Genomic DNA, 72,089 nt, shown 5'->3' with positions numbered 1-72,089 from the left:
TCTTTTGAATTTGAATTTGTACTTTAAGTCGAAATGACGTCTTCCTTCAGGCTTTTTGTCGAATTGTCGATATACTACAATGTTCTCCATGTCTGTCAAAGGTGTCTTCCCAGCTGCAGATATTTTGTCGAAATGTCGAAGCTTCCATTTTGTCGAAGTGTCGAGCCACACTTATCAACCAAATCGTTTTATCCCATGTCATCATTTGTCGAAAAAGTCATTCTGTACACCAAATCTCATGGCGTCGAAAACGCACGTATACAGGTGTGCCTTGGCGCACCCATATGGAAATCATACTGAGCTTTGGCATCATAACCCAATGGATACAGGGTATGATCCAGCTTCAGCTCTCTCAAAGTTAACATTCCTCCTTTGAGCAAGTAAGGAAATATCTAGTTGTATGGTACCGGAAGAGGATCGTACTGCCTTTGTGGCCTTTTTTGCTTGAACTACCTTTGTGGAGGGGCATTCTGCTGATATTATTGTGGTTTTAGGGCCGTTGTTGGTAAGATGGTTGCTGGTATGACTGTTGTTGGTGAATTGGTTATTGGTATGGTGCAGGCACGATAACAACGACTTAATGGTAGGTATTGGAACATGTTGTTAAGATTTGTTCCCTCATCCTCCTATAAAAGCATTGGCTTCACCCTTCTTCTTCTTATGGAAGTTTCTAGAGAACCTCTTTGGAGCATTGGATGCCTCAACATTGCTATGAATTTTGCCATCTTTCAAACCTTTCTCGACCCGATTTTTGATTGCAAGTAAATCAGCAAATTTGGAGGCCCCACTGCTCACCAGCCTATAAAAAAAGGGATTCTTCAGAGTATCCACAAATATTCTAGTTGTTTCCCTTTCAGACAAGGGGGCTCCACTTGGGCGGCTAGCTCTTTCCATCGTTGAGCATATTCCTTAAAAAAACTCCTTTTCTTTCATTGCCAAGTGTAAGACCCCAATTTTTACCCCAAGAGACCTCATGCAATTTCATCATAAGCATTAGCATTGGGATCATACCTTGGCATCCTCCTTACCCCTCTTTCATTGGGTTTGTTTTGGGAGAGATCACCAAGCACTATGTGATTGTATCATACTTGTATATCACCATTTTACTAACCAAAATACCAAAAATATGTCTTTGCATTTGCCTAACTCTTTTGTAGGTGGGGCATGATCTCCATTGATCTATCAAGTTCATATCTAGGGTTTGAGACCTTCATGACAAAGAGCACAACCATGAATTGATCCAAGAATGTTTATGAGCATCATATATGAGTTCCATTGATTCCTACATGTTTTATTGATCAAGTTTTCTTCAAGAGTTTGAAGGTGATTTGCCTTGGAAACCCTAGTTTGACTGGGTATCTTGAGTAACTTCTCCAATAAGCTATCTCACCAATTGATCAAATTTATCAAGGGACACTTCAAAATTCATCATCTTATGCATATATGATCTACCATGAGCCTATAAAGTCAAAATAATTGAAGGTTATCAAGTTGGTTGATGGTGGTTGGCCAAATGAATTCATCTGATCAAAACTGGGTCTCCCTAGACCCTATCTCCTACAATTTTCACCATATGAAAATGATTCCAAGAGAAACTTTACTCTAAATGACATTTCAAACAACTTTCATGTTGATACCTAGAGCTAGTTTTGCTTGGAAAATCATTTTCTATGTTGAAACATTATAGGTCATTTTGTCTAAACCCTAATTTAAAAGTCAACTTCCCAGGGTCATAACTTGCTCAATTTTTATGAGATGAAATATTTCCAAGTTTCACAATCAAATTCAATATGTCTACTTCAACTTTTATGTTTGGAGTGATAGCTAATTCAACTTTTATGAGCATGTGATATGAGGATACATTATAGGTCATTTTTGACCTATACCATTGAACAAGTGATTTTTCCAAACTTCAAAAATGCATAACTCTATCATTATGAATCCAAATGGAATGCAATTAGTGACCATTTTTAAGTTCTTTGAAATATCTACAACTTTGATGATGACACGTTTCTCATTTGAGTCTCACATAAAAAGTTAAGCAAGGTGGAATATTGAGGTATATGGCTTGACACTTAGAAAAAATTTCAACATGTTGAAATTTCCAAACTTCCACCTCAAAATTCACCATGATCCAAGCTCCAAATGAAAAATTGTTGAACATCAAACTTGTTCCCCTTGATCCAAGCTTTCCAAAGAACCCAAGTTCATGCATTTTGGATGAGGTTTGCTAGGTCTGCGCATGGCTTTAACAGGGCTGCATCATTGGAAAAAATCAATTGCACAAACTTCAGTTCACATTGCCTTTCCATTCAAGCTTCATTCAGACCTCATTTGGAATCATTTTGGACCTTAATGCATTGCATCATGGGCCTGTATATGGCCATGCACTCGTGCCATCCACATTGCCAATTTTGGACAGATTTTTGAAGTGTGCAAATATCATTCCCCTTGGCTATAAATAGAAGGCCTCTGAGCTCATTTGAACAAGACTTTGTGCGCCAACTTTGCCCCCCATTGAAACCAAATAAGATATATAGAAGGCTTTTTTCGAGTCCTACTTTTTGTTCATTTTGTTTATGCGAGGTATCATAAGCATAATCATTCCATTTTTTGAATTGGGGAGAGATGGCTGAGTGGACTAAAGCGTCAGATTGCTAATCCGTTGTACGCATTTTTGTACCGAGGGTTTGAATCCCTCTCTTTCCATTTATTGATGATTTGGCATTTTTTTCTTTTGAAACCTGAGAAATTTCAATTTGAAATTTGAGTTTGAATCTCAACTGTTGGAGATTTATGAACTCCAGGATCCAAAGCCTTACAACCTCTCCAATCACTTCCTATTAGCTTCTCAAGTATGATCAGATCGTGTTTAAAGCAAGCAACATCAAGAACTGCATAACATTGAAGGTAATTTTCAGAAAACTTCATCTCTTTGATTCCCATTCAATTCTCTTGGATCTTTGGTTGTCTGAAGTCCTACCAATATAGGCAAGAAGATTGAGTTGCTTAGAGGTCAAATCGAAGCAACTCAATTGATGCACCTCAAAATTCAACTCCTCATATCTTTCTATATATGTGGAGTTAGTTAAAATTGAGGTGATATTCGTGATCTACACCATTTTATCTTTCAGATCATGTCCTCTTTTGTAATTTTTGATGTGGTGATGATCGAATCAGTCCGGCCAGGGTCATCGGAGAAGATGACCGACCTTTGGACTCCGGCGATGTACTGGAAGTGTTCAGATCCATTGATTTGTTTTAAAATGTTTTAATCTGGAGCGCTCATTGTGAATATCAGGCGTGTGGATGAGTTGACTAGCGTGTACCATGGAACGCGTGTTCTCCACCACTTGATCTGCCACCTCAATTAATGAGGCAAATCAAGTGGTCCATGTTTTTTGCTATTTTCTAATTTTCATTTTAATCCTTTTATTTTCATTAATTCATATTAATTTTAATATTGATCCAAAAAATATGAGAGTTTCACCAAAAAAATTCAAATAATTTCCTCTTTCATATTTTGAATTAAAATTATTTTTTGGATCATTATTAATATTTTTCATGATTTTATTGATTTTGTGATTATTTTTAATTGTTTAAAAATACTTTTAAATCTTTAAAAATTCTGAAATTTTTTCTCCAAGGTCCTTTGACCTTGTTTGACCTATGATAAATCTCATGGCCATTTCTTTGGTATTTTGACGAGGTTTTAGGAATTTGACAAACCATATTTAATTTAAATGTATTATTTTAGTCTTTTTAATTTGAATAAATGTCAATTAGTTGTGTTGACCAATTGTGATGACTTGTTTGAGTTTGACTCTTGTTGTTGGGCCTTGGTCAAGATTGATTTGATTTTGTCAAGTTAATATCATTGAATTTAGGGGATTGATGGAATGTACATTCCATCTCCCAAAATGAATGGATGATATTAATTTGGTTAAAGTTCTCCCTTGACCAATTTGAGTTTTGATCCATTTCCCTCCCTCTTCATCTTATTCTCATCCCCCCATTCTATTTGTTTGTAAACATCATTTTTGTACCAACTACATATGCACACAAAAAGGGCTCCCTAGGAGTACCTAGGACACTTTGGGTGCTAACACCTTCCCTTTGTGTAACCAACCCCCTTACCTGTAATCTCTGACATTTTATTAGTTTTGATTTGAAAACTTCTTACTTTTTGGGTTTTGTTCGTACTTTTTCCATTTTCCCTTGGAAACAATAAAAGCGCGGTGGCGACTCTTGTTATTTGATGTCTAGCTTATCCACAACTTGATGATCATGAATTTACCGCTACACCAAGCCTTGCAGCTGCCTACGATCAGGTGCCATGTCAAGGTTGTATTTGTATTGGCAAATAAAAGCATCAGCTAGATCTTGCTAGCTCTTCTCCAAGCCCATATACAATTTTCGCGAGGCTCCACTCAAACTGTCTTGGAAACAGTGTATGAGTAGCTTATTGTTCTTGGTATGGGAAACCATTTTTCGAAAATACATCATCAGGTGACTTTTTGGACAAGTATGCACCTTGTATTTCTCGAAATCAGGTGTTTTGAAGTTAATTGGGATGACTAAATCCGTAACCAAACACATGTCAATAACCGCGACAACAAAAATATTGTTGCCCTCAATGGCCTTGACCCTTTTCTCCAGGGTTTGATATTTCTTCTTGATCAACTGTCCTTTTTCCTCCTGATCATCATTATTGGAACCAACATCATAGTAAGCATAACGATGATCATCGACGGGCCTTGGAGCCATTCTGTGGACCACATGTGGTGGTTGCATTTCAGGGACTGCTGGTAGTTGCACCACATGTTGAGTAGATAGCCCTACTACTAAAGCCTCATTTAAGGGTGGCGAGTAATTTGGCGGTAAACTAAACTCTGGCTAAGTAGCGTTAACCCTTGGAGGACACGATGGTCCAAAGGAAATTCATGCGACTTCAAACATCACAATATGCATAAGTGGTTCTTTTTTGGTAGTTAATGCTTGCAACATTTCCATCATTTTCTCCATTGATCCCTTGAGGTCATTGATTTCTTCTCTCATATCGTCCATCTTTCTTCTGACTTTATCTATGGTTCTGTAGGAATGTCAGGGAATCAACTTTGCTGGACAAGAGGATATAATGTGGGTAAGTCTTTGCTTTTGGGAATGAAATGAATGATAGATTGTCACAATCCAAATAATAACAGTGTTAAAGTAAGTAGCAAGAAGTAAATAACACAAATAGTTGTTAACCCAGTTCGGTGCAACATCACCTACATCTGGGGGCATCCAAGCCAAAAAGGAAATCCACTATAACATAATTAGTTTGAAGTTCTAAACAACCTTTGGTTTTACAAACTTCTCACCTAATCTCTACCCGTTAATTTTTTTATCTCAGACTCTCCTAGATATGAGACCCCTCTCACTTCCCTTCAATCATACAATAGTGACAATAACTTCTAACAGTAAATAGAAGACACACTTCTAAGAAATAGAATCCACTCTTACATAAAATCTCATGAGTGATTCATAATTACAACTCAATAAAACAAGTCCAATTCAAGTATCAAAGAGATACTAGAATGACTCACAAATGACAATGACAACTAAACCCTAACAATGACAATTTCCAGCGCAACTTCGTTACTCTTCTTAGGTTTATAACCATCCTTTAAATAACCCTAGAAAGCTGTGTGCTCCAGGCTTGATCAACAGCAAATCCAAGGAATACTGCACAATCTTATGCAAAATCAAATCCATTCATATAAGAAGTTTCCATAAATGTTTTGACATCTTCATGATCTTCTGCAGAATTAAATCCTATCATATCAGAAGTTTCTATAAATGTTTTGACATCTACACAATATTTTGCAGAATTAAATCCAATCATATCAGAAGTTTCTGTAAATGTTTTGATATCTTCACAGAAACAAGTTAAAGCACAGCCTATCATTTGACTCTAAAATACATGTTTCTTGAACCATACAATACATGAAACAAATCTACAGAGAATCTTCATAAGTTTCCGTAAATCTTTAGAGAAAATTTAGATATCTCACGATTGAAACAAATCTTTCAAGAAACTGAAACACGACACACTACAATGTTGTACTAACATGTTAGGATATCTTGTCCAACATCTTGCTAGAATACATGTTTTCCCAAAATGCAGCTAATCACTACACACCAGACTTAAGAATCTCCCCCTTTGGAAAATTTTGGCTAAAATAACCTTTGCATATCCCAACTAGAAAGAGGGTAAAGAAATTGGATATTCTCCAATCCAAAAACTACAAAGGCAAGCGCAATAAAAAAACTAGCCTTAACATCAGAGAGAAATAAACTCTCCCACAAACAACCTACTTTAGAGAAAAATAAATTCTCTCAGACAAGATGTCAAGACATTTAATCTGACTTCATTAAAAACTAACAACACATACAAGAACTAGCATATCAGTATAAGCTAGAAAAGCATATGCTCCCTTGAGTAGCAGAACATGGGCAAGAGCTACTCTCCCTCCATAAGTACTCCCCCTCAAGGGGTCGGAGCCATAACAGGGATATCAAAAAGAACACAAGAACTACTTCCCCTTTTAAGCTAAAAGATTGACAAACATAATCAAAATAGATGTAGCAGAGCAAACAAATAGTTAAGTTACAGACCAAGAGCACTAAAACTGCATAAATATTCAGGGTATAACCCACACAAAAAGAAACATCTAGAAGCAGAAAAGAAACAAAAACAACAGAAGGAACAAAACACACCAGTCTTTATCACTGCTGACTGTCTCTTCATCATTTCTAGCATCAACACCTTCTTCATTTACATTTTCTTCACCCACATTATCACCTTCCAGAGTTCCCTTAGCCTCTTCTTCAGACAAATCCTTTATCAGGATCTCAAGCTTGCTCTTCCTTTCAGTACAAACTTTGATAGTTTCATCCAAGGTTTTGCAAGTGTCTTTTAGTTCAGCAAGGATTCCTGTCCTAGTAGTCGAACTAGTAGGTTTCTTTCCAGATGTCATGATAATATCTGGGACATGTTTCCACGTGAACAACCTGTAATGAAATGACAGATGAGGATCTCTTTTGCAGGCAACATCTGAACTAATCAAAATACTTGGGTGTTGACTCAGTATTACATCACAAATTAATGAGGGAAAAGCTATAGGCATCTTCACAACAAATGAGGTAGCATGCTTCATTATTAGTTCAAAAACATAGGACCCAAAGTCAAAATTTGTTTGGTCCCTATAATATAAATGAACTTACCCAATCTTGTAACAATGTTGGAAGTATGATTAGTTGGAACCCAATTAAAAGCTCTAATTCTGTGAAGTACTGCATACTTCACACTCAAGCACCCTGCTGAAAACTTTCCTTTTATAGGCCATTCCTTTACCTGCTTTGCAGTAATTTCTCTGCAAATGACATTGTCAGAAACTTCCACTTCAGCTTGTTCTTCTTCACTTCTGCCTAAAAATTTGTTTATGATTTTAGGAGAGAAATCTACACACCTTCCTCTAACATAAACCTTTATAAAATCCTTACTCTTCTTGTTATCACAATCCTTAGATATATTCACAATGAATTCTTTAACAAGCATCTCATAACACTTACCAAAACCAGTCACACTTTTCATCAACCCAACTTCTTAAATCAAACCCATCACTTCTTTGCATTCAAAGGCATCCTTACCAAGTTCCCTTTCCAAGGCCAGTCTTCTTTGGTAAACAAATTTCCACTTCTCTACATTCTCCACAAAGTGAACGGAGATGTTATCAATTGGAACTTTGGGAATATTGGCTGGAACCTTCTTCCCAGAAGCTTGCTTTCTTGTAGTAGAAATGATGTCTTGAACATCATGTTTGACATCAAAGTCAGAATCACTAGAACCAGATGGGACTTAATTCCTATCCATGGATCTCTTCTTGGTGGTAGGAGTAACAACCTTGCTCCACCCTTTTATAGGACCAACACCAGTACTTCTCTTGAGAGCTTTGGAGGGCTTTCTAGAGGACTCAACAACTTTCCCTTTTCTTCTCTTTAACCTCTTAGAAGTTCTTGGAGCCAATTTCTTACCAATGGGCTCATCATTAGAGTCTATATCATCTACATTCACAATTTCTGTAGATTGATCCTTCTTCTCACCAGAGTTTTCTTCTTTGTCAGACAAATCACCAGACATGTTATCAGAATCATCTTTTTCTTCATATTTTTCAAGGGACTTAGTAGGAACATGCTTACTATCAAGCTTTCCATCAATTTTATCAATAGAGGTTTTAATAGGGTTATTAGTTTGGGCCAAGGATGTAGAGACATCCGTCATAACACCAGTCTTAGGTTCAATACCCAAGACTTGAGAAATCAACACACATATATATTTATCAAGATTGTCTCTTTCAACAACAATCGTACTAGATTTACTCAGACTCATAACAGATATAGGTTTATTTGTATTTTCAGATGTTTTAACATTTCCCATAACTTTTGGAACAACAGAACTTTTTGCAGAAGCATCAATATTAGGTTGGACATTAATAGGATCAAGGTACAAGCTAGTCATAAAATGAGGTTTCTTGACAGCGATAGAGGGTTCAAAATTTCTTGCATCACTAGCAGCCATTTGAACAAACATAGATGGAGATGAAGATTTACTTACTTTAGAAGGCTTTACCTTTTTTGAAGCAGTTGTTCTAGGCTTCCTTATAAGGGTTGCATGACCAGGAACAATAGAGAGAGAGGAACGACATCAGTAATAACTTCAGAATGATCTACATCAGTATCGATAATCCTAGGGTTCGATTTCTCTTTGGTGTGCTTGCTAGGTGTTGAGACATTTTGGAATTTTGATTTTGAGAAATTAAGTTCAAAGAGAATGTAGTGAGATGAAGGTAACCGAGAATGATGATAAACATGTTTCTGAGGGTAGAGTGAATGATATTGATGGAGTAGGTAGGATGGCATGTTGGGAAAATAAGAAAGGTTTATAATGATTTCCCTGAAGTTTCGTGCACCGTTAAATGGAGGGAAGAGAAAACATGATTTGCATGCCTCCATATTAGTAATTGCTATAATTATTCAACATGAAAATACCCAAATCTCCCCTAACTTCTCAAACTAATTTGTATCCAATGCTTTAGTAAAAATATCTGTCAGTTGCTTCTCAGTGGCTACATGCTCAGGAGTAACAATTTTGTCTTCAACAAGATCCTTGATAAAATGATGACGAATATCAATATGCTTAGTTATTCTATGTTTAATGGGATTCTTAGATATGTTAATTGCACTAAGATTGTCACAATATAATGTCATGACATCCTGCTTGACATTATATACCTTTAGCATTTATTTCATTCAAATTAATTGAGAGCAACTGCTTCCTGCTACATTATATTCGGCCTCAGCAGTAGACAATGTCACACAATTTTGCTTCTTGTTGAACAAAGATATAATATTATTTTCCAAGAAGAAACATCCTCCAGAAGTGCTTTTTCTATCATCAACACTACCTGCCAAATCTGCAACACAGTACCCTATAAGCATGAAATTTGCATTATGTACAATATTCCATAATCACTAGTACCATTGATGTATTTCAGGATCCTTTTCACTTGAGTAATATGACTCATTTTAGGTTCAAACTGATATCTTGCACACACTCCTACAACAAATGTGATGTCAAGTATGTTAGCTGTAAGATATAGCAAACTACCAATCATACTCCTGTATAGACTTTGGTCCACATCTACACCTTTTTCATCTTTAGTAAACTTCAAGTGGGTTGGTGCAGGTGTTCTTTTGTGACTTGCATTTTCCATGTCAAACTTCCTCACTATACTCTTAGCATACTTGCTTTGAGAGATAAAGATAATATCATCCATTTGTTTGACTTAAAGACCAAGAAAGTAAGTCAATTCACCAACAAGACTCATCTCAAGTTCAGATTGCATCTGCTTGACAAAATGTTAGACCATCTGATTCGACATCCCTCCAAACACAATGTCGTCAACATATATTTGTGCTATCGTGAGTTTACAATGCACTTCTTTAACAAACAAGGTCTTGTTTGTTCCTCCTTTCCTGTAGCCATTGTTGACAAGGAACTCAGTTAACCTTTCATACCAAGCCCTAGGTGCTTGGTTCAACCTATAGAGAACTTTCCTTAGTTTGTAAATATGATATGGAAAGTTAGGATCTATGAGCCCCTTGGTTTTATGGTCAATTTTTGATTCAAAATCACATATTTAAATTCGTATTTCTTTTTTGTCAAAAAAAAATCTTTTTTCTTTTCATTTCATTCAAATAAATGATTTCACATGTATTTTTTATTTTTTTTTCTTCATGATTTCGCCGTCATATTACAACATTGTGTTGATCGTCGTCTTATTGCGTCGTCTTATTGTTCTGTTCAAATTGACATATTAGTTTAACTTTTCAATCAATGACTTTGACATCGTCAGCACTACATATTTGAATACATGAATATTTCAAACATTTCAACTTTATGGTATTTGTAAACATTGTCGTATTTATAGATATTTTGTCATTATATATCATTAATTTGGATATCATTTTTAATAAATAAAACAAAATCTAGAAAAACAAATTATGCAATCCATATTATTCTAAGTTTTAAGTAGCAGGTCGTGCAAACCCCAACGATCTTTGACATTGAAGTATTCCCGTGAATGAAGGTGTTGATTTCTCCCTCACTTTATGGTTTAACATTCTTCTTACTTTATTTAATACTTAAATTTAAAATTAATTTAACAACATTGATTGAAATCTCTAGGTGTTGTGTTGTGTCCTCCACTCCCATGTCAACTACTAGTGATGTCGTTCTCGTTCCTGTGATCACGGAAGTTGTCACCCTCACTCTCGTCTTTTTGTTTTCCTCTTTTCTGCTTGTTCAACTTTAATTTTACTATATAAATCCAAACTCAACATGAGAAAATTAACATAAAGTGATATTAAGACATCTAACTACTAATTAAGATAGAGACAAATAAATTATGATGATTATGAATTTAATGATTATAGTTAAGCAACTAAATTTGGCCGCAAAAAAAATCAAGTATAAGCTACTTTTACGAATAGTGACATAATGACAAGAGGTGATGTATCACGTAAGAGAAAACTGCGAACCAGGTCTTCCAAAGACAGTGGGCAATATAGGCACAGTTGCCTTATTATATCAACGTTTATAACAAATAATGGAGATTTTGTCTTTCCACTCCAAAAAAAAATTGGTCTTTTAATTTTCTTTTTGACAACAATACCTATCTTATTATTTATCTATTTCAAAATTACTGTTGGTTAAAATAACTCAGTCTGAAATATCCGATAATACACTAAAAATTTGGTAGTATTTTTGACGGTTACAAAGTATTTTTTTTTTATCTGGATTTTAAAACTTCGATATGGGATTCTATCAAATTTTAAAAGATTTGATATAGATCAGTCACAGGTTTAGACCAAACAAATAGAAAGTCTATTTAATTATGATTTAATTTGATAAATATTTTATGAGATCCCATTTTAATATAGTTTAATCTTAAAAAATTTGAGACCTTGTACAGTCGTCCGTCTTGCACTTTTTCAAACACTTTTTTACTCATAGCTATGATTTTATACAGAAAAATCGGCATATTTTTATGATTTTACACCTATTTTTTAAAATATAGGTGTAAAATCTATGCTTTTACATCGATTCTTAAAATAAGATAAAAACTCATAAATTAAGTTCTGGGAAAACTCATGAATTTTTCCAAAAACTCAGAAAATTTCCAAACATTTGGCGCATTATACATAAAAATTTATAAATGGTATTATGGTAAAAATATATTTAAAGGGGTGCCATGTCAAAAACAATTGGGGTGGTGGACAAAATCTCCAAATAATAAGACATTAAAAGTTAATGGGCCAACATTTAGGCCCAAAAGAAAGAACATCACAAGTTATTGGCATAAGAAATTAGACTTAAGACTCACTCTAATATGAGTCTAAGTAAAGGAATTATCTACACTTCTCCATCTGTTTTTGTTGCTCCTATCCACAAAGGAAAATATCAAAGTAGAATTGGATTTGGTATTGATGATTGTGCTTTTTGTAAGAAGAAAGATCATTCGAAATCTCAATGTCTTAAATTATTGAGAGAAAATAAGATTTTTTTTAAAAGTCCATAATCCAATGTTGTTGTTGTTGTTTCTCCTACTACCATTGGTTTTGGTTATGATTAGGTATGTTAATCTGAGACCACTTCTCAAATATATGATATTGCAGAGAAGGTTCAAAAGATTCTTGCACTCAGCCATATGCCATATTTGTCTCCTTTATTAAAGGTTTGAACTCTTATAGTCTATCAGGTATTTTTCCATCCACATAGATCCTTGATTCTGAAGCATCACATCATATGTCATAGGATGCCATTAGCAAGCATTGGTTCCGTCTCTACAACTAATATGTCACTTTCTAATGTTTATTATATTCCAAGTCTTACTTCTTTTAGTAAATTATGTGATTATGGTTATTCTCTTACATTTTCTTCCAATTCTTGTTGTGTGCAAGATTCACATTCTGGAGGCTTGTTGGGACAAGTCGTAGACAAGGGGGACTTTATGTTTTTGGAAAAGTTAAAATTCTTAGATGTTGCAGCCTCAACTTCTACTTCCACTATTGATTTCTTAGCTTATTCTCGTTTGAATTCTCTATCTTCTAGTTTATGTTTATGGCATTCCCGTTTATGACATATATCTGTTGTTATATTAAAGTATTTGGTTTTTTCAAGAGTTTTAGGAAAGTTACAAACCCGTGATATTTAAGATTGTTGTGGTTGTAAACTTGCAAAATTTTCAGCTTTTTTTAATGAGAATGAGGGCCTAAGCCTAGCAAAAAGAAACTACACAAAAGTTACACGAGTTGAAAAATTACTTACGATATCACTATTGACTAGCTGAAGTAAATCCTTTGGAAAATCTTGAAAGACAAGAGGCCCGGGATGATGAAGAAAAGTTATTTTTTCCATTGCATCAGGGTACCAATTAGCCTATCTATAAACATGAATGTAGCGAACAACAATGTCACCGAAAGTCAGTTGTTTTATTTGTTCCTAGAGACCCTTTGATGCATCAATATAATTCTTTGTACCATTGAGGATTTCAAGTATATTTTTGTTGTCTGATTGGAGCTCAATTCTATTGTATCCTCGGTCGATCGCTAACTTGAGGCCCTCTAGCACTTCCCAAACTTCAGCCACCTCTAAACTACAGATACCGATAAGTTTTGAGAATCCTCCACACTAAATACCCGTGTGATCACGAAAACCCCCCCACAAGCCACCCTTGAATGTTTGTTCATCGCCCCATCGACATTTAACCCAACCCAACCTTCTGGTGGCAGAATCCACCTGATATTCTTCATAACTTGTGAATTCAAGTTGATGCCTCGCTAGAAAGAAGCACTAACAAAATATTATTTCATCTTGTTAATGATTATACGAGCGAAATTACTAGGCATAATGTAAGTGTCATCATGCTTCCTCTTATTTCTCCAATACCACAAGGTATGGCAAGTTGAGTCAGTACTCAAAGTTGAGGAAGTGCCCGCTACTTTTGCATCCACCCAGTCATAGTCGACACTTCTGGTTGGATTTGAAGATTTAAGTGTTCCAACACATCGGCGTCGCTAGGCTCACAACCTTCAATCCGCGTAGGAAGCTGAGTGAAATCTCTAGCATGTTCTCTAATTTGCAAGTTGACTCTCACCTCCTCTTCCTACAAGATGCGACAGGGCATAAGAACCTTTGCGCGATTTGCTCTTTTGCCAACATTTGATATGATGGTGTTGGTAAGTTCAAATTTTGACTATTTTTGCACATAAAAACTTGAGATTTTCAGCTCTAATTTATTTCAATGATTAATTTCCCCAAATTTTTATAGAATGTTATATATTTTGAATTTGGATTTGGTATCCTTGGCGTATGTGCTAAGTATGCAGGAAACCAAATAATAAAGACAAAAAAGCAAGAAGTTAGGAGTAAAGAAAATTTGTTGAAAATAAAGCTTGCTCGTCGGGTGAGCAGTAGCGAGCTCGCCCAACGAGCTCTGGCAAACCAAAAGCAAGGCCTTCCATGCTTTGGGCAGAGGCAAACTGGCGTCATGGTCTCCAGGAAAGGTTTGGCAAACTTGAGTTCGTCGGGAGATACCTTGGTCGTCGGATGAATGTAGATATTTTCCAAAGGTGGTTTGATGCATTTTTGAGTGGCAGATGGGCAATAAAGTGACTTTCGTCAGGTGAGACCCTGCTTGCCGGGCGAGACAGTAAATTCCCAAATTTGTATAAATAGGTCAAAATCAGAGTTTTAGGTATGGTTTTGGGAACTTTTAACCCCATTTCCATCACCGTCATTTTTTAGTTATGAGAGCTAGATACTTAGAAAACAACAAGTGAGAGTTCTTCTTGAAGATCCAGAGTTGGATTTGCCTCTATCGTTGGGAAATCGCAGTGGATGTTTGTTCATCTTCATTCTTTTCTTAAATCCCTTTCTTGTTGGGATTGTATGTAAGTTTACTGTTATCAACGTTATCCTTGTTTACTTGTTTATCTATTGATTTGAATTGTTATTGATAAATAATTTTCGAATCTAGATCTAGGATAATCATCAGTTAGACATTAAACTCTAGACATAGATATAAGTTTAACATTCGCGTGAGTATCAAATCTTAATGCTCCGTATTGTTTGATAGACAGAGAGATCGTCGATTAGACAATACGATTGAATTCTCGACGAAAGTTTAGACATGAACTCTGTTGTGAGCGATACGTGATGATATTGATAAGTGTTTAGATAGTGCATAACTGGTTGGTAAATTACATGTTTGATCGGTGGATGAAATTCAATCCTGTAAAGCTCTCATATCTCTCAGAAGCTTTATTTATTTATTCATTCGTTTTTACATAGCTTAACTTTAAATTCAAATCTTACTAACCCAAGTATAAATTCGTAGAGACTGTTGAATGGAGTTAATGTCGCACCAATCGCTGTGGAGATAATAAAAATCAAAATACTTACTTGTACTTGCTTCTTTACCACTTTAACAGGCGCCTAACAACCCGGAAGAAGAATTTTCAACCTCTAAGAAATTCCTAAATGCCCAATCTGACCCAAAATTGTCAGAAAGGGTTATGATTTTTGATCTTACGTGATCACTACTAAGAGAATGGTTAGGAGATTAAGGGGATACCCCCATGGAGAAGTAGATGAAGTTTTAACTTCAGAATTTCTCATTAAATCAACAATATTATCTCTCATCCTGACTAGAAAATAGGAAATGAGGAAATAAAGTTTGAGTTACAAAGGTACCTGGTTATGGAAACTGATTAAGCGTGAGGAATGAAAGAAGGCAAAAGCTTTAAGGGAAGCACTGCGTCGTTTCTAATGATATTCTTAGAGAGAAAGGAATGAAGATGTTTCTATAGAAAGTAACTATAAAATATCAATGCTAAAGGTTGCAAAAAAAAACTTTCAAATATTCAACTCACTCTATTTATAAGCAATGCCAACTGAAAAAGACCAACTATGAAAAGTAATCACGAAATCAACAACTAGATTTCCACTCAAGGATACATGTCAACTCGAGTGCACTCAAGCACTCTATAAGTTGCGTCATACTTTAATTGGTCACGTCACTGCACGTGTCAGAAAAAGATGACTAAGAGCTTCAATGATGGAACCACATTAAATGCACATGTTCCCCATTAGTTTTTTAAAATACGGATCCCAAGCGTTTCAAATCCATTTCACATCGGACTACGACATGGATGCTAGTCAATGATACTTAAGGCTCCACCAGGCTTCTTCAAAGTCCGACAAAGCCTTGGGGGCAACTGTTCTTGACCGGCCAAAGACTCAATTGACCAAGACCCAATCCATCTCAAATCTACTATACTCGATCCAAAGTATAAAAACAGTTCACATGCTAAGAGCAAATGTACAATCTCTGATCTCCACTTTCAGTATACTCGTCTTGAATCTTGAAGTAATTTGGGCGTTAGAGTGCTAGCCATGCATGTCCACTCCGCGCCATCGTAAATGAGATTGATGTCACCGTTCAAGATCATTATCTATCCAACTAACTCTATTTTTGATTGCTAAGCGGAACTAAAGCATCTATTTCTGTTTCCCGAACGAAATATGAACTGTATTAACCAACATTATACACTAAATTAAACAACTTCATTTTATCACTTAAGACTATTTCTTAATGTCTAAAACACATACATAGTATTAACTAAACTATAAATTGTATTAACAATGGTTTTACACACCATTAATTAAAGTTTTTTAAGAGAGAGACATACATAGAAAAGTTAAAATTATGAAAATTATTCTTCGCAATATGGTGTAATGTAAGAGTTTTGTGATAATTATTTTATTTCATTTTAATGATTTATTTAATATTTTGAATGAAGCAGATTGAATGTAGGATGTTTGAGACGAGGTGGAATGACATTAGAATAAGATAAATATGTTTTTGAATGAGCCATGCCTCGATTCAAATAAAACTTGATCAAAATGTTGAATCGTATCATCTGAATATTAGTTTGAATCAGACAACTGATTTCCAACGCACACAAAACAAGTTATTCAGATCACACTGAGGGATGTGCAACCAAAGTCAAAGTTATACCTATATGTTTTATATGACAGTTAAACAAAGCCACAAACTAAATGTATTTCGATGATTTCGTGTTTGATAAATTAGGAAATGCATTTCCACAGAAAGATGGAACTGTGATCTGATCTACAAACACAGTCAATAAAGGGGTTTCTTAGCCATATACTCATAAATTAGAAGTCTATGAGTTCCATCTACATAGAAACCTCTAAGATGATGTGCTTATTTCTTTTTCAACTTCCATCATTTGTGACAACCTTAATGTAAGAAACATAACCAGAATCAGTACCATCATATTTCTGAGAACTTCCAACACTGTCCAACAAGAAACAGTTCCCTGAACTTGTATGGAAGAACATTGCAAGACAAGAGCATTTTCCGCGGAAAGATGTTTGACACCCGACCAAATCGGTATTCCAACACTGTCCATCATCAGCTTTCAGAAACTCAATAGACTTTTCTGATTTATCATCACCACAAACTTAGTGCTGTCATTGATAACGGGGACAAAACCAAAAGCAAAAATTCTACTGTTTGATAGGAGGAACTTGACGTCTTTGTCAATATAATTTGTTTGAGAAGCTTCCATACCAAGTGAGATTGTGCCAATATATTGATCATCACACCAACACAGTTTGGACATGATCAGAAGAAGGATAGCAACAACATTGGATAAAAGAAACAATTTTCTTGTTCCAATGTTTTAGTTTAGACCTAGGAAAATTTACAAGGAAGAAAAAAAAGAACATATCATGTTGAAAAGCCAAATAAGTTTGGTGAGAGTTAGTAAAGTTCCTAGAAAATGGTTTCTCATACTTTATCCTATTGAACGAGACCAATACGGAAACTGCTGATTTGGTCGTTCACTTGATATCTAACGGTCTTCCTTTCATGTTAGGTTTGATCCAATGTACTTCTAGGGCAAGCCCGTCTTAAAATGATGTACTGGTAGAACCTTCTTTATGGATACATGCTCTAAAGATCTGGTGTCAGTAGAATGATATAATATCTTGATCATTCTATGGATTACAAATCCATGGACCATTTCTTGGGTGTAGATCCTCTAAGGTCTCTTTTAGTGATGTTGGATGGATCTTGCGGTCCTTTCATTAGTTCTACGACTAATATTGTTAGTTATAATTCATTTCAGTTGCATTTAAGTTGAATTTCAAGTTAATTTCAATTTTATTTAATTTTGAATGTGTATAGAAGTAGAAGCTGCCTTTTCAATTTGTTAGAGATCTTTTTTTCATTGTAATAGAATTTTCAATTCAGTAAAAGTTAGTTATAATTTTTCTCTCTCTTTCATCTTCATTTTCTTCCTCTTGTGCACCAATAATTGGTATCTAGAGCTCTGGTTCAGATCTACGAGAAACACCAAGGAAAACACTAATGAACGTGAGGCGTGTGTGATTGATTTTGTTTCTTGAATTCACGTTGAATTTGTGATCGAAATCGTAACAGAATCACATTTCTTGATTATGAGGGATTGGGAAACACGAGTGTTTGGTGAGATCTGAGTGAATTTTGAAACAAGAACGACGATGAATGGTGGAAACAATAGCTTGAATACTAAGCTTCTAGTATTTAATGGAAAGAAATAAAATCGGTGGATGATCCAGATGTGTGTGTTGTTTGGCGTTCAAGATGTTCTTGATCTCGTCAATGACGGTTATGCAGTGGTTGCAGCAGCTGCATTTGAGGCACAAAGGAACACGTACAAAGAGTTGAGGAAGAAAGATTATTGCACCACAAAAAATGAGAACACAATGCTCGCGAAGCGTACGCTCGCATGATGGACTTAACAAAGTTGCCATCGAAATTTCTTTATTCCCAAAGAGGGAAATGAGAAAAATCGATAAAACTAAAAAAAGAATGAAAATGGTATTGGTCGTTGCAACCAAATCAGGATTCGGGAGTCGGTTACGCAAGGGGAAGGTATTAACACCCCTCACGTCCATTGTACTCAACGGGAACCATTTAGTTAGTTTCAAATTAATGTTAGAGTGATCTTAGTTTGCAATCTTCTACTTATTTTGGATATGCAAAGAGAAAAAAGAGAAAAGTTTTAGGATTTTTTTGTTGATGCAAAGGACTTAAAAAAACTTTTTTTATTAGGGTGCAAAGAAGAAAAGACCTAAAAAGGTTTTTATTATTAGGGGGCTTGACAAGATTTCGCAATCATGCTCCTACGTATCTCCATGTGCAATAGAGAATTCAAGGCTTACGTAGTTCTGGGTAGAAAATGTTTGTTTGTTGGTCGATTTTAGTGAAAGCTATCTTGTATTAATCGACGAAAAATAATGTTTTACCCAAAACAGGTGAGGAGCGGGCGTTTGAATCACGTTAAATGGATTTACAAATCAACATTCACGGGAAAACGTCACTTAACTCAACTCCACAATTATGGATGAAGCATTGTTTTACATCATCTTAAGACAAAATATCTTTCGTTTTTTAAAAGTTTTTTGAGATCGTATGATGGAGAGAAAAAATGATTTGATTGGTTGGATGTATTTTATAGGTGAATAACGAATGCTCGATGAGAACGAGATATAAGCCTCGGGATCAATCATTCGAGATTCCACCGATCCTTTTTTATTCAAGATTAATTGAGAAAATTGTTTGATGGACAATGAACGCTTGATAAGAACTAATTGTTCAAAAAGTTACACTAGAATGCTTAATTCCAACAACCCTTATTTGTCCAAGTTGATTTAAGTGTTTTAAGAACAAAAGAAAAGAATGAACGTGTCATACACAAAAATTTGCCCTACCTTTCACAATCGTCATCTGGATCATGACTCTAACTCATATGCATACATTCATACTTAATTAGTTCATTTGCATCAGCATTTTTCAAATAAGAGGACATGCATAATGAATTCAAGGTGGTGGTGTTTGTACTTGTTGAAAAGCTAGGGTTTCCCAAGTCCATCTTAAGGTGTGCTCAAGCAAGTCCCTAAAACCCTAATTCTTGATTTTAGCATTATTAACCCTTGTGTGTGCATTTAGGGTTAAGAATTCATCAAGATCATTTGGTCGATTACTAGGGATTCATTTGCTTGATTAAGGTTCATTCAAGGCTTTACATATCCTAATTGCTTGATTGCGGTTCATTTGTTAAAGTCCATGGAAAGATCCATTTCATTCATTCAAATCCATTTCAATAGCATGGCAAAGTTCATTTTTGGAAGTTCATTGTTCAAATTCAAAATCAAGTTTTGGGAAGGAAAGTATGTTATTTAGAATACAAGTTTCATTTTCCCATTCATGTTTTATTCAAAATCCATTTTCATTTCAAAACACAGGCATTGCATCATAAGTCATTACATTACATATCATTCTATACCAAAAAAAATACATTTTGACCTAGGTTTATTTTTGGTCAACTGTTGACTTTTTGGTCAACCAATTGACCAAAGTCAACTGATTAAGTTTCTAACTATCCTAACTCTAACTCATGTCTTACTTCTCCCACAAGCCATCCCATTTTTTTTAGTCCCCAAGACCTTCATTTCTTCTTGATTTTTCATGTTTGTCCATGAACCATGCTTTGACTTTATTACCAAAGTTGTATACTTCAAGCCTTGATATGATAAAACCTACAGATTTAATGCACAAACAGTTCAGACCATGATTCATAACTACAATGCAATGCATCACAATATCATAAACCATAATAGTCCATGGCAATGCATCAAAGTGTACTTCAAACATGACAAGCCATATATCATTCTAACACCAATCCAAATTCAATCCATATATCATTCTAACACCAATTAATATTCAAACAGATTTTAACCTTCACTTCACATTACTAACATGCTTCTTTAACAATCAGCTTCACTGTCCTATTACACTACCTCAAATTAGCTTCAATCAATAACAGAACAAAACAACAACACATTCATTTAACAGGAAATCAACCCAATAGGTTTTAACCTAACTGCAACTAACATTAACACATGAAATTCACTTAACAGAAATCGCATAAGCTAACACGAACACATTCAAAAAATTGGCACTGACTTCTGATTTATCTTTCTAAACTAAATGGCATGGCTCTCAACAGTTTAGTACATACAGTCATCAATTTAGTGTATTAACTCTTAATCAATTACATTTGCAAACCCGCATTTTATTAGACATTATTCCTTCACCAGTATCAACAGATTCACATAGCAGTTTTTAACCTAACTAATGTTTTTTCCTTAGCAGAGCTTAGCAGTTTAATTCATTTTAAACTAACCTACTACACTTACTTTTCATTTGAATTATGCTAACCTAACAATCTAACTGATTTACTGAATACATAACAGAGTTTACAAAAACACATCAACAAATTCATTTGAAACACAACCTAACTAACTTAACAGTGATAACAAAAATTCTAACTAACAACTTAACATAAGCTTTCCTATAACTAACTTTTCACTCAAAGTTAACTAACTACAAACCTAATTAACTTCTAACAGACATTGAACCTTAACTAACTCTCACGAATCCCTAGAACTAACAGTGTGATCAAAGATAACTGTTTTTCACCTAATTGAGATTAACTCCATTAATCTTCAACCTCTATAAATATCATCATTCACCAATCATTGCAGACCACAAATCATTATTTTTTACTGACTCCTTAAAACTTACAGTTCTCTCATCATCATTTTTGCTGAGAATCTCTCTCCACCATCCATAACCCTCACCATACGCTCATCTCATTGCTGTTAGAGCTTCAATGTTTGAAGCTCTAAACGATTGAGCTATGAACCTCTCCTATTCACTATGTTCATACAACAACGACACAACAACTCCATAGATCCTACAGGCTATCGAAGTGAATAAAAATAAAAAGAAAGAATCAGCATCAGAAGCATCTGTATATTCTCTGGGTTTCGTTCTTCGCTTCATTGTCTCCACCTTCGAATTCAATATTAACCGAGGAACTTATCCTCCTCGTAGGTAGGAATTCGCATATGATTCTCTTCATTTCAATCACAGTCATGTAGTTTCTTGTCCAAGGATTTAAAGCCCTAACTGTGTAGGCTTTAATTCCTTTTCTGCTTCATTTAATTTCGATTTAAGAGGTTAGGGTTCTTGAATAACTTGTTTCAGTTTACGTAATAGAGTGGAAATTGGGAGAAGTTGATGTTGAATTAGGGATAGCGAGGTCGAGACGAAGAGTTTGACATGGAGTTTTTTATTTATTTGAGTCTCCGCTGTCGCCGGTGACGAATTCCGGTGCGGCGTAGTTCGTTTTCAGGTTAACGTTTTGTAAGGAAGGTTTAAGAATTGTGAAGCGAGCTTGTGAGCACGTGAGAGTGAGATGTGAGGCTGCTGCCCCCTCTATTTGATTTTTCTTTATTTTGGATGAATCCTTGGGCCTTTGACCCAAGCCGTTTTACTCAATGCACCTTTGAATTCTGCCCACACCCCCAGTAACCAGCAATAAATGCCAATTGGGCATGTCAATAGGCCATGCGCCCTGAATGGCTTTATGCACTGATACTGCGTCTGCAGCCCACTCGGTATCTCTGTTTGTTTTTTTTACTTTTCTTTGATTTCTTTATCTTTCTTTATTTTTCTTTTATGGTTTTAAGTACTTTTTTGGTTTTTTATTTCATGTGTTTTTAACATAATTGATTAGGAATTAAATAAGTAGTATGATTTAGATTTTAATTCAGATTTTAGAAAATCATAGAATTAGTGATTTGATTAGAAATTGAACATTAATCAATAGGAATAATCTTTTAATTAGATTTTAATAAAAATAGCTAATTTGTTAGGATTTTGATCTTTTTTAGGAATAACTTTGTAGTTTATTTTTAATTAATAACATTGCCATGTTACCATAGTTTCAGGCTAACTTTAGAATTAAAAGAATATTGTAACTTGGATTTTCCTTAGGGTTTTAGGTAATTAATCCCTTGTGCCTGAGTCATAATTGAATTTCACCCTGATTGGTTAAGTTGATCAAAGGCTCCTTGATCTCTAAATCCTTTGATGTGTGCCTATTCTCCCTGTCTAGGCAAGTGTTCAAAAGTCTCTTTATCACTTAACGAGACTAGTCCTCTGTACCAGAGCTGCATTGGATCTTTCAAGACTTCACACTCAAGTCAATACAAGTCATACAAACATTATAGATAGACTGGAGACCAAATTATTGTTCAAGCATGACAAAGGTTCTTCTTCAACACTCGTCAGTTATGATGCAAATTGCGCGCCACGAGCCTTAAGCAGTAGAGAAGGGGTGAGAGGGAGCATTCATGTCCTCATTCTGAATATCTTTGGGTATGGGATGAATGCCCTAGTTGCTCAAAGTATTCACCTCTACTCATAGACTTTAGTGAAATTTAAATCGGATAATTGACAAGTCCTCTTCCACATAGACGTTGCAAGCAGACTGGATATCAAGACATTGGCCTTTAATGCCTTCTTCCTTTTCTCTTCTTGTCCATATAAGACTAAAATCATTTTTGTAAATAAACTCAAAAACACTTAAAAATACAATCTGAATTATACAATAAAAGCCTTAAGCAAAAGAGAAGGGGTGAGAAGGAGCATACGTATCCTCATTCTGAATATCTTTGGGTATGAGACAAATGACCCAGTTGCTTAGAGTATTCACCTCTACTCATAGAATTTAGTTCAATTCAAGTCAAGACATTCTTTTCAAATCTAAAAGCAAACTCAACTCATCAAATTCATTTGTTGCCTTAGGTCATTGTTTCAAACATTTTCAAAAAGGACATGTTACTTCCGTTCTACCATGAACGACGCCTAAGCCTCCCATACGCGAGCATACAAATAATATTTAACTGCTAGAATATGATCCAAGCGCATCCATTCTACTGCAAATAAACAAACGCTTAAGTCTCCTATGTGCGAGCCTACAAGCAACGTCTAACTGCTAGAATGCGAATGTTAACATTGTTCACTAGAAACGACCAACATATCTGTATTTTCTACCAGGAAGTATGGAGCTCTGATTTCCTCATTGCACGATGAGGATACGTAGGCATGAGGGTTCGAATCCTTGGCGAGCACACTTATTATTAAACCTTTCTTTTTCACTTTTTCCCATTCGCAAGTAACCTTTAGATAGTAACACCCATTCAAGCGAAGAACAATCAAAATGGTTCCCGTTGAGTACAACGGATTTGAGGGATGCTAATATCTTCCCCTTGCATAACCAACTTCTTTACCCTTATTTCTCTTCCCTGGGTTTTATCGATGTTTTCCATTTCCATCGGGAATAAATAAAGTTCAGTGACAACTGTGTTGTATCTTTAAGTGTGTGATGCGCTCAAGTATATTTTGTGTAGCTTCAGCTGGCGACTCTGCTGGGGAGTCCTTGCTCTTGCAAGAACGATTCGAGTCTAGTTTTGTTTGTTTCCTTGTTTGTTTGGGTGTTTATCTTTATGACTTACTCGCTTTATCTTTATGTTATTTACAACATTCTTTATTGCTTTAAATATTCATATTCATTATATGCTGAATATTTGTTATATACTCTTTGTTGGGTGGCATGATGCTACATGAGAAAAGCTATATACCCGAGCTTGACTATCCACACTGGATAATATCGCGGTGAAGAATCGAATATCAAGCTATTGATTAGACTTGACTCATGAATCAAAATATCACCACTGAACTTTAATTTATCCAAGGGAAGGGGAAAAGATTCAAAAATAACCCAATATGTATATGCAAAGCTAGAAGATTAAACTTAAGCTAAGCAAAAGGGGGGGGGGGAGATTCTAAGGTACGGGGGTGTGTTATGAAAAGGGAAGGTATTAGCACCCTAATCACATGTAGTACTCTTTTTTTATTGTTTGATGATTTGGAAAGACATTGAGTCTTATGCCTACGTACCCGTGAAGGATTAAAACCTCGTAGTTCAGGTGCAAAAGTAAGAAGGATTTATTGGGGTTGATTTTATGAGAAAGAGACAAATTGTCATCTTAAGGAGAAAACTCACTTTTAAACCACCACAAACATGTGGAATATAGATCTTTGCATCAAATTGAAAATGGCTCTCACTTGGATATAGAATCAACAAGTATGCCATATACCTCTTTTAAATGGAAAAGAATCAATATCAATCTCAACAATGTTATGGGGTAGGAGATTTAAATCTCAACTAGGGATGACTCATGTCTAATCCTTTTATGAAAAGTTTTTAAACATGGAAAAGCCAAAGTGGCAAAAGGGCTTAAATTGAGTTTGTGTTTTTTAGATCTTATGAAAAGATCTTTGAATATGCTTAAGTGTTTTGAAGCACTTGATTAAGAAATGAAAGGGAAAATAATGACCTAAGTCAAAGTTTATTATGAAAGTGGTTATAAGAAGGAGAGAGAGAGAGATAAAATCCTAAGGTTTACATTGAGGGGAACCTAAGATTGTATCTAGAAGTTTTTGGATTAAGGGGAAGCAAAGTTGTATAGAATGCAGATGAACACACACATGCAAAATGACAATAATGTCATGATTCCTTTCCCTTGGATATAAACAATAACAAGGTTGAACATGCATTAACATTGAGGCACAAAATATGGCTAAATACAATGACAATCACAAAGTGAGTGAGGTATGGATGACAATATTAATCATGGTTTTTAGGCATTGAGATAAACATAAGCAAGACATGACAAAGTTTCACATAACATCACACGACACAACATATTGATGGTGAAGACAAAATCATATTTGACACGGTAAAAGCATTCATTGGTATATGGTAAACACAACATGAATCAATTTAGGTCAAACATGCATCAACTGTAAGTCTTCACAAAATAAACATTAAACTTGAATCAAAGTTTATGATAAGACCAAACTTAAGTGGAAACCTAATCACCTCCTAACCATTCATTCAAACATGTTTTTCAAGGTGAATCAATTGATACATTGTATGAAGATAATCAAGTTCAAACATATTAAGGATAACAATCAACATTTAAAAGAGTGTGCTTTAATCATACAGACTTTCAACATCAAGAACAAACAAGACATAAGCCAAAAGAATCAATTAGGAGCCTTAAAAAACACTTAAAAACACATATTTTCCATCCAATCAAAAGTGGTGAAATAAATAATATTTTTGGGAATTTTTTGGTGTCATCATAAAATAGACATTCTCATGAACACATGGAAAAAAGAATGGGTCAAAAATGTTAAGGGATCATGAAGTTATGGATATTTGAAGTTATGAAGAAAAATGAACCTTTAACAAGTGAGAAAAAAATGAACATTACACTCCCCAAGTTTGAACCCACGCCCAAAGACTTAACAAACTAGTGTTTCACCACTGGGGCACAATGCCAATTTGTCTATTAAGTTACATCAATTAAAATATATATTAAAGTCACTTTAAAAATTTAAAAATTGCTTCAAACTTCATCTTCCTCATTCATCCTGTAGTCCATCATTTCCACCATTTTCACTTAATGTCAAAACTCTAACTCTCTCAATTCTTAACGAAATCAAAAGTTGTAAAGAACAAAATTGCTTAGAATTTCGCAAGGAATCTAATGACACTCACCAATTTCATTTATTTTTGATAAATATCCAGAAATAAAAAAATGCATATGAATCCTAAAAATTGAATTTAAAATTAAATTCCAAACATCACCGATTAAGACCAATGATCATAGGGGTTTTGTTCCTCACATCTTGGCAAGTGAAATGGTAACAAGAATGATGCAAAATGGTGTCTTAAATCATAAATTGCATAAATGAATATATACCTCAAAAATGAAAATCGTGTTTTGAAATAGGGGTGTTCCAGATTTGATTTTATGATTTGAACAACTTCCTTACACCTCAAGAAAGGTGTTTGAATGTCTGGCTTGAGCTGAGAGTGCTTGGTTCTTCCTTTCCAAATAAAGTTGCAAGCTATGAAAATGTGATTTGGAAGATGATGATAGGGCTGTTACAGAAGTTGCTCAAGTGTTTGTACAATTTCTAATGTATTGATCGGAAAAATAGCAAGTGTACTATTTTTACCGATGTAGTAATAAGGAGTTTATCTCCAAGTATCGATCTCAAGGATTGCGTAGGAAATACTTATTTTACTTTGATTCTATCAGAACAAAAAGATAATGGTTTGGTTGTTTTGGAATTCTAACAATAAACACAACAGACAGTAAAATATAATTGATTAATATAAAATATGCTAGGGGAAGTGGTTGATTTAACCAGTTATGAATTCAGTCAAGATTTCCTTAATATATATGAAACATTCAATTACCTAACCTCATAATGTTCTTCCTTAAGTCCTTAAGGAAGAAACTATTAAACTACCAATTCTTACTCAAATGTCCATTCAATTAATCATTGGTTTTAATCATAAATAATATCAAGGTTTGCGGTGGTTTACAAAAGTTACTAGTCCTAGATGATGCAATCATAAACCTAATTATGTGAAAACCCTAACAATCCCAATCCTGTTATTGATAGTCATAGATCAATTTGTATTTGTCCGATACAAAAGCATAATAACATCACACAATTGAATTGAAATAAGTAACATAGCAATAAGGAAATCATTTGTTCAAATTCATAACATACGATCAAATCAGGACCACCCCCCTAACATAGGGGTTTAGCCCCTCATAGTATTCAAAGAAAGTATAGTATGAAAATTAGACATTACAAAGAACTAGGAGATTTGGATCTTCAATGGTCGGAACCCTTGAATCTCGCCGTCTTCAAATCCTCCGTTTTCGCTATCTTCTCAATGCCGTGTTTTCTTTCGTACGTCAAAAAGTGCCTTCTCATTTCTCTTCCAAGCCTTCTTATAGTTTCAGATCAATCTCTTCCAAGCAAAAGGTCCAAACTACCCTTAATGAGCAGAATCGGTTCACAAAGCAAAAGTTAGGGTTTCCAAGCTGCGCCCAATCAACACGGCCGTGTGTCACCACACGGGTGGCCGTGTTGTTCTCCATAATTAATTATTTTCAACACAAGCTACAGAGGCAACAACACGGGCCGTGTTCCTCCACACGGGTGCCCGTGTTAATGCATTGTTTTAAACAACACGGCCGTGTGTCACCACACTGGTGCCCGTGTTGATATCTGTTTTTCTCCTCTCATTTTGCTCTGCCTGATCAACAACACGAGCAGTGTTGTGGCACACGGGTGTCCGTGTTGACCTGCTGTTTCTTCATATTTTTTGCCTTTCTGAGTATCCATAGCTTCACCATTATTGCTTTTAAACCTGTGCAATGGCCTGTAACAATGACACTACCAAACAAAGCATAAACGAGATCTTTTTGACATAAACTTGTAGTCGAATGCAATGCGATACCAAACCAACAAAACATGATAAATGACTCCGAAGCAACTAAAAACAAACATAAATCTTACCAAAGTGATGAAAATACGTCGGATTAACGGTGGGAATTCACTGGAAATGGTGACCGATCACAACCCCAAACTTGTCTCATTGCTTGTCCTCAAGTGATGTATTGAGTCTAAACAAAGGTCACCCCCGAATTCATATTCCACAATGCACCCTAGTCTTTCACCATTTGTGTTCTTCCTTTCCAATCGAGTTTCAGGTCTCTCCAATTCAGGCAGTTTACCATATTTCCACATCAGAAACCTCTTCACCTGCAAGCTTTTCACACACTCATAATATCTCTTAGGGTTAGGTGTGTACACTCACAGCACAGTATGCAATACCAACTCTAAACTTTGAATACATTCTAATGTCACTACCACAGCAGATTCCACACATTTTTAGAGGTCTTTTTGGGTTGTAACGGGGCTTGGGTACGGTGGGATAAACAAAAAAATTGGATAACAAAGGGTTTTGAACTCGGTAGTCATGTTGTGTGATTTTTCTTTCTCTTTTTCTCGTGCATCACGTATACTCTGGGGGTTAATTTCACTCTTTTGACTCTTTTTCTACTCACATTTTTCGAGCATTTTATATGTGTTAGAGTCTTAAGTCTCGGCAAGTGCATTTTTCTCTTTTGTTTTTCTTTTCTCTTTTTTTTCCTTTTTTTTCTTTTACAGCACATACATACTCTTTATCTTTTTGTATGATCTCTTATTATGCACTTGCCTTCTCTTTCAAGATTTCCACCCCAAACTTAGTTTTATTGCACATCTTGCAATTCACACAATCATACCGAGTTATGAAACAAAAGGAAATGAATGATTAAAAGTTAACAGGGGGTTTATGATGAATAATGCTTAAAAGTTAACATGGGGTTTACGATGAATAAAATGGCTAAGGCTCAACGGGGTTTACGAAGGGAAACATACAGATAGGGATGGTTAGAAAGGCCCTGGCTAAACAAACAACTTGCCTCAGTGTGTGTTGTCATGCTGTGACGTGTCAACAGGACATACGCAAAATCAGAGTGATAAAGTCATACCTGGCTGAACTCTCATGTTGATATTTAGTGTTTGAATTTTTGTGATCTCACCATGTTGGTTAGCTTGCAAGCTCTGAAGTCTCCTCGTGTTATGTGGTTCTTCTCTGACTTGGTCTTTCCATACCGCTCTCTTGGTCCAGTGTCACCAAATTGTGTCCGACTTTACTTTCTCATGGTTGCATCAACTTCCGGGGTGCCTTATCAGAATAAGTATGAGGGGTGTCTTTCATCCACTACCATTGATCCCGGGCTTGTCCAACCGTTTCTCATCACTCTGTACACACAGTAGGTCCAAAAGAACAGAAAACAACAAAACAAACAAACATACTAATATAACGATAACATAACAAAAACAAAACAAATTGAAAGAAAATAAAAACATAAAAGGAGAAAACCCCCCCACACTTGAACTAAACATTGACCTCAATGTTTAAATCCAGATACAAAGGGGACTCACAGAGACTACTGTTGGTTTACTGCACTTGTGTGGTTTCCTTCCATTTGGAGGTGTTTGTGACTTTGCCCTTTTGATTCTCCTCCTCCCCTACACAAAATTTTAGCACACACAAAGAAAAATAAAAACGAAATAAATTAGAAATCAAACGCGTGGGTTGCCTCCCACGAAGCGCTTCGTTTAACGTCGCATGGCTCGACGGTTCATTTCCTTATCATGGAGGGTATTTCAGGTTCAAAACCTTATTGCACCTCTTGTCTCTTTTATCAGTGTGGACTCCTTTGTGCCATGATTCCTTTTTAACTATCCTTTCAGTGTTAGGAATCTTTCCATTTCGGGTGGCTACTGGCAGTGGTGAGCCTTTGATAGTATTCAATGTCCTGATTAAGCCTACTTGATACTGAGATTTTGTATCTTCCTCCATCTCCTGGTTTTCAATAGCATTCAATATTATTTCCTTGTTGTGAACTTTCAAGGTTAACGTGCACTCATCCATGTCGAGCTTGCATCGACTCGTCTTCATGAAAGGTCGACCCAGAATGATGGGTGCCTCATTGTCTTCAGGTATGTCTAGGATTACAAAATCGACTAGGAAAGTCAAGTCCGCTATTGTTACCAGCACATCTTCAGTTATACCATATGCATCTTTTCTTGAGTGATCCGTAAACTTCAGATTGGTCTTTATATCACTGATATTTTTAATACCCAGCCTGTGATAGACCGATAATGGCATCAAATTCACACTAGCTCCCGAATCTATTAGTACCTTTTTGAAGGTTCTTTCTTTGATTGTGCATGGTACTGTGACGGTTCCTGAATCCTTCTGTTTGTTAGGAATGTTCTGCTCCAGGGAGTTTGCCTTATATTGTTTCTTACCAGATACCTGTTCTTCAGTGGTTGGTTCTTTTCAGCCATTACCTCTTCCACGAATTTCTTGTACATGGACATCCTTTCAAGTGCTTCAAACAAAGTCATATGACCCTCAATCCTTTTAAACATTGTCATGAATTTCTCCAAGTCTGACTCACTAGGTTCCTTCTTTGTCATTTTATGAGGGTAGGGCAACTTAATCACTGGTTTAATTCCTTTTGTAGTTTCTTCTCTAATCGGTTCGCTCGGTGATATAATTTTTTCCTTTTTAGCCGCCTTTTTCTCTGTCGTCGTGACAGTATTAACATTCTCCTGACCTCTCGGATTTTGAACTGTTTCACTTGGTAGGGAACCTGGTGTTCGAGAACTTGCCAGTTGTTGTGCTATCTGCCCCAGCTGAACTTCGAGATTCTTTAGGGATGCGACGGTGTGTTTCTGATTGTTTCTAGTCTCTTCTTCAAATTGCATATTTTGGGCTGCCATCTTTTCAATTGCAATCTCCCAATCTGCCTTCTTCGGGACTTGTTGTTGCTGTTGCTGATATTGGTTTTGATATTGGCCTTGCACTTGCTGTTGTACATTCCCTTTCTGATCCCCCCATGCAAAGTTGGGATGATTCTTCCACCCCGGATTGTATGTGTTGGAGTAGGGATTATTTTGCTTTAAAAACTTGATATCTTCTATCTGCTGTGGTGTTGCAAAGCAATGAACAGTATTGTGTGGTCCATTACAAATGCCACACACATCGTTAGGTGCCTGTTGTACTTGAGCCACCTTCTGAGCACCTATGTTTAGTGCCTTCAACCTTTTCTCCACCTCTGCAGCAACTGCTTCTTCAATTTTTACCTGCTTGTTTGTTTCAAGCTTCAAATCAATTAATGTAGATTTGCTTGACACCCTATCATACAACTCCAGATGCTCATTTGAGGCAATTGCTTCAATTATCTTCTTCATACCGGTGGCTGTTGCAAAGTTAGCTGAGCCACCAGCTGCTGAATCAAGGATTTGTCTCGTTTGAATTCGGAGACCATTAACAAACATTTGCATTTGCTCAGTTTCATCCATGTTGTGAGTAGGACAAGCCACTAGAATTCTCTTGAATCTTTTATAGGCATCTCCTAGTGACTCACCCTCCTTCTGCTTGAAGTTTAGGATTTCGTATCTTTTTCTCAGTGACACAGATGCGGGAAAATATTCCTGCAAGAATGCTGTTTCCATCTGCTCCCATCTAGTGATACTGCCAGCAGGTAAGGAATAGAACCACTCTTCGGCTTCATCTGCTAAAGTGAATGGGAACATACGAAGCCTCATTGCTTCTTCGTTATGTCCCGGCATTTTCAGCGTTGTGCTCATAGTCAAAAACCTTTGGAGATACTTGTTGGCATCTTCATTCACTCTTCCAGAAAAGGACCGCCTTTCGAGTTGATTAATGGTGCTGGGATGCAACTGAAATTGTTCCACATTAACCGGTTGGTTGACAATTGTCATACGACCACCCAGAGTGTTGGTTCCATCATAGTCACCGAGAAGTCTCTCTGGTGGTGGTGGTGGTGGTGGTGGTGGGTTTGCAGCCATGATTTCAGGAACTGTTTCCGCGTCTGAATCTGAATTCTCTGAGTGCACTGAAACAACTTCCTCCTCTGCTTTATCTGCTAATTCCAGTTTTTCTCGCTTAGCTTGTCTCAGTCTAGCGCGAAGAGTTCTTTCTGGATCTGCGTCAAAAGAAAAATCCGCTGAGGCCTTACCTCGCATAAACTAGTTAGACAAATATTAGGCTTGAATAACAAGATTGTCACAGATACAATTTTGGTTGACTAGCAACAAAATTTCAATCGAATAAAAATTAAAATAGGTATTTTGGCAATCCCCGGCAACGGCGCCAAAAACTTGATCGGAAAAATAGCAAGTGTACTATTTTTACCGATGTAGTAATAAGGAGTTTATCTCCAAGTATCGATCTCAAGGATTGCGTAGGAAATACTTATTTTACTTTGATTCTATCAGAACAAAAAGATAATGGTTTGGTTGTTTTGGAATTCTAACAATAAACACAACAGACAGTAAAATATAATTGATTAATATAAAATATGCTAGGGGAAGTGGTTGATTTAACCAGTTATGAATTCAGTCAAGATTTCCTTAATATATATGAAACATTCAATTACCTAACCTCATAATGTTCTTCCTTAAGTCCTTAAGGAAGAAACTATTAAACTACAAATTCTTACTCAAATGTCCATTCAATTAATCATTGGTTTTAATCATAAATAATATCAAGGTTTGCGGTGGTTTACAAAAGTTACTAGTCCTAGATGATGCAATCATAAACCTAATTGTGTGAAAACCCTAACAATCCCAATCCTGTTATTGATAGTCATAGATCAATTTGTATTTGTCCGATACAAAAGCATAATAACATCACACAATTGAATTGAAATAAGTAACATAGCAATAAGGAAATCATTTGTTCAAATTCATAACATACGATCAAATCAGGACCACCCCCCTAACATGGGGGTTTAGCCTCTCATAGTATTCAAAGAAAGCATAGTATGAAAATTAGACATTACAAAGAACTAGGAGATTTGGATCTTCAATGGTCGGAACCCTTGAATCTCGCAGTCTTCAAATCCTCCGTTTTCGCTATCTTCTCAATGCCGTGTTTTCTTTCGTACGTCAAAAAGTGCCTTCTCCTTTCTCTTCCAAGCCTTCTTATAGTTTCAGGTCAATATCTTCCAAGCAAAAGGTCCAAACTACCCTTAATGAGCAGAATCGATTCACAAAGCAAAAGTTAGGGTTTCCAAGCTGCGCCCAATCAACACGGCCGTGTGTCACCACACGGGTGGCCGTGTTGTTCTCCATAATTAATTATTTTCAACACAAGCTACAGAGGCAACAACACGGGCCGTGTTCCTCCACACGGGTGCCCGTGTTAATGCATTGTTTTAAACAACACGGTCGTGTGTCACCACACCGGTGCCCGTGTTGATCTCTGTTTTTCTCCTCTCATTTTGCTCTGCCTGATCAACAACACAGGCAGTATTGTGGCACACGGGTGCCCGTGTTGACCTGCTGTTTCTTCACAGTTTTTGCCTTTCTGAGTATCCATAGCTTCACCATTATTGCTTTTAAACCTGTGCAATGGCCTGTAACAATGACACTACCAAACGAAGCATAAACGAGATCTTTTTGACATAAACTTGTAATCGAATGCAATGCGATACCAAACCAACAAAACATGATAAATGACTCCGAAGCAACTAAAAACAAACATAAATCTTACCAAAGTGATGAAAATACGTCGGATTAACGGTGGGAATTCACTGGAAATGGTGACCGATCATGTATGTTTAGAAGTTGTTTGAAGTGTTGGTTTGAAAAAAACACAAGCACAATGGAATTTGGAAGTTTGAGGTTTGGAGAATTTGCTACAATGGAGTTTTTGTGCCAATTCCGGTGTATTGAGTTATGAGGCTTGTCTCTCTATTTATAGAGGCTCCATATGGTTCATGTAACTTGCATAAATCAATATTGGTTCAATTGGAATGTTAGTTTGGTGACTTTGGTTTCATTTTGCACAAAATGCATAATGGATCATGATGAAAATGTGGAGTGAAATGAGGAGTTTAGAGGTACTTATCTTGAGGTTTAGGATGCTGCTTATGGTTTAGAGGTTAAGTGTGATCAGAAGAAACAAGTTGAAAGCTCAATGCAAGAGTGGTTGGAAAAGTTGGCCTTTATCAAAATGGATATGAAGCTTTTTGCAAAACCTTCCAAATATGGCATCAAGACTTGTTCAATGGCTCAATCCCTTGTGTAATGCACCAATGGTTTATGTAATATTCTGATCAAGGTGAGATTTAGAAGTAAGATAGCATGTAAAGTAAGATTATGTAGCTTTGGCCCAAGGTTGCATGATGAACTTGTCATGAAAATGACCCAAAATTCAGATTTGGAGAGCTAACTTCATCTCTTCGAAACTCCTAGCTCAGATATGATAATTTCATGATATTGGACTTTTTGGAAATCTAAGACCATCCTCTTCAAATTTAATGTTGGGAGTTTTACTTGAATAAATGTGGATCATGGTGAAAAGTGATGATCAAGTAAGCCATTTTTTGAAGGCAAATTTGGTTAAAATTTTTTGTAAGTGTTTCAATTTTATGGTACCAACTTCATGGCTTCATAACTTGAAATCCTTGCATTTTATGGGAATCAATAATCAAGGACAAAGTTGAAGTATGAATAACGACCTTTAATCTGATCATTGGAGCAAAGAAAATGGTAGCCTGGATCACAAGTTATGGCCTTGGAAAGATGGGTACTTGGACATGTATTTTTTTCATAACTTAGAAACATTTACAAAACCAAATCTTGCCCTTTTTGCAAGTAACCTCCAATTTCTTGTTTTTTCTTTATCAAATGCATCCATCAACCATATTTTCATGATCCTTGAGTTGAGAAGTCCATGGTTGACCAAAAATGTCAAAAGTTAAACTTTGACTTTGCCTTAGTTAACTTTGTATTAGATGAATCCAATTCTTGCAATCTTTAATGAATGGGATCTCTTAGGAACATTGGATAATGTGAATAGATCACTTATGATGTATTTTAAGTATTTGAACCATACTTCAAGCTTTGGGATCATGCGTTGGCTAAAAGGTCAAACATTTGACTTTGGGTCAAAACCCTAGTTAAGGGTATCAGATGGACTCTGGCCTTGATGAATTTGAGATGGAATGATATTAAAATTGATTCTTGTTGATGGAAGTAACTTGATTACTTTGGAAGGATGAGGAGTTTGAAATTTTTAAACTCATTCCAAGTCTTGATTAATCAATCTTTGAAAGCTCTTGGTGCAAAACCCCACCCAGCTTAAGACAAACAAAGTAGAAAATGTTTTTGTATTTTCAATAGGTTAGTAATGCAAAGATGCTAGATGTCATGCAAATGATACAAATGATTGTGGAATATTAGGGTTGAAAATTAGGGTATGACAGATGCCCATATTTAAGTTTCTTCAATCTAGAGGTATGAATATTGGAATTTTCATCTCGACGTGATTGGAGAGACTTAAATACAAACATGCACAATTTTTGGCCCTAAGAGGCCACCAAGTGCTCATGATATGATATGCATGCAGGACTCAAGAATTTTATGAGGAACAATGTCACAGGGGAGTAATATTAGTTGAGAAAACACACAGGGATAAAGGAACACCACTGTGGGGACAGACAAAAGGAAATTCCACTAAGGAAAAGATTATAACTTCAGCTGAGGAAGAAGATTTGAAAATTCCAATGGATCAGGGATTCCTAGGGAATAAATCATTCCAAAGGATCGTGACTTCAATTGAGGAAGGGGTGATGTCTCCAAGGGGATGAGATTATCAACCCCACTAGGGAATGAGACTACCGACTACCAATCACGGGGAAACTTAAACAATAGGGTAGCTCAAGGAGGGAGGTATATTACCTACTACAAAAAATGTGGTAGCCTAAGCAAAGGTAATCATCTTGTTAGAAATATATTGGAGCGTAATAGGTTTCTCAAAGGTAGAGATGACCGCTGTAACACCTCAAAATTTGCCCTCCTCTTCTTGGGACTAGTTTAGCATTTTGGATTTCATTTTTAGGACATTAGTCATTGCATATTGCATATCATGTGAAAATAAACAAGTCATCCTCCTAAGTCTTTCTCAGAAGATAGAGAGGTTAAGAGATTCATGCCTGAGGGTCTCATAAATTGATCACCAGCCATTTGAGGGTTTGTGCTTCAATTAGGGTTTTCTTGGTTCTTCAAGGAGGTTGAGTATTATCTTGGTTGAAAGGATATGTCACTATCATCATGGTCTTATCATCCTCAAGGGGTTCATTGTTCCTGATCATGTTCCTTGGGATTAGGGTTTTGACCTCTGGTCAACCCTAATCAGTGCTATTCTACCAGTCAGGATTTTTCAAGGAGATGAGGTATTTATTAAGATGGAGATCATCATGTGGTTTTATTGAGCTTGCATAAGTTAGGGGTTCATTTTGGTGTCATTTCATCAAGTGGTTGAGGCTCAAAATCGTCTGTGCATGTTCAAGTCATCTGTCAACCAGAAAGTCAACAGAAAGTCAACTGAGGGCTAGGAGGTGGAGAAATGATTTTCAACATCTCATTCATGTTCAAAAGAGGCTTATTAATCATGTCAAATGCATATCTTGAAGAATTTGAGGTCAGATCAAAAGTTTCCCAAAATGGAAAGTGACCTATAATTGAAAGTTTCCAAAAGTGGAAAGTTTTTGGTTCAAATTCAACTTGATCTTACATCATCAAAAAAGCTTCAAATGAAATTTTTTCCAACATGAAAGTTGAAGATCTCTTTCTCCCATTTCCAAAAAGTCCAAGATCATGAATTTATGATGAATGGTTGAAGAGATATGGTCAAATCATTGCCAAGTATACATGGAACTCCAAATGAGCATAACTTTTGATCGAAAGCTTCAAATTGAGTGGTTCTTTTTGCAATATTCTTCTCTTGACCTCTAATTTCCAAATCATGCATCACATTACATAAAATCTCATCACATAATCACTTGCATATCCATGCCTTTTTTGGAGGGAAATTGCAAAATTCAAAAATGGTGCATTGTATGGACTTTCTACCATTGCCATTGAGTTTAAAAAAGGATTTTAAGTGAAAATGATCAAGCCAAGGGTACTGTTCACGTTTAATTGGTACATGCACCATGCAAATTTTGATTTTTTGCAAAACACCTTATTTTCATTAGCCAAGTTAGTTATGAATTAACAAGGTGATTAGTAGAGCATATATATACTCTAATCATAATAGAATTGAGGGAGGTTAATCACAATTTCACATTTCTAGATCTAGTTTCTCTCTCCCTCCAAAATTTTCTTCAAACCAAATTTCAAAATCCTTCAACATAACACCTTGTTTTTGTTGAAGATTCATGATCAGTGAGTTGATTAGAGTGTGAATCAAGTATTGGTTTGTTGAATTCGTGCAAGAACCAAGCATTTGAAGCTCAAAACTCAAAGATTGAAGTTGATTATTAATCTAGATCTACACGTTCTCAAGCTTCCTTTTCTTCATCAAACATCATCACAAGCATTCTGGAACTGATTTGGATCATCTGGAGCTTTGAATCGTGCAAAACAAGGAACTGCTCTTCAAGAGGTGAGTTTTTCGAGCTTCATAATTTCACGATTCATGTAGATATTCTTGTAGATCTTGCTTTGCTGATCGTTTTGATATAAATTTCGTGCGATTTGGATAAGAATTGAGAGAGATATGCTTGATTGAAGTTTCACATGTCAAACTTTATTTGCTTCGATTTGCATGAATCATGTTGAATTAGGATTAATTGATGCTTGATCTGTTATCTCCTTTGCATGAGCTTCGTTTTGGTATAAAGTTTTTGAAAATCTGAGCATTTCTGGAAATCTGGAAAAATCTGGAAAAACTCCATTGAAGTTCATGAGTGTTCTTCGTGTTCTTCATGAAGAAGATGAAGATTCATCATTTGCGTCGGTTTTTGTGACCGTTGTAACCGCCGCTATTTCCCTAGGGCTTTTAAGCCAAAACGACGTAGTTTCATTGCTAGGCGCACTCCTCATTTGAATCTCAACCTGGTTCGATTCCCAGCGAAGACAAATATTCAAATCCATTCATATTTTATTGCCTTTCCCTCCAAATTTCTAATATATGTTCATCTTGATTTTCATTATTTTTTCCAACTTGTAAAATGCATATCAAATTGAAAAATGATCCAAAATATACTTGGTTTTTTGCTAATTGTTCCTTGAGACGTCTAGTTTTTTATGATGATTTTTTCTGAAGTTGTGCATGGCTGGAATTTTATTTGCTCTAGGTTGATTGATCATGTATGCATATGTGACCTTGCCTTGCTCTTTCTATCATAAAATGATTGATTTTAATCCAATGGACTTGAAATTTTACATGCTGATTCTAGACACATTGATGAACCTTTTAGGCTTGGTTTGGTATTTTTCTCACGTGCCAATTCTGTTTTATGCTTGTGTTTGCATGGTGTGACAATTTGTGTCACACCTTTGGTTGTCTAACTTGTGCAATTTGATTTCCATGCCAAATGACCTCTAATGCTTCTGATCTTTTGCATGATGAATGTTTTGGATGTGTTGAATGCTCATGAATTTTTCCAGAATTATTTGAATCATTTCTGTTTTGATTGGGATTTTTCATTCTTAATGTTCAAATGTGTGCCTTGAATTGGTCATTGACTTCTCTTGCCTATTACATAAACTTGCATGATGATTTTGGTTTGGTCCTTTTTAGGACTTGTTCTTGATTGGTTAAATATGATCCATGTTGAATATCAAGTTCTGTTTTGGCTTTTTGATTCACTTTTGACCCTAGGCTTTGACCTAGTGGTTTGTTACTTACATTTGAGTTGTGACTTCAGGTTCAAGTGTACATCTCCATGGTTGATGTTGCTCCTTCATTTGAGCTTGATCGTTTGTTGTTGTTGGCTAACATTTGCGTGTTTTGCAGGCTTTGAGAACAACTCACGTGTGTTTATGGTTTATGTATTGCATATTGGGTTGTCTGTTTGATATTGACTGTTGACTGTGTGTCTGAGTATTATACTGATTGGTTTAGCTGTTTCCACATGTACCTAAGTTGCTTTAAGTTCATTTGAACTTTGCTATGCTTGCTTGTGGTTAGCATACCACTGAGGTATAATTCCTTGATCTTCATGTAGTCTGGAAGACCTGCTGTAACTGGCAGGCACCTGTCTGAAGCCCTCCTTAAGAGGCCATGTTTTTTATTGTTTAACTTTGTGCCAAGCAGGTTAAGTCCTCTTAAGAGGCAACTGGAAGATAAAAGGGATGTGTAATCCATCCCCTGTTATTCTGTTGTGTCATTCATTTTGCTCACACCATGTGTTGATGCACTTTGAATAAAAACCAAAAATCTTGTAGTGTCAGTCATGTGGAGAAGAGTTCATTCATTCTGGACTCCCACACTTTCTATTGATTAAAGCTCTCCCAGGCCAGGGATAAGAGCTATGAGGCACACCCCTCATTCCCATTTCATCTGCTTCACCCTAACTCTCAATGTTAGGGTTAAGAGCTCAAAACACCCATTTCCAGTTGGTTTGTTTGTCAAGGTCGATATGACCCCTTGACTAAAACCTAACCTTGCTTGAGCCCCTTGGTTGTGTATAGTGTGTGCTATTTGCTTTGATGTTTATCTGCTTAGCTTATCATCTCCTTTCTGTAGGAGTCGTATGATCAACTTTTGAGGAAGTTGATGTACGTAGGTGTCATACCCCGATTTTGGTCCTGAATTTTTTATGTTTTTTATTTTTGTTTAGCATGCCTGGCCTAACCTTACTTTGGTTTTATATGAGGATTGGTCTTGATCCAAAGTCATGATGTTGTTCATGTGATTGTTAATGCACATATGGTCTTGGTCATCCGAACAACCAACCTTCTTGTGTCACAAGCCAATTGCCAATCATGCCACTTGATTCATGAATATCCCTTTCAAATCCTAATCTTATACCATCATTTCATGGCCTTGTTAACACATACTACCAGTCAAGTCATGTTCTTTTCAAAGTCAAGCACTCAAGTCATAAAATAAACCAATTGTAAAACAAATTTCAAACCATTTCAATTCATTTCACATCATTCTAAACCATCACATTTGATTCTACATAAAAAAAAGGGTACAAGTCTTGACAGTTTTGACCAATTGTTGACTTTGGTCAACAGTTGACTTTTTGGTCAACATTGACCAAAGTCACCCAAAACCCAAAAGCCTTAATTTTCACCACAATCATCAATCATTTGTCCATTTACAAGAAAAATGCAAATAAAATCGAATTTTAACCAATTGTTGACTTTGGTCAACAGTTGACTTTTTGGTCAACTTTGACCAAAGTCAACCCTATGCCATTGGTCATCCCTAATCACTAAATGGCTGGCCATAACTCTCATTCCATTATCCATGTCCATGTTATCTTTGGTTTAACCACTTGTGCTTGGCTTATTCACTTTAATGTCAACATGGTCACACCTTGAACCTTTAGAATCTTGCTTTGCCAATTAACTTCCATCATGCTGCATTTGCCCTGCTATACCAACCTGCTGCAACGCCTAACCTGCACAGACCAAAGTCATAACCAACATTAAGGTCAATCCATGAAGTGTTGCTAATATGCCATGACCTAAAACCATAAGTGTTGTCAATGGCCAAGCATAAACCTGCTGTGAGCATGAGCCAGCAGGACCCAATTCAAAGGTTTTAACCAAACTTCTCACTCTAAGATCACGGGAAGAACGATGGATTCTCATGATAATCATTCAGCTAGAGTTCATCAAACTACAACCTGCAAAACAACAGCACCCCACACACACAGAAGCAAACCGCAACAGTAACTAACATGTCGGAGAATTCAGTACAGAGTTTATTTCATAACTTTGAGAAAGTTGCAAATTTTGTTCAACATCACGTATCTAATATCATAGGCCATCATATCCAGTCATCAGGAACATCTGGTATAGGCTCTGTCAATGCCTCCATCAAAGCTCCATTTGTGAAAACTACATCTTCTGTACAACCACGTGATCCTGTTGTCAAGGGTAAGTCCTCTACCCTTGTGACTAAAGAAGACCTTGGAAGGGCTACATGGACTTTTCTTCACACTCTTGCTGCTCAGTATCCAGACAATCCTACAAGACAACAGAAGAAAGATGTAAAATAACTGGTACAGATCTTGTCTCGAATGTACCCTTGCAGTGAATGTGCAAATCACTTTAAAGAAGTTCTTAGATCAAATCCTGTACAGTCGGGGTCACATGCTGAATTTTCTCAGTGGCTATGTCATGTGCATAATGTTGTCAATAGAAGCATCGGCAAACCAATTTCCTGCATGAAAAGGTCATGGCGGAATTCTTCAAGAATTAATTCATGAACTGTTCGACCCTTTAGCTTCCCTCAAAATGGTGATGGAACAGTATCAATCCAAACATTCCTGCAGCATACAAAAGAACAACCAGCGCAACCAATAGTTTGCCTGCAAGAGGACCAACCAAGTTTCACTTACCATCCTCATCAACACATTTAACATTGCCTTGCAAACACCCTGCAGGAACAAGCAAACATGTCTGCAACCATCAAACCTGGACAGGTCAAGTGAACATCATGCCGCAAACACCTAGCATACAAATGGCATCCAAGAAACATTCAACCATGCATCATCCAACATATACTCAGACCAGGAACAATTGCATCATGTGGTACTACAAAACATACTGCACAAACACATCATCATAATACTACACCAAGTTAAATATGTGAGCTTAGTCTTGAAACTTAGCCCACTTTGCATGTTGATTAACAACCAGAGGCATACACAAAATCCACAAGCCATGCTTACCTGCAAGTAAACAAACCAAAAGTCTGTAGCAAGATTCATGCAAACATCCCAACAAAGCAGTCAACAGTTAATGCAAGCCATGTGATTGCATCCCACTTAAGCCAGAACAATGCCAATTATTCCACACAATAAGCCAAAGAGTCATACCTGCATAAGACATGGCAATGCTAACACCCTAAAACCAACTGGATAACCAGCCTTAAGCCAAGTGAGCATGTTGCAACATGTTGTCAATATCCTGCAGAACAGGATACCAGGCATGACCAAACACCAAGCCTATTCACATCAACTTTTGACCATTACCAATGCATCATAACAATTTGTATAATACAAGCATGGTAATGGGTTCCAAACAGATAGCATTGCAAACCTCCACAAGTCAGAATCCAAAGCAGAATCCGTAGCAGAGCTTGGCTCACAAAAACTCAATATGTAAAAGCACCTACATGATACACCACTGGATAAGATGCCATTGGCAGGTTTGCTAGCATCGTATAATCCTCCAACATCAACCAAACCGCAACATCTTCAAGTATTCAAAACAATCTGCAAAAGTGATTTGTCTGGTTCATTTGGCGGTGAACTCTGCAGGATTAGTGTCTGCTGTAGAGTAGGTAAAACATGCAGAACTTCCTTCAACTGATGTTATGCAGTAACAAACCAATGGTAGGCTCTGGTTATTCAAAAGCTTGAAAATGAACAAATTTGATTGGGACCATCCACTCCACTTGTAACCAATTTTCACTGCGGTAAAAGAAAAACAGCAAGGCAGTTAAATTCCAGAAAAAAATCCTAAAATGGAATAGAGATAAAATTCAAAGAGAAAGTATGAGTCCATATTACCGTTTCTAGTCTAGCTTCAAACAGGCAATTTGATTCTGAGAACACCCAAAGCGCTTTGCAGAGTTACTCTTCTGGAACACAAAAAACACCAATTGAAACCCTAGCTGCAGAAATATAAAAGGAGAAGAGAATCAGGAATTGAGGACAGAAAAAAAAACTTGGAGGCGAAAATCTCAAACAAAAACCCTAAAATCCCAAAATCGGATACCTGGATTGGGAGGCCAACTTCTTCACGCCTTTCACCGCCGCCGTGACACTTTGTGAGAATTTCTTTCCTTTTTCCTTTTATCATTTTCATGTATTTGTTGATAGATTCGGTGAGAGTGATGAGAGTAGAGAGTCTCGTCTGAGAGAGAGCGATTGAGTGAGAGAGGTACGGTTGAGAGAACAATTTTGGTTGGAGTTTGTGAGAGTGGCGCGATTGAGAGAGGGTTTCGCTGAGAGGGACGTGAGGTCACGTGAGAGAGAGATTTCGTTAAGAGATTGAAAGAAGCATGAGAGAGAGGAGCGTTTGAGAGATTGGAAGAGAACGAGGACGAGGGTCTGTTAGTTGGTTTCCATTTTCCTTTTTTTTTTTAAAATTTATTTTTAAATAAAGATAAACATTGAAACAATAAAAATTTTATGTTTTAAATTTCCTAAGTTTTCATTTGATAATATTTTCATTTAATATATTACATTAACATTTTTTGATTCCCAATTTACTAGCCTCTAGAACCCAACAGCCAAGCGGCTGGGTTTATTAGGATAGTCCAACAGACTTTTTTTATTTTAGTTTTTTATTCTAATATTTAATCTATTTTGGTTTATATATTTAAAGTAGCATCAAAATAATAAATAACCATGAGTGGTATGGTGGAGAAGGGTAGTATCATAGTCTTGAGTGGGGTGGGTTCAATACCCTGGTATGTTGCCTTGGTTTTCCAACATTTTAATTTTTCCATATTTTCTTTAATTCTCATATTTAATTATCTAGCCTTACCATTTAACTAACATGTTTCTATCATTTATTTATTTTTTATTATTTTATTTTTAATATGACTTATGTGATTATTCATTTTTTTTGGGATTTATGTGAATTATTATATTTGTGTTTGTTCATTCATTTGTACAAATTATTTGCCTTTATGTGTGAGTTATGTTACAATCATGATAAATCATCACAATCTCATTGATAAAAAACCCATTCAAAACCATTTTAAAATTATAAAAAATCATATTTTCTCGATTCAATGTCGAGCCCATTTTTCCACACCCTTGTAAGTCGATTGCTTTTTAAGCATCGCCATCAACCTCACATAGCTTACTCTTGGGCTTTCTTACAATGAGCCGGTTCTCTTGCACTTACACTCATATTTCGAGTCATTTTGTTGTTTGGGCCCGATTTAATTATTTCATGATTTTTTGACAACCCCCATTCATAACAAATGTATCCCTCTCCCATGAAATGTATAATACTTATTCTTTCATTCTTTATTCATCTGTTAATACAAGAATTAAAATGAACATTCGATAACCATTTCAAAGCAAGATCAAAACCTCGATCCAACGTCGAGTAATCATTTTTCAAAACCTAACAGAACCAGCACGTATTCATCCACCCTTTTGTAAGTCGATTGCTTTATGCATCGCCATCAACCTTGTAAGTCGATTGCTTCATGCATCGCCATCTACCCTTATCCCTAACACTTCTCCTTGCTCCACTCGTCAATTCTTGTTCCGATTAGGTATCACCCATTAGATAGAACCCTTTTGTATGATAACATAGGTAGGATTCCCATATCCTTTTGTATGATAACATAGGTAGCATTCCCTTATCCTTTTGTATGATAACATAGGTAGGATTCCCTTATCCTTTTGTATGATAACATAGGTAGGATTCCCTTATTCTTTTGTATGATAACATAGGTAGAATTCCCATATTCTTTTGCATGCTAACATTAGGTAGATATTCCCATTTGTAAATCCTGACACTTAAGTACATATTGCATGACAACTCTAGGGCAGAACTTCCCCATTTCTTTTAGACCTTCCGTGCGTCTCCGATCTTGTGGCATGTCAATCCATCCTATTGCAAAGAGGTAACTGCCTAAGACTCGATTCAGCGAGCTGCGACACCTGCTGCTAGGATGTGAACACATTGCTCACTCTCCTTTGACACAACTGGTGTCCTCCTTTGTAAGTCCATGTTCAGACGGCAATCCCTATGTAGCCGAACTACGGCAACTCTGATTCTCATGTTCAGATGAGATACGTAGGCACAAGATGCGAGGTCTTGCCGAGTTTGACTAACGACTAACAACTAATCCTTGTTTGCTTTCGCCCTTGTTGCGATCCTTTCTCTCGCCCTCGTTGCGATCGAGACCTTCCCTTTCTCTTGCCCTAGTTGCAATCGAGACCTTTGTTCCCGTAGTTAGCTGAACTATGTTTTGCTCTAATTCTCATTCCCGATGAGATACGTAGGTATAAGACGCGATGTCTTAGCGAGCACACTCCTCTTTAACCCATAGGTAGTCGAGCTACGAAGACTCTGATTCTCATATTCATATGAGATACGTATCCAATAGATGCGATATCTGTGCGAGTCATTTTTCTATTGACCCTTTTAGTAAATAGTACATTAGATAAACACACACCCTTTAGACAAGAACGACAAGAGTGGATCCCGTAGAGTACTACGGATGCGTAGGGGTGCTAATACCTTCCCTTCGCATAATCGACTCCCGAACCCAAGATTTGGTTGCGAGACCTTGTCTTTTCCTTTCCTCTCTTCAGGTTTACTTCGAGCGTTTCCTTTCCCTCCTTTGGGATAAATAACGCACGGTGGCGACTCTTCTGTCATCTTTTTCTTTCGCCGGTTGTTTTTTTGCACCACTGTATTTTTCAGGTTGCGACAGTAGGGATAGACTTGAGTTGACTCACTGTCTGGGTGAGTCAAACTCTTGTTAGAAACCTCAACCTAGGACTATTGTGGATTACATGATAACTATTAGGCTCGAGTCAGTCTCCCTTCTAGTCTGTCATTTCCCAGTCTCTGGTTAGGATAGAAATTTCTCCCCTGTTCAGGGGAACTACGTTGCCCTGATCCTCATACCAGATGAGGTACGTAGGCAGGAGATCGTGCGAGGTCTCTCCGGGCACCCTTTTTCTTTTTGTGTGTGTTTGCTTGACAGCTAGCAGGCTCGAGTACCAGACTCCCTGTTAGCTTGTTTGTTCAACCTTTGTGTTTCTTTTGACGACTCAGCGTTCGGTTAGCGTGTGCTTGTTTGGAGTCTGACGTAAGTCCAGTGATTGGCAGTCGGTTTCCTGTGTTTGTTTGTGTGTTCGGAGTCTGATGTAAGCCCAACGATTGGCATTCGGTTTCCTTGTGTGTTTGTTGTGTGCTTGGAGTCTGACGTAAGTCCAGCGATTGGCAGTCGGTTTCCTCGTTTGTGTTTGTTGTTCGGAGTTGGATGTAAGACCAGCGATTGGCATTCCGATTCCAGTTGTGTGTTTGCTCTGATGTCTCAGCGTCTTTGTGTTGTGTTTGCTTCGGCGTGTGTTAGCCGAACTACGGTAGCTCTGATTCTCGTTCCAGATGAGATACGTAGGCATAGGATGCGATATCCTAGCGAGCCCGTTCCCCTCTTCTTCCATCTGTGTTTCTTATTCCAGTGTGCGTGCATTCTTTGAGCAGTTATTCAGCAACCTTATTCTATTCTTCTGAGCGTGGATCCCGTCGAGTACGACAGACGTGAGGGGGTGCTAATACCTTCCCCTTGCGTAACCGACTCCCGATCCTTGCAATCTCCGATCGTAAGACCATTTCCTTTCCAGGTTTACTTCGAGCGTTTCCTTTCCCTCTTTTGGGATAAATAACGCACGGTGGCGGCTCTGTTTGTTTGTTTTTCCCGCCGGTTGTTTTTCGCGGATGCGACAGCTGGCGACTCTGCTGGGGAATAAAGAGAAGTTGACCTCTTGCTGGTCCATCTTCCCTAAGCGAGTCAATCCTAGCGCTCTCTAGGGTAGTTTTGGTTGCTTTTATTGCTCTATTTATTGCATTTATGATTATTATACTGTGAATATTTGCATATATGTTTGCATGCATCATATTATCATTGTGCTGATTCTGTACAGGTTGGTTCCTCTGATTTGGGGTGGGTGTTCTGAGTGGGGCTAAAACCCAGGCCCGAGTATACACCTAGGATTAGCATGGTCTCATGTTGCCTCTCATGTTAGGCCAACATGTTTTGGCGACGTGATATACCACAAGCCGGACGAGGTTCATTTGAGAGTGCTCTTCCTTTGTGGAGTATCCACTCTGGTTGAGTTACCTCATCTGAGCTGGTGACTTCGGTGACCGTTCTTTCCCGGATCATTGGTTTAGACGATCTTACGAGAGCTGCAATGGCACACCCGAAAGGGCAAACCCGTTGAGTATCTTTGCCCGATTGTCAAAGCCATTATCCGCCTTAGGATGACCTGATTAGAATTTACCTGTGAGGGGAGGGTTGATTCCTGCAGATGCATGTTCTGATGGTGACTTTGATGGTGACTAATGGTTCAGCCGTTGATCAGAGTCCTATTTATAAGTCGGATTTATGGATATTTATTTCTGGGACGCCGGAGTTCTGTCCGCGGTATTTATCAGTGGGGATCCGTTTATTTCAGGATTCCCTGGGTTGATTCAGATGATGTTGTGGTTATCAGTTCAGTGGCTTTCTAGTGATGATGGTGATATATCCTCCGTTCCGTTTATTTCGGAACTCATGAGTCGGATTTGGGGTTACTCAGTACCTCAGATGGTTGTGATCAATTCAGAGACCGTAACTCAGTGCAGTTGATGTTCAGATGACTTGGAGGATGGCACAGTGCATTGCATTCATACATCAGCATCATTCCCATTTTGCATTCATCCGCATCTAACTCATGTCTATCCATACTCAGGGTACATTCTCGATTGAGATCCCGGTTGAGAGACATCCTGATGTCAGAATGTTATGGTCGAAATTTTTATCCGTCTCGATGAAGCCAGGATCGAAAGGCAGAATGTTCCTCATATGGATAGACATTGCATGCGTGAGTCATATTAACCTGTTTTCTGTTTTGTAGGTGTCAGTATCTAACCAAGTGCACATAGCTCTTCCGCTCAGATATCCTACTAGACTCAACAAGTCCAAGCTAATGGATCCATCCAACGCCGACATTCTCGAATTGAAAGAGATGATGAGAGAGCTGTTCAAAGTCGTGCAGGGGCTCACCTTGGGGCAGAAAGCAATGGCTGAGAGGTTGGAGAGGATTGAAAGCTGGATGATAAAGGAGAAAGTTCAGGGAAAGGCTCCGTCATCCTTAGTAAAGAAGCCCTCTGGCAATGGTCAGCCCAAGAAGGAGGTTGAATCAGGTGGTGTGCCTGCCCGAAAGGAACACGGTAAGGATCGTTACCACCCTTATGCTGCTACAGTGACGATTCCTACTGGTAATCGATCTGCACAACAGCAACAGCAGTCACCTCAACAGAGAACACAAAGAGCTGGGTGCCAAGTGAGAAGAAGGATGACTGATCGTCAGTTTGATAAGCCACCCGTGACTTATGCCTTTCTGTTTAAGAGGTTGAAGGATCTTGGGTTGGTTCAGCCAAGGACATTGGTTCCAGTGAGACCGGATCAGAGGCTGACAAACTATGATGAGAATGTCAGATGTGAGTTCCATTCTGGTGCACCCGGACATCACATTGAGGGGTGTAAAGCTTTTAAGCATGTCGTTCAAGATTTGGTGGATTCTAAAGCCATCAATTTTGCACCGACGCCGAATGTTAATGCTAACCCCGTGCCGATGCATGGTCCTATGGGGGTGAACGTGATGATAGAGGATAAGAGAAAAATAGAGGTGACGGATGTGGATCAGTTGAGGACTCCAATGTCTGTGGTCAAGAGACATCTGATGAAGAGTGGAGTTTTCCCTGGTTGTGATAATCGTTGTGCTGCCTGCACCGTCACTACAAATGGGTGTGTAATGCTGAGGGAGACGATTCAGAGAATGATGGATGAAGGACGTCTTTGATTTGAGAAAGTTGATTGGGGGAGGAGGACATCTTTGTCAACCAACTGTCATCGTTCAAGCAGGTAGAAATGGACGGTGAAGTATTTGAAACACCATGTCAGGCAGTTGAGACCGTCAAGGTAGAAAATGCCATTTGTGTTGAGAAAGAGAAAAAGTTGTCCATTTCTTCTTACAAACAGGCCATGGAAGTGGTGAAGAACAGAGAGGCCCAAGGCTGGGGAAGAATAGTAGACATTACGGTGAAAGCAGATAGGTTCGGGGTTGGCTATCAATCAGGTCAAGGCTCATCGGGGCCGAACAGAGGACGTTGTCAACCATTCACGTTCACCGGTGCTGGAATGCTAGATCCAGATTGCATCTATGCGGTGGGTGAAGAGACTGACAGTGACTGCGAGCTCGATGGCTGGATAAAACCGTGCGTACCAGGGATGGAAGTCCAGAACTGGAAGGCCGAAAAGATCATCACTGTCACTCATCGTGAAGAGTAATATTTCTGTTTTTCAATTCTGTTTGCATGAAAGCCATACGTTTTGCCCGAAACGTAATGGTCCATTGTAAGGGCCACCTCATGTGTTTCATTTTGCATCATTAATGAATGAATGTTTTTTGTAGTAAAAGCGGTATTCCCTATTTTTCATTTATTTTTGTAGTTTTAAAAAATAAAAAAATGGCAATGTTTATTTTCATTCTCTTTCCTTTTGATTTGTCTCGTTCCGACCTCAAAAGCAATGCATGAATCCGCATTCATGTAGATGCGACTATTCTCCTGATTTCATTGATAACAATTCGGTTACACCTCTGTATGACTTCGACAATCCGATCTATCATGCCGAAGAAGAAGGCGAAGAAGATCGTGATCTGCTGGAAGATTAGCCAGGTTGTTGAGACAAGAGGAGAAGGTGATTCAACCGCACGAGGAGCGAGTTGAGATCGTTAATCTGGGCACCGACGAGGTCAGAAAGAAGTGAAAGTTGGGTCCGCCTTGGAGGCGAGTGTCAAGAGTGGAGGTGATGCCATTCAGTATCAAGAATGCCGGTGCCGCGTATCAGAGAGTCATGGTGACTTTGTTTCATGATATGATTCATCATGAGATTGAATGCTATGTTGATGACATGATAGCAAAGTCCCAAACAGGAGAGGGGCATCCGGTAGACCGGGACAGGTTGTTTGACTAGCTGAGACAATTCAAACTGAGGTTGAATCCGAATAAGTGCACTTTCGGAGTGCGGTCCGGTAAATTGCTAGGGCTTATTGTGAGCGGAAAAGAGGAATCGAGGTTGATCCTGCTAAAAAAAAAGAGAAAAGAAAAAAGCCATACAGGAAAATGCCTGAACCGAGAACAGAAAAAGAGGTTCGTGGTTTCTTAGGTAGATTGAACTGCATTTCACGGTTCACATCTCATCTAACAGCCACGTGTGAACCCACTCAAGCTGTTGAGAAAAGATCAAACGGTCAGGTGGAATGATGGTTGCCAAGGGGCATTGAGAAATAAAAGAATAAGTTGCAGGAGCCTCCGATTCTGTCGCCTCCCTGTAGAGGGAGACCGTAAACCCTGTACTTGACAGTCCTCGAGGGGTCTATGAGGTGTGTACTGGGGCAGCATGACGAGTCTGGTCGAAAAGAGCATGCAATTTACCTTAGCAAAAAGTTTACCGACTGTGAAACAATATATTCACTGCTCGAGAAAACTTGCTGTACTTTGGCATAGGCTGCTCGCCGACTAAGACAGTATATGCTGGTTCATACCACTTTATGGGTTTCCAAGATGGATCTGATCAGGTATGCATTTGAGAAGCCATCAAAAGAAGCCAGCATTGACCGGACGGGTTGCGAGGTCATAAACGATTTTTGACTGATGTGATATTCAGTACACCTCTCAGAAGGTAATCAAGGGGAGTGTATTGTCTGATTACCTCGCCCAACAACCCATTGAGGATTATCAACCGATGAAGTTTGAATTCCCTGATGAGGACATCGAGGTTCTCAAATCGAAAGATTGTGAGGAACCGATCCCGGAGGAGGGGCCTGACCCTGAATCCGAACGGATTCTGATGGGGTTGTTAGCGTGAATGGTATGAGTTGGTGTTGCTTTGGTTACGCCGAAAGGGATCCCACGTTCCTTTTGCTGCCCGGATAACATTTGAATGCACCGACAATGCGGCAAGTATGAAGCTGGTATCTTGGGTATTGTACCTCGGTGCATCTACTGGGGCAAAGCCTTTCTCGCTGTGTATGGAATGGAAGTCGTGTTACCGGTTGAGGTCCAGATTCCTTCTTTGAGAGTCCTGATGGACGTGAAATGGGAAGAAGCGGAATGGGTAAGGACTCGGTACGAAGAGTTAAGCCTGATTGAGGAAAAGAGGCTGGTAACCATTCGTCATGGGGCAGTTGTACCAGCAGCGGATAAAGCGTGTTGTTGACCGAAAAGTGCGACCTCGTGCGTACCACGTAGGAGAGGTGGTGTTGAAAAGGATCCTTCCTCCTCAGAACGATCGTAGGGGCAAATGGACACCCAGTCATGAATGCCCATTCGTGGTCAAGAAGGTTTTCTCTGGCAGAGCCTTGTTGTTGACGACCATGGATGGTGAGGATTTTCCATCCCCTGTGAATGCGGACGCAGTTAAAAAATACTTCGTATAAGAGACCCGCTGGACGGAAAGAATAAAATAGTCCAGGCAAAAATGGGCATCCCGGCGAACCAAAAAAATGAAAAAAGTTTGGGCAAAAATTAGGGATAAAAAGAAAAAATTGTACACCCGGCAAGTCAAAAACCCCACAAGGGCGGCTTGGGCAAAAAAGGGTATCCCGGTGGACTGAAAACCCGAAAGGGAGGTCCAGGAAAAAGAGGGATTGAAACGAACAACTGCGTCCAACATGATCGTTTGGGCTTTGGTTAAGGCACATGGATAATTCCCGGCAGGGATCGGTCTGAAGCGTCTTGTTTAGAAGGCAGAAAGCAAGGAGAGTCTGAGGACATATGGGGTGTAACCGAGTTGGAACTCGATGAGATCACGGTTTTCACATTGCCATTAGGATAAATTTTCCTTTTGTGCGCAATTACCTATTTTCAGGAATTGCTTCCTTTGTATTGCTCAGTTTTGAGCCACACCTTTTTCAATCAATAAAATGCACATTCAGTCAAATAATTTTGTTTTTGTTTTTCATTACCGCTTTGATTGCAAAAACATCCGTTTATTTTGATAAAGAATCTTTGCATTTTAAAACATGGAGATCCCTTCCAATGCATGCTTATAAGATTGAAAGCTTGAAATCTTATTCGGAAGGTTGAGTGACCCAGGTGTTGAAACTTTGGCACGCATGGGGCACGTTTTTGTCTAACGATCTCTTTTGCAGGTGCTGTTAGATGATTTCACTCACTTGCAGGTTGTGACGCGAAGCGTTCGTTTTGACGAAAGATCCCCGTGGGGTCTAATCAGGGACAAGGGATTGACGAATGGTGAAGAAGCGGCGAGGGATGACGACGATCCTGGAAGGTTAATCAAGAAGACTCTTCAAAGTCTGAGGTTTGGAAAGTTTGTGCGAATCCAAGGAGTTCGATTTCCGTAGAGTACGGAGAAGTCGAGAATACAAGGTGATGAATCAGAAAAGTCCAGACGAGTCTGGGAGCTCTCAAAAGTGGAAAACTGATACTGGATTTAGATGTTGAATACCAGGGTTCGACGAGTCGACGGGTGTTCTGTGCCAGACTTTCCTTGTTTCCCCAAGCAGAGTTGGGATTGCTACCTCCCCAGCAGATTCAAGGTCTGTGACTTCCCTAGCAGGGTCGGGATGATTATCTCCCCAGCAGGTGGGAGATCGGCGTTTCCTCAGCAGCCAGGCCTGAAGGTTGCTATTTCCCCAGCGGAGGTGTCTGTTGGTAGTTGTTTCCCCTAGCATGGCGGAGCTTGTTAAGTTCCCCAGCGAGTCGAAGATTGTTGTTTTCCCCGTAGAGTGCGTTGGTAGTTTCTTCCCCAGCGAAGTCCCCAAGTGGATCGGGTTCAGTGGAGGTCATCCCTGGTAAGGGTGGTCCTTTCCCCAGCAGCGGTGCTATTCCCCCAGCGGGGTGGAGATTGGAGCGTTAGCGAGTTCCTCAGCAGAGTGCCTCGAGCTCCCCAGAGCTAACAGAGTTCAGAGCAACCTCCAGAGACTGAAAGAAACTCATCTGCAAAGAGCCAATTCCATCTCATATAAACCCTCAGATTGCTTTGCAAACCCAACCGGGCAATTCAATTTCATTCGATCTCTCCAATCAGGTTTGCCCTATTTCCATTACTCTATGCTTTCAATTTGAATGCTCTGAATGTATGAGGTATTATGGGTGAATTTGGAAGAGTGGGTATCGTTAGGTTTTGCATGTGGGCACACGTTTTAGTATGTATGTCATGTCTTGATATGTGGATCCTTGCCCCCTGACTTTGAATTTTGATACCCTTTTGATGCATGTGTTTGACAAGAGGTTTAGGCCTCCTACACTTGGTTGCTTTTTGTGAGCTCTTTTTGTGAATTTTAATGGCATGATTCATGTGGTTACATTTTGATTTGGGGCAACTCTTGATTGCGCCCCATCTTGTCACTCTAACCTGTTTGTTGAGTTTTTTGTGAGGGCTCACATGACTCCTGAAAGGATAGCTTGCTTGGCATTCCACTTTATTTGTGGGATACCATTTGGAGATTTATTCCGATTACCTGTATTGACTTGCTTTCTTTGATGGTGCCAGCTCGAGAGATCTCTGGGTTTCTTATTTCTTTAGCTGTTATTACTTCGGATCTTTATCCGTGTGGTAGATCTCTTGATCCTTTATCTTTCCCACATTTTACCGTTTTCTTAGCTGGAAGACCTCAATAGGAGGCAATGTTTTCTTTTGTTTGTTTACTTCTGTGCCCAAAGACCTCCAAGAAGAGACATCAGTGCTAAAGACCTCCCTGAAGAGGCAATTGACGGATAAAAGGGATTAGTAGTCAATCCCCCGTTATTCAGTGCGCCGTTCTTTAAGATCACACTACGTGTCGATGCTTCAGAACCAAAAGCCCAAGATCTTTTGTCCGGTCAGTCAGTGGAGAGGGTTCCACCTTCCTGAATCCCCACTTTTTGTCATGAGCTCACCCTATCCAGGGTTAAGAGCTATGAGGTCTTATCCTCATTACCCGCTTGATCTACTCACCCTGACGTTCAGTGTCAGTGGTTCAAAGCCCATTTGATTACCTTTCCATGGCTTGTTTGTCGAGGTTGATATGACCCCTCTTGACTAAAGCCCTACCCATGTATGTTTGAGCCACCTTGGTGGCATTTTACTTTATGCATGTTTATTTTGTATGGTGTGATCGTCTCCCCATAGGATTGCTAGGCTTCGTATAGTCTCTCGTTTGCATGTCAATTAAGGTAGCACTGTTCCTTCGCCTAGGACTTCCTTTTTGCATGAGCATTCCTAAAACACAAACAAACTCATTGATTTTTCTTCTCCTAAGAACACGTTAACTCCTTCTACTACAGGCGAGTAAGTCTCCAAAGGTCGAGCATCCGGTAGATTGCGTAGTAACGTCGTTCATCTAAAAAACACAACCCTTAACCCGTAGGTAGCCGAACTACGGCTTGCTCTGATTCTCATTCCAGATGAGATACGTAGGCATAAGACGCGATGTCTTAGCGAGCACACTCCTCTTTAACCCCTAGGTAGCCGAGCTACGAAGACTCTGATTCTCATATTCAGATGAGATACGTATGCAGTGGATGCGACATCCGTGCGAGTCATTTTCTTTTGACCCCCCTTTTAGTAAGTAGTACATTAGATATACACGCACCCTTTAGACAAGAACAACAAAAGTGGATCCCGTAGAGTACTACGGATGCGTAGGGGTGCTAATACCTTCCCTTCGCATAATCGGCTCCCGAACCCAAGATTTGGTTGCGAGACCTTGTCTTTTCCTTTCCTTTCCCCCAGGTTTACTTCGAGCGTTTCCTTTCCCTCCTTTGGGATAAATAACGCACGGTGGCGACTCTTCTGTCATTTCTTTCTCGCCGGGTGTTTTTTCGCATACTATATTTTTTAGGTTGCGACAATATCTTGTCACAACTTTTGGAAGTATAGTAAATCGAAGAGTTCCTCGCTTTCCAGAGTAGATCATTTTCATCGAATTGGGGAAACAATTTCTTTATGGTGTCGTCTTTTATCTTCCTATTGCTTGATATAGATTTGTTTACACTCGTTTTAGGTTATTTTGTTGCTTTAGACAATTTTTTTCTTGGCATTGTTATTTATCCCACAGATATTTACTATCAATGAAACTAGTATTATTTTTATATTTTCAATAATAGATTGGTATGGTTGAACCTTTCAATTTCATAACAAGTGTGCTTAAGAAGAAGAGATTACCAAGCACATTATGAGTGAAGTTGTGCCCACAAAAACTTATGTTGTAAATATATTATGGAACTATGTGCTTGATGATATCATGATGGTTTTGATGATGACAACACCTAATATCAAATAACGTTTAGTGGAGCCCTTGAGAATTTCTGATCAAGCAACCTCTGATGATGGTGTCCATCAAAGAAGCTATATTAAGCCTCATAAGTTAGAAGAAGAAAGTCCCATATGAAGTGTTAAATCAATGATGCATCAAGCAATGGATCTTGAAGCTTCAAGGTTGTGAAAGAGAGAAAATGTGAAAGCTCACCTGGTCATGTGTCTTAGTGATCAGTGTATTGTAAAAGTATAAGAGTAACTTCTAAGATACTAAGGAAACTCTCACATACACATTCAAATGTTTTTGAAGCCTATCTCATATTATAAAATCACCTAAAAGTGTTTTCTCACTGCGAGACTACGAAAGAAAATGGGACACCCTTCAAGTTATCCATGAAGGTAAAACCGGAGTTTAAAGGGTATGAATGAACATGCTAACTAATGAATATGAATTCTTCAGAATGAAATTTGAGGAAAATATATCTTTGATATGTATAAACGCTTTATCCACATTGTTAATCGAATGAGAACTCTTGGACAAAATTTTCAAAACGAGAACTTGGTTCTAAAAGTCCTTAGATCCTTAAACTGGATTTGGGAACCCAAAGCCATTTCTATTTCTTAACTTAGGGATTTGTCATCGATGGACTTGATTTCCCTTTTTGGAAAATTGATGGAACGTGAGATGGATATGAAAAGACTTACATATGACGAGGAAGGCGACAAGAAGAAGAAAACTTTATCCCTTAAAACATAAGAAGAAATAGACTTAGACTTCATTTAAATTTTCCTTCTTCTTTAATTTTTTCACTTATATTTTTCTGTTGCTTTATCTCAGTGTATTTGTTGAACTAACATAAATTGTGTTTAAGAAAAGATTTTTTTAATATTAATCATGATTTATGAATATCACAATTCACACCTCTTCTTGTATTTGGAGTCATTTGGCCAACATAGATGTTCTAGAAAACAAATAGACAACACACTTGAAGAAATTTGGAAAATGAGAAAGCAACCAACTAAGCATCTCAGAGTGTTTGGATCTTTATACTATAGACATGTACATGAGGCAAGAAGGAAAAAATATGATGATAGAAGTGAACATATGATACTTATAGGTATCATGAAGAAGATTCTTATAGACTACAAAATCCAATTAAGAGCACAATCATTGTAAGTAGAGATGTTATAGTGTAGAGTCAAAATCTTGGGATTAGAGTAATAGGCAAAGCTGCAGAACTCAAATTGTTCCACTTATGATTGTTGAGGAACAAGAATAATAAGATGAATGGATTATTGAATTACTGAGTATAGAAGAAATTCAAGAAAGAAGAATCTCACAAAGGCAACATTTATGTAAATTAAGTTGACAAACTATAAGAGAGTTTGCACATTTGGCTCTACTTGCTAATGCATAACTAGTGACCGAAAATAAAAGGCTTTAGATGGAAAAGTATGGAAAATGCAATGATTGAAAAATTGAAGGCCATAGAGAAGAATAACAGTCGGGAGATTACAAAGATACCATCAAACAAGAGAGTTATAGATATGAAATGGGTTTTCAAGCTGAACTTGAAGCCAAATGAAGATATAACTTAACATAAAGAAAAGTTAGTTACAAGAGAATTTATGCATAAAGCTTCTTTGGATTATGATTAAGTATACACACATGTTGTAAGGCTTGAGTCCGTAAGGATAATTGTGGCCATTTCATATGGAAGAGGTTGACCTCTATTTCATTTAGATGTAAAATTTACCTTCTTGGATGGACCTTTAGAGAAAGTTGTGTATGTGATACAACCTCCGGATTTTTAAATCGAAGATAAGGAAAAATTGTATTCAAATTGAACAAGGATTTCTAGTAAACCAAAACTCATGAATGATGCTAATTTGGATATAGGTAGATGATTTACTGACCACTTATGGTAACATAGCTGAAATTGAAGAGACAAATGATGATTGAATTTGAAATTGATAGATCTTGAAAAGTTGAATAATTTTCAGGAATGGATTTCATAGAAATGTGATAAGGATTAGTTATTCATAAAAGGAAGTATGCATTGGATGTGTTAAATAGGTTCAACATAGTTGAATGCAATTTAACATCAACCCTTATAGAAACTAACATGAAGCTTGAGAATGATGCAAGTGAAGAACTAGTATATCTAACTCTATTCAAACAAATCACAGGATTATTGAGGTGCCTATGCCACAACAAGATTTTTATTATATATGAATTTTGATTAATCACTAGATTCATGAGTAAGCACATAGCCTCACATTTTCTTACAACTAAAAGAATAATGAGATGCATTAAAGCAACACTTAATTATTGAATGTTGTTTCTTGCAAATTCAAGTCAGAATAATATTGGTTTAATTGATTAGATTGGTGTGGTGATAAACAACATAAAAATATTACCTCAAACTATTTACTTAAGTTATTAAATGATCCCATTTCATGATGCTAAAAAAAGCGGCCACTGGTTGCATTCTCCATTTGTGAATCTCACTCAGTACATATCAAGCTAATAAGTTGTTTGTCAAATTATTTAGCTAGCTTCAATCTTGAAGAATTTATAGATGCAGGTTAGAAATTCTATAAATCTATTTTTTGATAATAAGTCTGCAATTTATTTGGAAATAAATCTTGTATTATATGGCCGAAGAAAGCATATAGAAGCAAACTTTCACTATCTTAGAGAGTAAGTTAACAAGGAGCTGCTGAATGCGGTTCATTATCCAACTGAAAATCAATTAGAAAATTTATTCACAAAATTTATCAAGTTTGATACCTTTGTAAGACTTAGAAAAGAGTATGATGTGATATCTTTAGATAACTTGAATTAATGGGGGGTGTTAAATATTGCTTGTAATTCAAGTTAAGTTTAAAAGTCATTTAATTAATTAAAAAATTTAGTTAGTTATTTTTGTTTTGTTGCTAACTGATTTATAAGGACTTCAAATGTATGCATTTATACTAAATGTTCAATGATGAAAATACACACTATTTCACTCAATTATTTTCTCATTCTTATTACACTAATCCTAATACAACTCCGCCTTTCATTTTGTATTTTTTTGTTCTCTATATTTTGTTTTCTTAGTTTTTTTTTCCTATTAATGTAAATCTATGTTATGATGAAGTTTATTTTAGCTGCTCAGAGTCAGTCTTCTCTAACGCCTGCAATTCCTCCTCCTAAGAGGACTGTCATTTCAGAGGTTGCTACTTCAACCATGCCTGCTACTCAGTTTGCTCCAGCTATGTTTGCCGGATTCCCGTGGGGAATGCCACCAAATTTTGTACCTGAAGGGTTTGCATCTACTTTTGCTTCCATGCCGGCATCTAGCCCGGTCATGTCTGTCCCACCTCCAGTTGTTCACGCTCTATCCTGTGTTGAGGACACCATCTACCATTCCGAGCCGTTTGAGGGTCCGGATGTTTATGAGAAGATGGACGAAATGAAGGATCAATTTCTTGAGCTACGAAAGGAATTGAAGATCTTGAGGGGAAAAGATTTGTTCGGTAAGAGTGCCGCTTGCCTAGTGCAAAATGTCAAAATCTCGATGAAGTTCAAAGTCCCTGACTTTGAAAAGTATAAGAGAAATACCTGTCCACTTAGCCATCTCGTCATGTATGCCAGGAAAATGTTAACGCAAACTGATAATGATCAGTTATTGATTTACTACTTCCAAGACAGTCTGACTGGTGTCATTCTGAGGTGGTACATGGGATTGGATAGTGCAAGTGTTCGCACGTTCAATGATTTGGGTGAAGCCTTTGTAAAGCAGTATAAGTACAATGTGGACATGACGCCTGATAGAGACCAGCTGAGGTTGATGTCTCAGAAGGACAAAGAGACATTCAAAGAGTACGCCTAGAGGTGGAGAGAGCTTACTGCTCAGATAAACCCTCTGTTGGAAGAGAAAGAGATGACCAAGATTTTCCTTAAGACCCTGAGTTCGTTTTATTACGAATGAATGATTGCTAGTGCCCCTAGTGATTTTACCGAAATGGTAAACATGGGGATGAGGTTAGAAGAGGGTGTCCGAGAAGGACGTTTCTCTAAGGAAGAAGTATCATCGAGTAAGAAGTATGGTAACAGTTTCGCAAGGAAGAAGGAAGATGAAACTAATGTAGTATCAATGGGGAGGCAGAGGAGGCCTCATGTCAGAAGAATCCACAATTGCGACAACATCATCGTTAAGTTTCATCCGTCTTGCCGGTATTTTCTAACAATCAATCAGTGCCAGTTCAACAACAACGTCAATAACAGCCACAACAAAGAACAAGCAACTACAACAACAACACCACCAACAATAATCAACAACAATAAAATTTTGAAAGGAAAAAGGTCTCTTTCGATCCTATTCCTATGACCTACACCGAATTATACCCATCTTTTGGTTCTCAAGAACCTGCTTCAGCTAAGGAATCCGCCACAAATTCCAAAACCACTTCCATGGTGGTATAAGCCAGAACTCTGATGTGCCTTTCATCAATGAGCTCCCTGCCATGATATCGAGAATTGCTACCCTTTGAAGTATGAGGTCCAGAATCTTGTGAAGAGTGGGATGGTGTCCTTTGAGGATCGTGCACCGAATGGGAAAGCTAACCCATTGCCCGCTCATTGTAATTCCTCTGTTAATATGGTAGATGGTTGTCTAGGAAATTTTTGAGTATTCGATGTGCAACATATTCGTAGGTCCTTGGTGGAGATGCATAGGACCCTGCGTACCATCAGTGATTGTAAGCATGACCATGATGGTTGTGCAATTTGTAGCATGAACTCTCGTGGGTGTTTGATCGTCAAGAGAGATATCCAGAAGTTGATGGATGAGAATGTAATCCAGATTCAACAATCGAGGGATATAAATGATGTAAATGTGACAGTACCAGTGTTTAAGACCCCTGAGAGGGTAGTGATTCAATTTAATAGTAGCAGCAGCAACATCGTCAATAGATCGGTATCATCGTTGGTAATATGGTTAGCGGGCCCAGTCCCATATGCATCCGATAGAGCTATTACATATCAGTATAATGCTACTATGGTGGAGAATGGTCAAGAGGTTTTGTTGCCTACGACCAATTCTATTGTGAACATTGTTGATATTGCAAAGGTGACCCGTAGCGGTCGTGTATTTGGACATGTCTTTCCAAAAGAGGTGATAGAAGATGTGTCTGTTGGTAACAAGGTTGAGGTACCTGTAGCAAATCCAATTAGTGCTCCAAAGTGTCAGTCTGGTGAATCCAGCAATTTGAAGCCTAGTGATGATGATAAGGTACTACGATTAATAAAGAAGAGTGAATTCAATGTGGTGGATCAACTGCTCCAAACTCCTTCCAAAATTTAAGTGTTGTCTCTGCTTATGAACTCTGAAGCGCACAGAGAAGCATTGCAAAAAGTACTGGAGCAAGCTTATGTTGAACATGATGTAACAGTGGATCAGTTTGGCCATATTGTAGTTAACATCACTACCTGCAACAACTTGAGCTTTTGTGATGAAGAACTTCCCGAGGAAGGCATAAATCACAATCTAGCACTGCATATATCGATGAATTGTAAGTGGGATGCATTGTCAAATGTGTTTGTTGATACCGGTTCTTCGTTAAATGTACTCCCCAAGTCAACTCTATCAAAATTAACATATCAAGGCGCTCCTATGAGATACAGTGGCATGATCGTCAAAGCTTTTGATGGTTCTCGCAAGATTGTTATTGGTGAGGTGGACCTTCCAGTGAAGATAGGTCCGAGTGATTTCCTAATTACTTTTCAAGTAATGGACATCCACCCGGCCTATAGCTTCTTGTTAGGAAGGCCATTGATACATGAAGTTGGGGCTGTAACGTCCACTCTGCATCAGAAGTTGAAGTTTGTAAAGAATGGCAAGCTTGTCATTGTTGGTGGAGAGAAAGCACTGTTGGTTAGTCACCTGTCGTCTTTCTCATATGTGGAAGTTGAGGATGAGATTAGAAATTTGTTCAAATATCTATCTATCGTTGAGGAGAAGAAAGTTGGGGCACCTATATATATCCTCTTTTAAAGACGCTTAGAAGATTATCGAAGATGATAGTTCTGATATGTGGGGTCGGATGGTAGAGGTTGCCGAGAAAAAGAACCGAGCCGGTTTAGGTTTCCAGCAAGGGATGTCTATTATCAAGGCTGAAGATATGCAACCTAGTTTCCGTAGTGGAGGGTTCATCCATGGTAATGAACAACACTCAGCTGCAGTGATCGAGGGTGATAAAGATGAAGACTGCACCAATTTTGTGACGCATGGAAAGGCTTGCAACAATTGGATCGTTGTCGATGTTCCTATTATTGTTCACCGCTCTAAGTAATTGTTTTTATTATTTTTGAAAATCCTTCTCCTATGACTAAGGGAGAAGCAAACATTGTTAGGCATATTTCAAATTAATCATCAATAAAATTCTATTCATCCATATCTATGATGTTTTATTTTACTTTTTGCTTTTCTGAAAATGGTAGTCACAAAAAAACATAAATAAATAAATAATAATTGTCCATCTGCATAATATTTGGTCACAATTCACTTCTCTAAAATCAAAATATCAAATCATTATGCAGGTTGGTTTCTAAACCCATTGAATACAATGATCCTACTCCTTCTCCAAACTTTGAATTCCCTGTGTTTGAGGCTAAGGAAGAAAGTGATGAAGAAGTGTCTGATGAATTATCTCGTCTACTTGAGCACGAGGAAAAATTCATTCAGCCATTCGAAGAGCAGATTGAGTTAGTCAACTTGGGTTCTGAAGAGGGTGTGAAGGAAGTCAAGATTGGGTATCGACTGTATCTAGAGGTTAAAAAGGGGTTGATTGATCTTCTCCGAGAGTACTTAGATGTATTTGTCCGGTCCTATAAAGACATGCCCGGTTTGGATTCTGAGATTGTGGAGCATAGATTGTCGTTGAAGCCAGAATGCTCGCCAGTCAAGTAGAAGTTGAGGAGGACTCACCCTGATATGGTAGTGAAGATCAAAGAAGAAGTGCAAAAGCATATCGACGCCGATTTCCTTGTTACTGCTGAGTATCTGCAGTGGGTGACCAATATTGTGCCCGTTCCTAAGAAGGATGGAAAAGTCCGTATGTGTGTTGATTATAGAGGTTTGAACAAAGTCAGTCCGAAAGATGATTTCCCTCTGCCACACATTAATAGGTTGGTAGACAATACATCTAGGTTCAAAATCTTCATTTATGGACAGATTTTCCGGTTATAATCAGATTAAAATGGCACCCGAAGATATGGAGAAGACCACATTCATTACACCCTGGGGAACATTCAGTTATAGAGTGATGCCTTTCGGTTTAAAGAATGCTGATGCAGCATACCAGAGAGCTATGACCACTCTTTTTCATGATATGATGCACAAAGAGATCTAAGTCTATGTTGATGATATGATTGCTAAATCCAGTGATGAAGAAGATCATGTTAAGCATTTGTTGAAGCTATTCCAGCTTTTGAGGAAGTATAAACTCCGCTTGGATCCCAATAATTGTACTTTTGGTGCTCGTTCGTGTAACACCCTTCTAAAATACCCCAATAATTAATTAATTCCACAAAATATAAATCAGAGTAGATATGCAATTTAAGGGTGTCACACTTGACACTTCACACCATTCACCATAATAACTTGTCATGCTCATTTATTAATCAAAATAAAACATTGCACAAATCGCAGCGGATAGAGATCTAATCAATCATGCAAACCATGTAACACATTACATGTAAAGTTGTTCAACAACCAAAATGAAAACAAAGTAAAACATCCCGTCCCGATGTTACATCTACCAGAGCATGACCCACTAAGGAACTACACTAGACTCCAAGCACTAGCTTCTACTCAATCACTGCTCGTTACCTGAAACATAGTTGTAAGGGTGAGTTCCTCAATCGATATAATAAGCATTATAAAATACCATGTAATGCTAAGTAAATTAACACATTCATCACCCTAATCAGATCACACATTCAGCAACGGCAACATCAACTCAAAATCATACTCAACACAAACACAAAACACATGTATAATATTGGAATACATCCATTCATATTATACACCATACATACATTATGCAATGAGACTCCATGCATGCGGTACCGACTATTCGTGAACACATAGTTCAACCTCACCGATCAAACCCAGATACGGCTACCAAGCTCACTAGTCCCACTCATTTGAGACCTAGTGACTCACTCACTAATTCCTCACCATGGGAATTAGCTACCACCATAAAGGCCATGCTATGCACGCTAAATCACCTAGCATGCAAACATCAACAACAATCCACAATGGACATATGCTCACACTCTAAGCCATAAACAGTCCATCCACAATCGCATACATAATAGATATATTCACACCATTATGCATACCATCACACATCATCAGCATGTTTATCACAGAATCATATCATGTCATGCCAAATAATAATTCACAGTATTAGCACACTCTACTAATACCTATACTGCTCAAAACAACGGGAGATGATCCCGAATATATCATACATCAGCTAAATTACATCACTCAGCTGAAACAACCAAAACTGCACAACAACAGCTCAGACAAAATTCAAACTTCTGCCCATACGCGTATAACCTGTCTCATACGCGTATGATACGCGTACCCCTTCTCCCATACGCGTACCAACAGAGACAAAACTACGTTAGAACATCATCTTCTTCATTCATACGCGTATGGCCTCACTCCATACGCGTACCAAGCCATCTCATACGCGTATGGCCTAGTGTCATACGCGTATGACCAGGGACCAAATTCCAGATCTGCTATGGGTTTTCCTCTGCTACGAGATTTCTCAAATCCAACCTTCCACAGTCCAATTTTTACACAGCATTCGTTCATATTATCTAACACAGATCATACCCATTCAATTTCACAATTTCTAACCTTATTACATCTAATTCCTACGAATTTTCTTCAATTATAGACCCATCTCTCATTCATCCACAAATTCACAATTTGCAACATTCATCATCCTAATTAGAGTCGATTCAATGGTTTATTACTACCCATTACATGTTAACCCATAATACCCATTAAACGACGATAAACCCCCCTTACCTGAGTTAATCCGGCGAATCCTTTAGCTTCAAGCTTTTCCCTTCTTCAACCCTTGTTCTCCTGCCCTTCCTCTTTGCCCTTTTCTCACTTTCTGTCGCTTCTCTGGTTTTCACGTGAAAAACCCCTTTTACCAAATGGAACTCTTTATATATATTCCAACTTTAGTATTCTAATAATAATAATCCAATAATATTCCAATTATTTAATTAAATTAATAAATATACTATTAAACTTAAATTAAATAATTATCATATTTTATCGGGGTGTTACAGTTCGGGTAAGTTGTTGGGCTTTATTATCAGCGAGAAGGGTATTGAAGTTGATCCTGCCAAGGTCAAAGCAATACACGAGATGCCTGCGCCCAAAACTGAGAAGCAAGTCAGAGGTTTTCTCGGTCGCTTGAATTATATCTCAAGATTTATTTCACACATGACTGCCACATGTGCACCTATATTCAAGCTTCTTCGGAAAGATCAGTCTTGTGATTGGACTGAGGATTTCCAGAAAGCTTTTGACAGTATAAAAGAGTATCTGCTTATGCCTCCGATTCTATCTCCGCCTATTGAAGGAATACCGTTGATCATGTATTTGACTGTGCTTGATGAAAGTATGGGTTGTGTTATGGGTCAGCAAGATGAGACTGGAAAGAAAGAATATTCTATTTACTACCTCAGTAAGAAATTCACCGACTGTGAGACTTGGTATTCTATGCTTGAAAAGACTTGTTGAGCATTGGCTTGGGCTGATAAGCGTCTGCGTCAGTATATGTTGAATCATACCACTTGGTTGATATCCAAAATGGATCCAATCAAGTATATTTTTGAGAAGCCTTCTTTAACTGGGAGGATTGCCTGTTGGCAGATGTTGTTATCAGAATATGATATCGAATACCAATCTCAGAAAGCGATTAAAGGTAGTGTCTTGGCTGACCATTTGGCACACCAACCTATTGAAGATTATCAGTCAGCGTATTATGATTTTCCCGATGAAGAGATCTTGTACTTGAAGATGAAATATTATGATGAACCATTGCTTGAAGAAGGGCCAGAACTTGGTTCCCGTTGGGGCATGATATTTGATGGAGCTGTTAATCAATATGGTAATGGCATTGGGGCAATGATTATTACTCCTCAAGGCACTCATTTTCCATTTACGGCTAGATTGACTTTCAAGTGTACAAATAATATGGCTGAGTATTAAGCTTGCATTATGGGGCTTGTAGAGGCCATTGATCTCAGAATCAAATATTTGGACATCTATGGAGATTCAACTTTGGTTGTGAATCAGATCAAAGGTGAATGGGAGACAAATCAACCCGGTTTGATACCATATAGAGATTATGCGAGGAGGATTTCAACTTTCTTTACAAAGGTTGAGTTTCATCATATCCCTCGAGATGAAAACCGGATGGCAGTTGCTCTTTCAATGTTGGCTTTTGGAATGAAGTTCCCAATTTGACTATGATGCATCTTGATAGGCCAACTCATGTGTTTGCTATTGAAGAGATAAAAGATGAGAAGCCGTGGTATTTTGATATCAAGCATTTTCTCCAAAGTCGGATTTACCCGCCTGGGGCATCTTTGAAAGATAAGAAGACTTTGAGGAGATTAGCTAGCAATTTCTACCTGAATGGTGATGTGCTTTGTAAGAGAAACTTCAATATGGTTCTTCTCAGATGCGTGGATAGACACGAAACAGACCTGTTGATGACTGAACTCCATGAAGGTTCCTTTGGTACTCATTCCAATGGACATGTTATGGCTAAGAAGATGTTGAGAGCAGGTTACTATTGGCTGACAATGGAATTTGACTGTTGCAAGTTTGTGAAGAAGTGTCATAAGTGTCAAATATATGCAGATAAGATTCATGTTCCTCCGACACTGTTGAATGTTATTTCCTCCCCATGGCCCTTCTCCATGTGGGAAATTGATATGATTGGTATGATTTAGCCTAGAGCTTCGAATGGACATCATTTCATTTTGGTGGCTATTGACTACTTCACAAAGTGGGTTGAAGCGACATCATATGCGAATGTAGCCAAGCAAGTTGTTGTAAGGTTTATCAAGAATCAGATTATATGTTGGTATGGTGTGCCAAGTAAGATCATTATTGATAATGGATTGAACTTGAATAATAATATGGTTGAAGCTCTTGTAAAGACTTCAAGACTGCACACCATAATTCTTCTCCCTACAGACCTAAGATGAATGGGGTTGTTAAAGCTACAAACAGGAACATTAATAAGATTATCCAGAAGATGGTTGTGGCGTATAAGGATTGGCATGAGATGCTCCCATTTGCTTTGCACTGGTATCGTACATCCATCTGCACTTCAACAGGGGCAACCCCTTTCTCACTTGTTTATGGTATTGAAGTTGTGCTCCCAGTAGAGGTCGAGATCCCATCACTGTGTATTTTGATGGAAGCCAAGTTGACAGAGGTTGAATGGTGCCAGACCAGATTTGACCAACTGAATTTAATTGATGAGAAGAGGTTAACGGCCATGTGTCATGGTCAGTTGTATCAGCAGAGAATGAAGAAGGCATTTGATAAGAAGGTCAAGCCTCGTGTGTTTAGAGAGGGTGACCTTGTGCTCAAGAAAATTCTATCCTTTAAACTAGATTCTAAGGGCAAATAGACTCCTAATTATGAATGCCCATATGTTGTTAAGAGAGCCTTTTCAGGCGGTGCTTTGATTCTTACAACTATGAATGGTGAAGAGTTCACGCGTCCCGTGAATGCCGATGTAGTCAAGAAATACTTCGCCTAAAAAAGAAAAAGAACAGCTCGCTAAGTTGAAAACCCGAAGGGCGGCTTAGGCAAAAATGAGCGTCTCAGTGGATTGAAAACCTGAAAGGGCGATCCAGGAGAAAGTTAGAGACATAAAATAGAAAATTTATCCCGATAGATTGAGTACCCCACCTTGGGGAAATTTATGCAAAATTAGGGATCATGGCAAGTAACTGCATCCTGCTGATCTTCAGTCTTGAAAACTTTCTTGAGCACAACATTTAGTTCTGATTCATCTTCAACCAAAGCCAAGAGCACAGTGGATATTAAAGTCGGTAGAAGGATTAGTGATCATTGTAATCAATGTAGCCCATTTCCATGTAAATTACCATTTTTCAACTTTTCTAAAGATCTATGGAGTCTTGTCATTTACAGACTACCATTCTATTAAATAAAGTTGAGATTTTTATCCAATTGTTTCTACTCTTGTTTATTTCAGCTAAATAGAATTTAATTTTTTTATGATGATCATTTTGAAATTAAGTTTTAAAAATCAAAATCTTATTTTCTTAAATAATAAAAGTAGTTACTTTTTAAGAGCAATCGATTTCATTTAAGGAATATCAACAACGGTCTGAAAATCAGTAAACCCTAAAATGCGAAGCATTGTTTGGTTTCCCCCAAGCAATTGGCGTGATCTCAGGTTCACCCCCAACGACATTTCAGTATCTCCAACCAGATTTTTGTTGGTTTCTCCTACCGAGTCTGCATTTTGCCTCCCGTGAGTTGTAGGCACGTTTTCTCAGCTTGCGTAGATCCAACACCAAATTCTGGTTTCCCTTCAGGTCTCCAGCGGATTTCATGCAGCACTGATTCTAGAGCAGTATGTTGGATCCTCTACAAGGTTGTCTCTCATTTGATATGGTGTTGACCTAAAATTCCCCGCAGAGTTGGTAGTTCAACTTCTCAGCAGATCTTCCCTCTTCCCTAGCTAGGGTTGAGCCTTTGAGCCTGTTTGTTCGTGTTCTCCTTCTCCAGTTGGTTCCCTTCTATTGAGATTGGCCGAGCGTTGTATTGATGATTCAAACCAGCGACAATTGTACCCTTTGTGATCGTTTTGTCAGCATAATCATCATATATATATATACATATACATATACATTCATAGATTTCACTATTGTATTATTATTTACACTTTGTGATTCATTATTTCTCTGATCCTCTGCTATGGTGATGTCCTTTTCCCCGCGCATATTTGGTATGTCTGTCCTCTTTCAATTATAGAGTTTCATCCCCCTAAGCAAAAAGATTTTAACGTTTCTCATTCCCCACTGAGTTATTTCCTCGTGGATGATTATTATTTCAGTTTCCTCCCTAGTTGATTATCTGAATGGAGCCATTCCCCCTGATTTATGTCCTCATTGGGTTGAGTCTTTGATTGACCGTTTCTTTCTAGATCTTGCTGTAGCGGTGTATTCGTTGCTATATGATTTATTGATTAAACCATAAGCAAAACATACAAAGGAATCGAGTCGCCACCGCACTTTTATTTATCCAAATGATTGGGTAAAAAGCGAACAAAAGCCTAAGAAGTTTTACACATAGAAAACTAATGAAAAGATCAGAGAGTCTGGGTAAGGGGTAAATTACGCAATGGGAAGGTGTTAGGCACCCATCACGTCCTAGGTACTCCTAGGGAACCTCTTTTCACACTTGTTGTATAAAAAATTTATTTGTTTATGACATATTGTGCAAACATGAATGGGAAGATGAGAAAAGAATGTACAATTTTATTATTTTTGTGTTTGAACGGATGAACCCGTTGCCTACGTACCTTTCCATGAAAAGGTAAAGGATCAAAACGCCATAGTTCGGCTAAAAGATTTCCAAAATATCAGTGGGTTCAATTTTAAAACGAGAGCACTAAGGTTTTTCATTCTCAACGGGAGAAAACTCAACCAATACCAACAATCCACCATGCGAGGATGGCTTCAACATACTAGTGAGGGGTTAACCCTATAATAAGTATGGAAGACTTACAATCAACTCACTAAGGATGTGGTTAGATTTACATCAACCACTATGAGAATTGAAACCTATGGCTAATGTATGAAAACATATTAACAATGGACAAAGCCACAAAACAATTGAATGGGTGAAGTTAATTGACTATGAGTATTCAGAAAATATGGTCAAAGTTTGATTAAGATTCAATTCAAAGAAGTGTTATAGAAATGAAGTTTGAAAAGTCAAGGACTTAAGGTCCAGGTTTCTAATTTGAAAAGACATGAGAATGTTTGCACATTATGTAATTACAAGTTTTAAAAGTCAACAAGTGAAAAGGGATTTTGAAACAAAAGGGTGCGGATGAAGGAGTGTAAAACTTCCTAGAGGTTCACCTCTTGACATCATATAGAAGATGATTCAAGTGTGTCCTTTGGAAAAGGCAGCAATGCACATAACAGGTAAACAAAGTGATCAGGCAAAAGTCAACAAAAGCGGATACCGGATGCCAATTACTGGACTTACACCAATCTCCTAAAACAAAGAGGGATACCAGATGCCACTCAATGGACTTACACTAGTCTCCTGAAGCAAACAAAGAAATGATACCGGATGCCAATCAACTGGACTTACACCAATCTCACAAAACAAAACAGAACATGGATGTCAGATGCCAATCTATCTGGACTTACTCTAATCTCCAAAGGATGATCATAGGAAATACAAATGCCAACAACATGGACTTATAATTGCATCCTCACATACAACAACACAAAACATGGATATCAGATGCCAATCTATCTGGGCTTACTCTAATCTCCAAGGGATGATCATAGGAGTACAAATGCCAACAACATGGACTTATAATTGCATCCTCACATACAACAATCAAACAGAAGCACTAAGCAAAGAGGACATAAGTGGCCAATGAAATGGTCTTACATTCAATCCCTTCCAAATCATAGGAACAGTGGCCAACAACTGGACTTATAACTGATTCCTCAATGGGCAAACTCAAACAAATCACAAAGATATGAAATGATGATCATGCAATAATGAACAATTAATGATGGTAAATGCACAAAGGCAAACAATCAAACATGTACAGATGAAGCAAGCAAGCAATCAATCAAAGTCATTTAGCACACTCTATATACAAGCAATTTTGGCTCAAGCAAAGGGTTAGACTTTAAAGTCAACTGGAATGGGGTAAGTGGTGCTCTTAACCTTAACATTGAGAGTTAAGGTGAAGCAGATGAAAGGATATGAGGGGTGTGCCTCATTGCTCTTATCCCTGGTCAGGGAGAGCATTGAATATCAGAAGGTGTGAGAGTTCAGAAAGTTGGAACTCTCTCCACAAGTTAATGACTCTATAGATCTTGGGATTTTACTCACTATGCATCAACACATGTGGTGTGAGCAAGGTGAGTGACACACAGAATAGTAGGAGATGGAATACACATCTCTTTTGTCTACCAATTGCCTTATTAAAAGGACTTTTCCTGCTTGGGGACAAAGATAAACAATCACAAACATTGCCTCTTAAGGAGGACTTCAGACAGGTGCCTGGCCAAGTAACAGGCCAGGTCTTCCAGACTACATGAAGAAGAGATATTATACCTATATGCTTAAGCTATCAAGCAAAGCAAAAGCAAGTTCACAATGAACTATAGCAACTAAGGTACCTGAAAACAATTCAGCTCAATCAGTATACAAGTCAAAAAAGAAAGTCAACAGACAATATACAATCAAACAATGCAATGTGCAAAGCACAAGCTCAACCAAGTGAGCTAAAGCATCCTACAAAACAAAACAAAGTTAGTCCTTAACAATCAAACAAACCAACTCAAGCCATATGAATTAATCTCCTTAAAGCCACATGCTTCTTAACCTGAAAACAAACTCAAACATGAGAAGTAAACCCTTAGGCCAAAGCCTAGGGTCAAAGAAGGAGAAAAAATTTAAAACAGAACATGAAAATTGGTGAGCATCAAGATTTATCAATTAAAAACATCATCCAATTGGTCTCATATCAAAAGCATTCATCAAGTTTATTTCATAAACAAATCATGTCAAAGCATGCCAATTGGAAGCTCAATGAGGTAAACAGAATGAACCAAGGCAAATCAAATCAAGAATGGCTCAATAAATTCCAAGAAAAATCATGCTTAAACATAACACATCAAATGAGCAACATACCAAAAATCATGGCATTTGGATAAGCATAAGCAAGTCAATCAAAATCAACAAGTCAAGGTAAGCACAAACAAGCTCAAACAAGACTACAAATGGTGCATCAATTTAAGGAAATCATAAAACAGAGATGACATAAGATAAATGACTCAAACCAAATCCCAAATACACTTCAACATGTTAAGAATCAATGTACAAAATTTCAGGCTCATATGATAAGGCATAAGAATTTCACAAATCATGAAAGTTCAACACTCAACAAAAGCCCAATTATGACTAACCAGCAAAGAAAATGTCAAACAAATTGGAAATGAATCTAAACATTCTACAAAAATTCACAAGCCATCCTAACATCCAGAAGGAGTATCATGCAAAAATTCAGATCATTTGGCATTTATTTGGCATGGTAAATAAAATCAGCAAGTAGGACAAGACATGGTGTGACATACATTGTCACACCTCCAATGATCAGCTTATATCTCACAATCCAGAAATTCAAAAATAGCAAACTATATACCAAAATGACCATGAATGAGTTTAGATTATGCATGCAAAATTTTAGCTCCATTGGATTAAACATCATGATTTCACAAACAATATGGTAAGCAATGTGCAAGAAATGGCATACATGAACAAACCCTAGGCTAAAAACAATTTCAACCGAGCACAAATTCTGGAAAAATATCCAAAAAATAGTAGACATTACAAGGATCATGGCACAGAAAATCTCATGTGAATTGGATTATTATTTTAGTAGTTATGAATTTTTTAATGTGGAAGAAAATTAAAAAAATGATGAAAGGAAGCATATGAACATGATAAGCATACATGAAGAAAATGCAAAAGCAAAATAATGGAAAAGCCTCGAGCCGGATTCGAACCGCGTCA

General features: G+C 37.7%; 1 long non-coding RNA gene and 1 pseudogene across 2 annotated transcripts; one reads left to right on the top strand and one right to left on the bottom strand.

Moving 5' to 3' along the window:
- Positions 1 to 19,952: 19,952 nt before the first annotated feature.
- On the bottom strand, positions 19,953 to 22,192 carry LOC127086397 (uncharacterized). Of its 2 annotated transcripts, none has more exons than XR_007789471.1 (2): positions 21,225 to 22,192; positions 19,953 to 20,281 (listed from the first exon to the last, which is right to left on the bottom strand). It is a non-coding gene; the product is annotated as an uncharacterized LOC127086397 (long non-coding RNA). The 2 variants fall into 2 exon arrangements; XR_007789472.1 differs by having other exon boundaries at positions 21,330 to 22,192.
- Positions 22,193 to 40,788: 18,596 nt separating this feature from the next.
- Positions 40,789 to 41,362, top strand: LOC127082063 (FAD-linked sulfhydryl oxidase ERV1-like; annotated as a pseudogene).
- Positions 41,363 to 72,089: the final 30,727 nt, after the last annotated feature.

Source organism: Lathyrus oleraceus, chromosome 5, assembly GCF_024323335.1.
Source record: "Lathyrus oleraceus cultivar Zhongwan6 chromosome 5, CAAS_Psat_ZW6_1.0, whole genome shotgun sequence".
In the NCBI taxonomy this organism is placed as follows: domain Eukaryota; kingdom Viridiplantae; phylum Streptophyta; class Magnoliopsida; order Fabales; family Fabaceae; genus Lathyrus; species Lathyrus oleraceus.
This window is presented reverse-complemented; position numbering and strand designations above follow the sequence as displayed.